The 72089-nt window shown below is 41.5% G+C and overlaps 3 protein-coding genes across 7 annotated transcripts in view; 2 read left to right on the plus strand and 1 right to left on the minus strand.

Moving 5' to 3' along the window:
* SGK1 (serum/glucocorticoid regulated kinase 1) overlaps window positions 1-6686 on the plus strand; it is a 92614-nt gene extending 85928 nt beyond the window's left edge. For all 5 annotated transcript variants that reach the window (XM_020779728.3, XM_020779745.3, XM_020779755.3 and 2 more), the window contains 9 exons: window positions 414-518; window positions 1129-1212; window positions 1333-1464; window positions 1789-1901; window positions 2469-2592; window positions 3137-3232; window positions 3707-3862; window positions 3986-4075; window positions 5264-6686. In XM_020779728.3, the coding sequence (XP_020635387.1) occupies window positions 414-518; window positions 1129-1212; window positions 1333-1464; window positions 1789-1901; window positions 2469-2592; window positions 3137-3232; window positions 3707-3862; window positions 3986-4075; window positions 5264-5431 (1068 nt within the window). In that variant the 3' untranslated portion in view covers window positions 5432-6686. The remainder of the gene's footprint in view (window positions 1-413; window positions 519-1128; window positions 1213-1332; window positions 1465-1788; window positions 1902-2468; window positions 2593-3136; window positions 3233-3706; window positions 3863-3985; window positions 4076-5263) is intronic.
* A 22669-nt stretch (window positions 6687-29355) lies between these two features.
* On the plus strand, window positions 29356-53571 carry SLC2A12 (solute carrier family 2 member 12). The gene is made up of 5 exons (XM_072996467.2): window positions 29356-29593; window positions 35285-36610; window positions 47309-47431; window positions 50346-50478; window positions 51688-53571. Exons 1-5 carry the CDS (start codon window positions 29497-29499, stop codon window positions 51791-51793), a joined length of 1785 nt encoding a protein of 594 aa, XP_072852568.2. The 5' UTR covers window positions 29356-29496; the 3' UTR covers window positions 51794-53571.
* Window positions 53572-69514: 15943 nt separating this feature from the next.
* The window catches only part of TCF21 (transcription factor 21), a 4041-nt gene continuing 1466 nt past the window's right edge, over window positions 69515-72089 (minus strand). The window contains exon 2 of the mRNA XM_072996468.2: window positions 69515-70114. Coding sequence (XP_072852569.2) covers window positions 70025-70114 — 90 coding nt within the window. The 3' untranslated portion in view covers window positions 69515-70024. The remainder of the gene's footprint in view (window positions 70115-72089) is intronic.

A 72089-nucleotide genomic window follows, 5' to 3' on the forward strand; every position in this document is an offset into this window, starting at 1 on the left:
AGTTTAACCCGTCAGCAATAGAAATGTGTTTTAAAATAGCCTTCTATCCATTAGCAGCTTGGCATTTGTACTCCTGTAGCACAGAACAAATTAGAGTTATGCAACTTGGCAAGGAGTATTTCAGGATAAATATCCAGCACAGCTGTTTAGAGGAAATGAAAATGTTACTTCTCTGTTACATTTAGAACAGGAAGTGTGGCAGACTCTTTGTTATTATTGTTGAAGAGGGGTTTTTTTGTTTCATGAATTTGAAGAAATAATTTAATGTATGCTGTGTTAGTTGAAGTCTCGCCAATTGAATTTTTTAAAAAAACCCAAAGATGCTTAGGAGTAAATGAAAAATAGTAATGTTGCTTGCGGGTGATTTAGTTACAACTATTAAGAATTCTTTTCTTCTTGTTTGTTCACTGCAGCCCAGTCCATCCCAGCAGATTAATCTTGGCCCATCATCTAACCCACATGCCAAGCCATCAGATTTCCATTTCCTGAAGGTTATTGGGAAAGGCAGTTTTGGAAAAGTAAGTTGTGCCTGCAAATGGCCCTTCTGCTTGTTACCTGGAGTAGGTCACATTGAATATTAGGAACATCAAAAACTTCCTGGTACTCAGTCAGAGCTTTGATCAAGCTAGGTCAGTATTATCTACCTTAGCTAGCACTGACTGGGGGGTGGGTGTTCCAGGCAAGCGTTTTCTTGCTTCCCTTGTAGATGGAACCTGGGATCTTCTCCATGTAAGGCATGTGTTCTGCCATGGAATTACAGACCCAGATGGATTCAAAAGTGTATAGTCTAGCATTGAACAACAAGCCACTTGGAGTGACAGCATCAAAGTAGAAGAGTCAAATAACAGCTGGTCTTGGGGGACGGGTTTTGGAAAACAGGGATTTGTTTACAAAATACATAGAGGTGAATTTCTTTGGATGTCAGGGGTTAAAACTGTGGGAAGACTACACTGTCCAGTTCTGTGCTTTAGGGTAATCTTATTTAATAATGGAGTTGTTAACATAGTTCATTGTTGCCAGCCCAACAAATTGTACAGACTCATGTCACATAAAATACCTTGTTGCTTGCAGTTGTGATATGTTTCATTCCCACTATAGTTAATCACTGGATTATTTGGTTTTTTTCAGGTTCTTCTTGCAAGGCACAAGGCAGATGAACAATTCTATGCAGTTAAAGTTCTCCAGAAGAAAGCGATCTTGAAGAAGAAGGAGGTAAGTACTGAATGATAACCCTTTCGAAGACACTCTGATTAAGAGAATAATGAGAACTATTATGCAGTGGCTATATTACTGGGTGCTAATGAGTGACTCTCTCCTTCCTCAACTCCTCAGGAGAAACACATAATGTCAGAACGCAATGTCCTACTGAAAAATGTGAAGCACCCTTTCCTGGTGGGACTCCACTTTTCTTTCCAGACGGCTGACAAACTGTACTTCGTCCTAGACTACATTAATGGTGGAGAGGTGAGCAAAAACAAAAGCCCACAGAATTACAAAGGGGGAAGGGAATTTTGGAGCTGTGGGGCCCTTTTCTTAAAAAGCATATATGTAAGTCCTAGTATATGTGTAAAGCAGCACTGTGTTGTTTCTGGAAGGGAGTTCTGGGAAGGAGTTGCTGGATTCAGTGATAATCCTTGGTTTCCAACCTCTTCTAGCAGGAAATAGCCAGAGGGTTAGGAGGCCATTTCCGTCAATTATTCCCTAGCTATATATGTTGTGCTAAACCAGAAACATTGTTTGAAGGGCTTTAAGGTTGCTAACAGATCCGCCCTCCTCTGTCTCTTGCAGTTGTTCTACCATCTCCAGAGGGAACGTTGCTTCCTGGAACCAAGAGCTCGTTTTTATGCTGCTGAAATTGCCAGTGCACTGGGCTACCTGCACTCTCTGAATATAGTTTATCGGTAAGTGGGGTTTAATGTTCATTCATTTGTCCTGATCTTTTTGTACAGATGTGGCTCCACTGTGTAATAAAAGTGCTAATTAAAGGGAACTTTCTTGAGTTTGCTATGATGTTAGCGGTGAGGGCTGGGGTCAGTCTAGTACACTGGTTCTTAACCTTGGGTTACTCAGGAGTTTTGGACTGCAACTCCCAGAAGCCTTCACCACCAACTGTGCTGGCTGGGGTTTCTGGGAGTTGCAGTTCAAAAACATCCGAGTAACAAAGGTTAAGAACCACTGGTCTAGTACATAACCTGGAAGTGAAACCTTCCTCAGAATTATCTGTTGGTACCCATTAGTGGTCTACTCCCTTCCCCGTGGACTGAATTCTACTGGAAGGTGACCTTTAACAAAACATTGGCCGTCTCCCACTAAGGCAGCCTGTTACAGCTAGAAGCTCCTTAAAACAACTTTTATTTCGCATAAAAGTGTTATAGAGTGTAGTTGACTTTGGTGAACTGTTATTTAGAATGGAAGTAAGTGCTGAAGCAGCCTGACTGACCTTAATGTTTCCATTTTTTCTTCCATAGGGACTTGAAGCCAGAGAACATTTTGCTTGATTCTCAGGGCCACATTGTCTTGACTGACTTTGGGCTCTGCAAAGAAAACATAGAGCCCAACGGCACAACTTCCACGTTCTGTGGCACTCCTGAGGTAGGTATCAGTTCTGCTTTATCCAGATGACCCATCATGCATATGCCCTTTGTGCATGACAGTTTCCTAGACAGGACAGAACGGCATTTTGTGCTGAGTAGGTGAAGTGGACAGATTTCGATGGCTGTACCCTGTTAACACAGGGCAAAAAAAGAAAGATTTACAAACGATTGGCTTGAAAAATAGTGAATCAGAATGCTATTATAGAAAGTCTGAGAGAAATCAGCTCCCAGGTTAAACACACTGGTCAAAGCCCAGTTGCTAGTTCCAGCTAGAGCAGATGCATTGAATCAGTTGTGGAACGGTAAATCAGTGTTTGCCTAAACCTCATTCATTCAGTGGATCTGCTTGCATTGGGACTAAGCAATGGACTTGGACCACTGTGTTTTCAGAATTGTTAATCTGGTTCCTCAGGCCTCATGTACAGACCCCAGTCATCTAACAGAGGCTAAAGATTGTGGACCAGAGCTTAGACTGAGTCTTGCTGTGCCGTTCAATTTCATTTTTAATCTAATGTTCCTGCTCTTCTCCTTTTCTTTATCAGTACCTTGCCCCTGAAGTCCTTCACAAGCAACCGTACGACCGGACTGTGGACTGGTGGTGCCTTGGAGCAGTTTTATATGAGATGCTTTATGGACTGGTAAGTAGAGTTCAAAAAGGACTACATATATAGGCACATCTGCAGGGTTTTTCTGTATATTAGATCTACTAGCACAGGAGATGGCTAAATCTTGGTTCCATGGAAGTTGGCATTCATTGGTTTCAGTGGATCTGTGCCCTTGAGGCCATTGCATTCAGCAGGCATACAGCTGGCCTTTGTGGCTTGAGATATAACAAATTCATGTAGGCACATGGCAAAAAAGGGAGAGGTAGTATATGCCTCCTTTGGGGAAATGGTTACAGCTTGTGAAGATTATGTTTTGGAACAGTATTTCCAGAGATTCTGGGAGTGGTCATCCAAAAAAATTGTGTCTCTAATAGTAGCTACCCTCATGTACCCTGCAGTTCTACATATGAGTCAGGAAGGGAGTTATGATTTTGGCATATGATTATGGCAGCCCAAAAGGTGTGTTCCGGTAATAAATATTTCTCTACTTTCTTTCCTTCTCCGCAGCCCCCTTTTTACAGCAGAAACACGGCAGAAATGTACGACAACATCTTGAACAAGCCTCTGCAGCTGAAGCCAAATATTACAAACTCTGCTAGACACCTTTTGGAGGGCCTTTTGCAAAAGGACAGAACCAAGAGACTGGGTGCAAAGGAAGACTTTGTAAGTCCAACCTTGGGACCTCGGGGGGAGGAGGAGGGGGGGCATTTCGGAAGTTGGCGAGACTACGCCCGTCGTCTTCAATTACTCTTGTCTAAATTGATCCAATTTCCTTTTCCTGCACAGATGGAGATTAAGAATCACATCTTCTTCTCTCCAATTAACTGGGATGATCTCATTAATAAGAAGATTACACCCCCTTTTAACCCAAATGTGGTAAGTATCTCTTTCTAATAATAGGATGGGCAAGGAATGGCGTCCTTTTCTATTTATATTGGGGGAGCTAGTAGAAGTCAAAACCTAAAGATAAAAATAGCAAGAAGGGGTGTGTGTGTTTGTGTTTTTAAGTGTATTTAAAAGCAGTGTGGCCTTGAAGAAACAGGTGGCAGATTTTCCATCAGGCATGGGAAGGAGGCCTGCAAACCCACAGCTTGGTTTGCTTTCCCATGTACAGCTTTTGCAGCTAGCTGTGCTCTGTGTAAGCTTGGGGGCAAGGGAGGAGAATCTTTAACATTTGATCTCGCAACAAATCTTAAAGGTGGGATACAATTGTTCTCTACTGGAGAACACTCGTGCTTCGAAGTCCCCCTGTGACTAGTTGAACTCGACTAGACATGTTGTAGTCTAAAGCTGCAGTGTACTTGGGCCCAGTTTTACCCTGTTAAGGCCAGTAGTGCCTCAGGCAGCAGTCCTCCTATGTCATATGTGTATTTACTCAGAGGTCTCCTTGTATTCTTTGGACCTTTCTTTCTACTACAGTGGTTCCCAACTGGATGTTCTTCCAGAAGTCCTTGCTAGCCTTGCCTGTGGTCAGAGCTTTGGGGAACTGTAGTCCAAGAACCTTTGGGGCCTCAAATTTAGGAATTTCTGCATTTGTAAATTTATTTAGGATTGCGATCCTTGAGTTCAAAGCAAACATTCATGAAATTGAAGCAGTAGTTGTTTGTTATCCATACCCTTTAGCTATCTGCTATTCATTGCACGTGGCTTTTGAATAGTTGGGGGATATGCAACAGAGATGCCTGTAAGATTCATTGCCCTTAACACATTCCCTCTGTGCATAGTGCTTTTAAAGGAGATGGTGAACGTGTTTTCCTCAGTTTTTGAATTGGTGCTCCACTCATTGATAGCCAATGTCGTCAGCAGTAGAGGGCAGTGAGCTTTGTAGTACAGTGTCTGCATGGTCACAGGTTGCCTTACTGTGCTTGGACCTTCTGGCCTTTGTGTGAAACCAATTCGGAGCTAGTGCGGTGAGAAAGTGCATGAGAATTGTTTTGAGTTTTGTTTGTTATAGCCTGAAGTGATGGGACTTTTCTGAAGGGAACAGGTCTCAGGGCAGCATGATGGTGCACATTCTTCTCAGTCCACCACTGACCGCAGCAACCTCTCTCTTTGTTTTCTCAGAGCGGCCCCAACGACCTGCGACATTTTGACCCCGAGTTTACGGAGGAGCCAGTCCCAAACTCCATAGGCCAGACTTCTGACAGCATCCTCATCACCGCCAGCGTCAAAGAAGCTGCGGAAGCTTTCCTGGGCTTCTCTTATGCTCCTCCCATGGATTCTTTCTTGTGAATCTCTAATAATGATTTCTATCACTTATTCTTTTTTAAAATGACCTTCCGGTGGCCTTCTGGTCAAGCTGCCTGTTGTCTGGTCATCTTGAAAAGATTATATTTTGCACGTCTTCCCACTGTGTGGCAACTTATGCAGCCTTAATTTCAACTCTACTGCTGACATTTGCCGGAAGCGTTTCCTCCCCCCCCTTCTTTGTGGTTCTTGTTGCTGTTGTTTGTTTTTGGAAGAGCACACTTAACTCCTTTGAACTTGCAAACATTTCACTTCCGGTTGGTTCTTCCCGCTCACCAAAGTGGTGCTATCTCTCCTTTGGAAGTTACGAAGAAGGAAAAAACAAAAAAAGCAACGGCTGCCATAAACTGCTGTAGATTGTAAGCGTATGAACAAACTGCTACGTGTATTATTATTTGGAGTGAATGTTCTGAAAAGCCTAGCTTGGAGATCTTGCTGGATGTGATGAGGATTTTATGAGAATGTGCCTTTTTTCCCCTTGATAAGATCTTGCAAGCTCCAAAGCTTTTCCTGTCACAGAGCTTCTTGATTCACACGTGTGTGTGTGTGTGTATATATATATATATCTGTATGTGTGAGTGGGGGGTTGCTATGTAGGCTGTGGTATGCACAACTTGCAAAAGGACTTAGAAGTGCAAGTGCAACACTTGCAGGACATTACAATGTGGGGCATTGTTTGTTCCTTCCATATTTGGAAGACAATAAATTAATGAACTGTATATATTTTTTAATTTGTAATATATATATATACATAAATATATGTATATATATTTATGTAAACCAACAACATACTGTACAGTTAACATCTGAAACTCTAGGGACGGGCTTCAGTGACTTGTACCCTGAATGCTTGAAGAAAGCATTGCTGCTATGGAAATATTTAAAATATTTCTATTTTTAAGAAAGGGTTTCTACGGACCAAAATGCCCCAGCTGAGGTTTGTCAAAGCTGTTGATTTAGTTCATTATTTTTTGTTTGTTTGTCATCTGTAAAACAGGGCATTATTTATGGTTTCTAAAGAAAAATAATAATGTTTGCATTCCTGGTTGTATGTATTTGTAAAAAAGACCTGTACAGTTGGTTGCAATGCTAGATGTATATCTAAAAGGACAAAGAAAAAAACCTTTTAAAGGCTTATAATGTATATCATCCTTGAAATGTACTTAACATGGTTATATGTACCATTTTTGTGACCAAACCTATTGGTTTGCAATAAAATCTTTGACAATATTTCTATAAATGCTGTTTGTTTTTCCTTCACTAATTACAGTTGTGTCCTGTTATTTTTCTCCAGTTAGCTCAACACGACTCTTCTCCACTATACCCTCACAACAACATCCATGTCCATGACAATGGCTAGAAATCTGGCTGAGAGCCACGTAAAGATAGAATCCCCGTTTGTGGATCCCTTCATGAAACTGTCTGAGGCCTGCTCTTGTCTTCTAGTTTAGCTGTAGGCCTAAATGTAGTGTCACATGGCTGCTGTAGCACTGCCAGCAGAACAAAGCATTCCTGGCCCCCTTTCAGCATTAGCCAGTTTCCAGAGGCTTTCTCACACACCACCAGCAGGTTTTTGGGATGCAAGAGAAGAGGGTGTTGTGAAGGGTAGGCAATCTTTTCCTGCTTTTCATGGAAGCAGTATCCTTGTTGGCTGCCGTCTAAGACCAGAATTGATTATTACAAGCAACAATACAGTGGTGCCTCGCTTAACGAGCGCACTGTTTAATGACGAATCCGCATAGCGACGCGTTTTTTGCAATCGCTAATGCGATCACATTGCGATGATTCCAATGGGCGAAAATCGCATTGCGATGATCAGTGTTTCACTTACCGATCTTCGCAGTGCGATGCTCTAAAAACAGCTGATCGGCAGTTCCAAAATGGCTGGCGGAAGAATAAAATGGCCACCCGCTCCATTTTCGCGCCCTGCCCTCGCTTACTGAGGCGGCGAAAATGGCGGCCAGATGGGGAATCTTCGCTTACCGGTGAGTTTTCGCCCCATAGGAACGCATTAAACGGAGTTTAATGCGTTCCTATGGGGTTTTACATTCCGTATAGCGATGTTTCCGGATAGCGACGTTAATCCTGGAACGGATTAACGTCGCTATGCGGGGCACCACTGTACTGAAATTTTCAAATGGTGGAGGCTGCAGAATCATCATCCACCATCTTGTGTAAAGTCATTTGTTCCCCACATAGTTCAAAACACCATGTGTCCCAATCACAGATCTGGGGCTGAGCAGAAGAGATATTTTTAAAAGAGCATACAGTTCTGATGATTCAAGCATATGAGTCAACATGCTAAGGAGGAAAGGCTCCCCACACTCCCACTCCTGGAACAACCTATTAGCCAAACTGATCTGTGAAGAAAGCATATCCTGGCCCAAGCAGAGCAGTGAGTCAGACTTCGAGCTCGCTCATAGGCCATAACTAGAGGCAATTTATGTTCTTAATGAAATCGTATCTTACAAGGCAGAAGAGAATATGATGATTGCTTGAGGTCAGCAGTAGAGATGGAGAGCCTAGATTGCTGATTCTCCCGTTGCTGTCTCACAAACTGTTCCCGGTACATTCACACAGGCCTCTGTGTTCATTATGCATCATCTCTGTAAACTGGTGATGAAGTGAAGTGGAAGTTAGTCCACTGCATTGTATAACACTGGCTTCCATTCCCTAAAACAGCCTTTCAAATGTGTTGCGCTGCAGTTTCCATCATCTCATACCTATCTGTGGAATGATGGGAAATTTACAATTAAGGACAGAACTTTTATAGCAATGCAGAGGAAGCTCCTGTTCCCCAAGACATTTCTTATTAGAACAGCGATGGAAAACTAACACAGGAAGTAGGTTGGCCCACACAGAACATGTGATAGAATCTTCATAAAGCTCCCAACATTATCTGCTTTTGCTGTTGTTTAGTTGTTAATTCGTGTCCGACTTCGTGACCCCATGGACCAGAGCATGCCAGGCCCACTGCCTCCCGGAGTTGGGTCAAATTCATGGTGGTAGCTTCGATGACACTGTCCAACCATCTCCTCCTCTGTCGTCCCATTCTCCTCTTGCCCTCACATTTTCCTAACATCAGGGTCTTTTCCAAGGAGTCTCCTCTTCCCATAAGATGGTCAAAGTATTGGAGCCTCAGTTTCAGAATCTGTCCTTCCAGTGAGCACTCAGGGTTGATTTCCTTGAGAATAGATAAATTTGTTCCCTTTGCAGTCCAGGGGACTCTCAAGAGTCTCTTCCAGCACCACAATTCAAAAGCATCAATTCTTCAGCACTCAGCCTTCTTTATGGTCCAGCTCTCACTTCCATATATCGCTAATGGAAAAAACAGCTTTGACTATGTGGGGCTTTGTCAGCAAGGTGATGTCTCTGCTTTTTAAGATGCTGTCTAGGTTTGTCATCACTTTCCTCCCAAGAAGCAGGTGTCTTTTAATTCTGTGGCTGCTGTCACCATCTGCAGTGATCATGGAGCCCAGGAAGGTAAAATCTGTCACTGCCCCCATATCTTCCCCTTCTATTTCCCAGGAGGTGATGGGACCAGTGGCCATGATCTTAGTTTTTTTGATGTGGAGCTTCAGACCATTTTTTGCACTCTCCTCTTTCACCCTCATTAAGAGGTTTTTTAATTCCTCCTCACTTTCTGCCATCAGAGTGGTATCATCGGCATATCTGAGGTTGTTGATATTCTTCCGGCAATCTTTATTCTGCCTTGGGATTCATCCAGACCTGCCTTTCGCATGAGGTATTTTGCATATAACTTAAATAAGCAGGGGGACAATATACAGCCTTGTCGTACTCCTTTCCCAATTTTGAACCAATCAGTTGTTCCATATCCAGTTCTAACTGTTGCTTCCTGTCCCACATATACAGTAGATTTCTCAGGAGATAGATAATGTGGTCAGGCACTCCCATTTCTTTAAGGACTTGCCATAGTTTGCTGTGGTCCACACAGTCAAAGGCTTTTGCAGTCAATGAAGCAGAAGTAGCTGTTTTTCTGGACCTCTCTGGCTTTCTCCATAATCCAGTGCATATTAGCAATTTAGTCTCTAGTTCCTCTGCCCCTTCGAAATCCAGGTTGTACTTCTGGGTGTTCTTGGTCCACATACTGCTGAAGCCTACCTTGTAGGATTTTGAGCATAACCTTGCTAGCGTGTGAAATGAGTGCAATTGTACAGTAGTTGGAGCATTCTTTGGCACTGCCCTTCTTTGGGATTTTGATGTAGACTGATCTTTTCCAATCTTCTGGCCACTGCTGAGTTTTCCAAACTTGCTGGCATATTGAGTGCATCATCTTTTAAGATTTTAAATAGTTCAACTGGAATGCCATCACCTCCACTGGCCTTGTTATTAGCCATTCTTTCTAAGGCCCACTTGACTTCGCTCTCCTGGATGTCACGCTCAGGGTCAGCAACCACACTATCTGGGTTGTCCGGGACATCCACATCTTTCTGATATATTTCATCTGCGTATTCTTGCCACCTCTTCTTGACGTCTTCTGCTTCTGTTAGGTACCTACAATTTTTGTCCTTTATCATGTCCATCTCTGCACAAAATGTTCTCTGTTTTTTCCCTTTCTATTATTTTCCTCTATATCTTTGCACTGTTCATTAAATAAAGCCCTCTTGTCTCTCCTTGCTATTCTTTAGAAGTCAGCATTCAAGTTTGTGTAACTTTCCCTATCTCCCTTGCATTTGTTTCCCTTCTCTTCTCTGCTATTTGTAAGGCCTCATTGGACAGCCACTGTGCTTGCTTGCATTTCCTTTTCTTTGGGATGGTTTTTGTTGCTGCCTTCTGTACAAGCCTCCATCCACAGTTCTTCAGGCACTTTGTCCAGCAAATCTAGTTCCTTAAATGTGTTCTTCACTTCCACTTTGTATTCATAAGCGATTTGGTTTAGATTATACCTGACTAGCCCAGTGGTTTTTCCTACTCTCTTCAGTTCAAGCTTGAATTTTGCTATAAGAAGCTGATGATCAGAGCCACGATCAGCTCCAGGTCTTGTTTTTGCTGACTGTATAGAGCTTCTCCATCTTTGGCTGCAGAGAATCCTGTATAATCAATCTGATTTCAGTATTGCCCATCTGGTGATGTCCATGTGTAGAGTCGCCTCTTGTGTTGTTGGAAAAGCGTGTTTGTGATGACCAGCTTGTTCTCTTGACAAAACTTTATTAGCCTTTGCCCTGCTTCGTTTTGAACTTCAAGGCCAAACTTATCAGTTGTTCCTTTTATCTCTTGACTCCCTACTTCAGCATTCCAGTCCCCTATAATGAGAAGAACATCTTTCTTTGGTGTCAGTTTTAGAAGGTGTTGTATGTCTTCATAGAATTGGTCAATTCCAGCCTCTTCAGCATCGTTGGTTGGTGCATCAACTTGGATTACTGTGATGTTGAAAGGTCTGCCTTGGATTCGTATTGAAATCATTCTATCATATTTGAGATTGTATCCCAGTACAGCTTTTCCCATTCTTTTGTTGACTATGAGGGCTACTCCATTTCTTCTACAGGATTCTTGCCCACAATAGTAGATATGATAATCGTCTGAATTGAATTCGCCCATTTCCGTCCATTTTAGTTCACTGACGGCCAGGATGTCAATGTTTATTCTTTCCATCTCCTGTTTGATCACATCCAGCTCACCAAGGCTCATAGCTCTTACATTCCAGTTTCCTATGCAGTAGTTTTCTTTGCAGCATTGGACTTTCCTTTCACTTCCAGGCACGTCCGCAGCTGAGCGTCCTTTCGGCTTTGGCCCAACCACTTCATTAGTTCTGGAGTTACTTGTACTTGTCCTCCACTGTTCCTCAGTAGCCTGTTGGACGTCTTCCGACCTGAGGGGCTCATCTTCCAGCGTCATATCTTTTAGCCTTTTGTTCCTGTTCATGGAATTTTCTTGGCAAAGATACTGGAGTAGCCTGCCAGTTCCTGCTCCAGATGGATCGCATTTAGTCAGAACTCTCCACTATGACCTGTCCGTCTTGAGTGTCCCTGCACGGCATAGCCCATAGCTTCTTTGAATTACTCAAGCCCCTCCGCCATGGCAAGGCAGCAATCCGTGAAAGGGCATTTTCTGCTTACTCATCAACAAAGAGGATGAACTGTCAAAAGTCATTGAAACATTTAACTCATCCAGTTACACCACTTCTTACTTCTTCTGGGTCATCAATATTAAGCACCTAAGCTAAGTACAGAATCCAAAAATCTGCGACATCTTGGAGCCTGCTGGAGCTTTATTTTTAAGGGTGCCTGTGATTATTTGTATATTAACTGGATTAAGAGACCCTCAATTTGGGAGGTGGATTTTAAGCAATGAAAAACTGGAGGAAGAGACATCTTCCCACTTCAAGGTTTGAAGGAGGGACTAGGGTTGTGGAGTCCAACATACTCATCTTGACCATGCTCAAAGACTGCAGATTCAGGAGGATTTCTATGATAGTCTTAAAGGTGTTCAAAGGTAGACTTAAAGACAGGCTTCTGTTTATTTCACTTTTCATTCGACCTTCAAAAAGTTGAAAAGAATTAAAAAAAAGTTAAACTGGATGAATTTTTCCCCTAAAACTAAATTAATATATTCCTCAGCAGGTGTTGTTTTGGCTATATCCCATCTTCAGAGCAATTTGTGAGTGTATATTGGGGAGGAATTGGCTGGATGGCTCAGTGAGTTAGGTATTTGGCTGAGGAACCAGAAGTTGGGAGTTTTGATTCCCCTCTTTGTTCCCAGTCGAAAGTCTTGGGCAAGCTAAACAATCCAAGAGCACTCCAGAAGAAGGTAAACCACTTCTGAGCATTTTCTACCTAGAAAACCTGGAAAATGTCTCCGTAAGTCAGAATTGATATGATGGCATGCAATTATTATATTATATTGGGAAGGACTGATTTAGGAGAGTGGTCACCAACAAAGGGGCTCCCAGAAGGTTACTTAAAGCTTTGCTTATGAGAATCTGCACGAGCTGTACATCCCTAATGCACTCCGCTTCTCTGCCTTTCAATACCAGAATGCAGTCTTTTTCACTGGTTGCAGGGGGCCTCTCTTTGCTTTTCAAGCCTGCAGTTCTGTCATTTTTTTGCCCAGCTGTTTTGTCGTCAAGGTAAATTTAGTGACACAGTGACACCGTGTGGTTAGGGTCACCAATGGCATGCTCTGTTGAAAGGAATAAATTCATTTGGAATTTTGTGCTCTCAGCTAGGAACATATACTACCAGCTTTGGAGAACAGTATCCAAACAAGGTGGAGCAGTGATCTTTGGGCTTTTCTGGATCAGATACATGGAAGGAGCCTAGATTGTAAAAGTAAGTAAGTAAGCAAGCAAGCAAGCAAGCAAGCAAGCTCAAGAAGCCCCAGTCAACGTCACTGAAACTCTGTCAGAAAATGAAATTATCCTGTTGCAAAAGGAAAGCGATGCAAAATTTAGGCCTTGACATTCCGTTGGTAAAATTGAAAGTAAAGCTCAGATTTTGTATTTATCTGGGGCAAAATGGCATAAACAGCCCTCGTAGCAGAAAGCCATGCACTAACCTGCTCCAAGTGTTTGTTTTTCATGCAATGGTTTCTTTTATACTTCTGAAATACAGAAGATCTGTTTGGGCAGGTCTGATTCTCTGCTTATGGCCAGTTTTTCACTAGCCCTAAAACAGAACCCTGAACCCTGTATGAGGTACAGTATGAGAAAGGTTATACAGTACTTATGACATCCATGGCATGAGAAAAGAAATGTCATTATCTGAATGTTAGTGTGTAATACTTATAGCTTATGGAAAACTTCACTTTCTCTACAAGGCCAATTTGAGATCATTTAGAACTCTGTTTTGGCGACAGTCCTATACATTTCATCTAGGCAAGAGGTTGAACCCAAGAGGACTTCCTTCTGAGGAGACATGTAAAAGATTGCATTAAGAATAATGGTGAAGAATTATTGTATACCAAAGCTTAGTTACTGGGACTGCAACTTCCAGAATTCCATGCTGGCGGGGGCATTTTGGGAAATGAAGTATAAAAACCGACTTTCTTAAACTCCGAATTAGACTAAAAGCAATTCTCAACAGACGTTAGTGAGCAATTAACTTATTCTATCTGTTTTCACCATTGTACATTGAGTGAAAAGTACTCCAGCATCAGCAATGCAAGGACAAAAATGGATACCTTGGAAAATCCAGAATCAGAAGTAGGATTTGACATTTCTGACCAATCCATTACACAATCAACGGCCTATTAAACAACAGGAAAAAATGGGTGTGCAGCTAAGAGACAGCTGCAGCTAGGGATGGGATTTTGCAGAATTAATAAACTCACTGTCCCATAATTCAGTCGGAATCGCCACCCCCAACAGAATTTTGGGACTGGGAGTCTTCAGTCCCCAGCAGATTGAATAGCCCTCTCATTTCCATTCTGTTCCTTGTGCTGCTGCTTCAAACCATGAGAAAAATGCCCTGCTACACCCTGGGAGTCAAGAAGAATCCCTACAATCCCCAAAGGTGTGAGGGGGAGTGGGTCCCTTTGAAGACACACTTCCTTTATGGGGCCACAGAGCTGTTTCATGGGACTTGATTGATCAGCAGCTTTTGAATTCTAAAGGAACCCTCCTAAAGAGCCACATGTCCTCTAAGTAGGATTAAGCAAGTCACAGTCACTTGATTCCAGTTCTCCACTTGCAAAGTATTGGTTGATGCATATCCTAGGTTCAGAGCAGATCTGAATGCATGGGAGTTGTAGTAAAAATTAAGACCTGTAAATCTTAACCTTCCTGAAAATGGAGGTTACGTTATGTTTGGGTAGAACTAACTTCAGGTGACATAGGTCACAGTCAAGGAATTGAGATTCAGTAAACAAATGGAGAGTCTCTGAGACCTGGGTTCAAACCTCACCACTGCCACTGGCCCTTTGGGGAGTCTACATTGGACTTTGGGCTTTGGACTTCAAAGTATATGTCTGACATTGTAGAAGAAGACTTTGAACTAAAACTAGACTGAAGCACATTGCCTAAGGTTACAATGGGCTGTGCAAAAATGTAGCTTTGGTGACATCTAGCGGAAGAAATGTAAATATATTTTATATGGTTTACTTCATACCTGACAAGAAAGGTCCTTTCTTATCTGCTACCAGAAATTAGTGCTGCCTATTTACACTTGTTATTTAACAGCAGTAATCATAGGTATTTGCAATTCCTGTAATGCTGTCTATAATTAATGAATTAATTAATCGTTCAATTTTTATTCAGCTTCTTTGGATAAAATCATGCTCAAGATAGTTAACATAAAAAACAAATGGGGCAACAAACCCACTAATATTAACATAAATCTGTATGGTTTGGGGGGACTCAAGTTGTACAACTTGCTGTCAAGTTGAACTTAAGTCGCACCGGCAACTCAACTTGGACTCAATTTGGGTTTGTTTGTTTTCCAAGAACTCGGACTCGACACAGGACTTGGACATATTTTTCTAAGTCCCGTTTTGAGGTCCCTATTCTTTTAATGAAGGACACTGTAGACCTGGAAAAAGCATTGTGATGCTCACCAGAAGATGCAGGAGAGCCAGGTAAGTGGCGGCACCAGAGGCAGCGATGGGGAGGGAGGGTTTTCAAGAGGGTGAGCGGGGGAAGGGATGAGGGAAACTGAGGCAGGCTCAGTGTTTTTTCGTATTGGCCATGACTCCGAGCGTGAAAGTGGACTGGGCTAGGAGAGAGGGACAGGGAGGAGGAATCCATCTACCTGTTTTTTAATCGGGACTCTGACTTTTGGCTTGGGAACTTATTATCTGTTATCACTAATTATTAAACATTTATGCCAAACATATTTGCTACTGTTGACCCACCAACCCATGTGGAGTACCTAGATAGATAAATCAATCCATAGGTGTACTGTCTATAGTACAAAATTGTATCTTTTCAAGTCTATAGTGCCTTTGCTCTGGGTTTTGGGTACTTGAGCCAAGCTGCCTTGTATCAGCCCTTCAACTGATGCTATCCATTTAGAACCTTCCATAGATAGGAAAGTGATTTGCATTACAAAACCTTTGTTATTATTGCAACAGCTGCAGGGGCTTATGCCATACAATCCTAGGTGCTCCAAACCAGCACATGGTTTGGAGAACAAAAGCCTCATAGCACTTCAAAGGGAAATGCAGTTATCGTTGCCTGAACTCTAGTAAGCAAGAGAGCCCTACATCAATGGACGGCGAAAGTGTTGGATATCATACGCACGCATGGATTTGGGGAGACAATAGACTGACACTCCTATTTTGGAAGAGGAAAGGAAAATATCCTGAAGTGATCAGAACTAGAGATGAGCACTGTGATGGCAAGAAGAGAAGGGGAAGACCGAGAATGAGATGGCTGGACAGTGTCTGCGAAGCAACCAACATGAATTTGACACAACTCCGGGAGGCAGTAGAAGATAGGAGGGCCTGGCGTGCTCTGGTCCATGGGGTCACGAAGAGTCGGACACGACTAAACGACTAAACAACGACGACGAGAGATGAGCACAACATGAACCACGAAGCAAACCCCCCCCCCCACGAATTGGGCTGTTTTGTGGTTCATTTTGTGGCACTTCAGAGAAACACACCTGCCTAGAATGAAATGAAATGCCAGACTATTAGTGGCATTGGCAAGTCCTACGCTTCATTTTGGGGGAACGTGGATTCTGGCCAGACAGCCTGGCACCACTCAACCAGTTTCCTAGGCAACACTGGGGTGGACCTAGAGGGAACTTTGTGTAGGATTGATTGTCAGGCCAAGCAGCCAACCATGAAGCTCCAAGTCCACTCTCTGGGAGTAGCTGGTAATAGGAGCCACAACTTAGGCAGCTGAGCTGGTGGTTTCATTTGTGCAGCACCCGGCATGAGAAGAAGGCACTTAGCTAGCAAGTCCATTTGTTGCTTCCATCTTCTTCCCTTGTCTGCCCCTCTCTGTTCCCTCCTCAGTCCACCTTATGATGAGCATACCTTGTCTCAAGGACCTTCACATGAACCACTAATTTCCCCAAAGGCAGCTGCTAAAGAGAACTTTCCTGGGGCAACTTGCTTTGGGGGGGGGGGGCTATAACTCGGACATCCCAAATCCAATTTTTGCCAAACATAGAGGGGGGGAGGGATGGGACTCAGCTGAAGACTTGCTGCAAATTTGGCATCTCCAACTCATGCAGGTACCATTCTACTGCTCAGAAATTCTGAATCACACTAACCATGAAATGGTTTGTTTTCTCTGAAAATTTGTGAAAGTTTGTGGTTTGTAGTTCATGAACAGTGACAAACCACAAGCCATCATGAATTGCCATTTTCTTGGTTCATGCCTATTGCTAATTAGGACTAATCTACTAGGCATCAACAAGCCCATCAATCAGTCTCCCCCAATCCGCCCTTATCCAATGATACTACTGGCTGGGGATTATGGCAGCTATAGTTTAACACTATAAATCCAATAAATGTGTCCAATAAATCCCAGATTATTCAAGATCTTATTTTAGAGGAGGATGCAGACCTGGCATGTATAACCGAAACTTGGATGGGCGGGGAAGGGGGTGCTCCCTGAACCCTTGCCTGCTCTCCCGGCTATGCTGTCCAGCACCAGGGTAGACTGGAGGGATGGGGGGGTGAGTAGCCATTGTTTATAGAAATACCCTTGAGGTTATTAGGCTCTCTGCGGTGGTGAAGCCGAGTCTGGAGGCCCTCCACGTATCGATTGGGACCAGGGATGGTATTGGAATCTTGCTGGGTTACCGCACTCCAGTTCCTTACTGGAGCTGGTGGACGTTGTCTCCGTGACACTGTTGGAATCCCTGAGGCTTTTGGTCTTTGGTGATTTGAACATCTATGTGGAGGCAGAGATTTCTGGTCTTTCTCTTGAGTTCTTGGAAACCATGGCTTCCTTGAACATGTCCCAACATGTTAACGGCCCCACCCACGTGTCTAGTCACATGCTAGACCTGGTGTTTTCCTCCAAGGGGGGGTGAGCGTGGTCTGATAGTGACTGATCTGGTGTCAGTTCCCTTGTCATGGTAAGATCACCAGTTAATAAAATGTAACATCTCAATGGCTATCCCTCCCCGCAGGGAGCATGGGCTTATTTTAATGGTCCGCCCTCGAAGCCTACTGGATCCTTCAGGATTCCATGATTCCATGAGAGGGATTCCGGCTGATCTGACTGGCGCCCCTGTCGAGGCTCTGGTTATTGGCTGGCTTGCTACCACCACCAGGGCTGTAGACACTATTGCTCCTAAACGCCTGTGGTGGGATGCCCACGTCACTCCTGTCCATCATATGGAGCTCAAGGGTAGGAGCCTATGATAGAACAGGAGGGGCGGAGTTAGAGGGGCAGTTGGGGAGTTAGAGGGACAGCTAGGGGGGGGGATGGAAGTGAAAGAGTTAGGACTTTGAATTGAGAGAGTTAAGACAGAGATTGCAAAGTTGGAGTGTTATAGAGAATAGTAAAGAGTTAAAAGGAATAGAGAATAGATAGATGATTATAGAATATTGTTAAAGAGGTCACAGTAAATAGAACAATTACAAGTAAATGTGTAATCAAATCCTATTTAATGAATGACCCGAATGATCCTCAACAACTGTGATTTACATACCAACTAAATGATCAATAAACCTATTACTGTATATTGGCAGCACGTGTCTATATTTGGTATATTGTGGACTAGATCCACTGGTGGCAGCGTAAAAAGAGGCAATGCATCCTGAGGGTGGACCTGTGTTTGGGGAGAACAAACAAGGGACACTAGGGGCACGCGACAATGCCCTCTCTGGCGCAGAGCTCGGCCTGCGTCCTGGTTTAACCAGGAGCTGCGAGCTATGAAGCAAAACAGGAGAAGGCTAGAGTGTAATTGGAAATGGGACCTGATGGATTAAAATCAGAAAGCTGTCAGGATCGCAACTAACCATTACCTTGCTAAGGTGAGGGCTGCTAGTCAAGCTCACTTCGCTAACTGGCTAAGCAAAGATTCAAACCAGCAGGTGGAACTCTTCCGTATGGTTCACAATCTATCTGGAATTGGTCTAAGTGATGGGCCTCCTTCTAGTATTTCACCTGAACAATTTGCAGCATTTTTAAAATCTAAAGTGGACGCCATCTGCCGGGAGCTCTCTCTGTTTTTGAATACAGTGAATCGAGCAGACATGTCCAGCACTCTGCCTTGCCCGGTGAGATTAGATTTCTTTCAGCCTGTGATGCCACATATGGTGGACAAAACGCTTGATCGCTGCCAGACCACCACTTCCTCCCTTGACCCTTGCCTGGCCTGGCTAATCAAAGCAGCCAGGCCTATAACAATTGAATGGGCCACAGCAATAATCAATGGGTCTCTCCTGGAGGGCAAGGTTCCCCTTGCCTTCAGGGAGACACTCATTAGGCCCATTAGGAAGAAAACAAATTTGGCAACGGACGATATTGGCAATTATAGGCCCGTCACCAATGTTTCTTTCGTTAGTAAACTGGTGGAGATGGTGGTGACTGACCACCTTCAGGCTCTGTTGGATGAAACTAATGGCCTGGATTCAGTGGGGCTTCAGGCCATGCCATGGCACAAAAACGGCGTTAGTTGCCCTGTTGGATGACCTGCTGATGGAGGCTGACAGAGGCAAAATGTTCTTGTTGGTCCTCCTCGATATCTCAGCTGCGTTTGATACCGTCGACCACGGTATCCTCCTGGGGAGGCTCTCCAAGTTGGGAATCAGTGATCTGGCACTTGCCTGGCTCTGATCCTTCTTGGGGGGCTGTCCTCAGAGAGTACAGCTTGGGGAGAGTGTTTCGGCCCCGTGGAGTCTCAGTTGTGGGGTTCCACAGGGTTCAGTTATCTCCCCAATGCTGTTTAACATCTATATGAAGCCACTGGGTGAGGTCATCAGGGGTGTGGGGCTTTGTGCCATCAGTATGTGGATGACACTCAGCTCTACATCTCCTTTCCACCAACCACAGTGGATGCTGTTTGGTCCCTTCAGTGCTGTCTGGAGGCTGTACAGCAATGAATGCGGGAGAATGGGCTGAGGCTGAACCTGGACAAGACGGAGGTCCTGAGGGTGCGTGGCCCCTCCATTGGTGGTTTGGGAAACTCCCTCTTTTTTGGGGGGGCGACTCTCACCGCAGAGAGTGAGGTTCACAGCTTGAGAGTTCATCTGGATCCGGTGCTCACCATGGAAACCCAGGTCATGTCAGTGGTACGCTCCACCTACTTCCATCTGTGGCAGATTGCCCAGCTGCATCCCTGTCTTGATGTTGGGGCACTCACCACTTTGGTCCATGCGCTTGTGATCTGAAGATTAGACCACTGCAATGCGCTCTATGTGGGGCTACCTTCAAATGGTGCAGAATGCGGTGGCCAGACTTCTTAGTGGTACGAGAAAACATCAACATATTTTCCCCACTCTGGTGGCCTTGCATTGGCTGCCCATTCATTTCTGCATTGATTTAAAAGTGCTAATGATGACATATAAAGCCGTAAATGGTTTAGGACCTTGATATCTAGTGGAACGCCTCCTCCCACCTAGATCTACTCAAATCACTTGCTCTAGCCAGGAGGAGCGGCTGAGGGGCCTAACGCTGAGGGAGGTCCGGAAAGAAAGAACAAGAAACTGGGCCTTCTCGGCAGTGGCCCCTCGTCTTTGGAACAGTCTCCCCTCTGAGATCTGCCTGGCTTCCTCGCTGGGTGTTTTAAAGAGCCAACTTAAGACCTTGCTCTTTAGGCAGGCCTTCTCTCCCATCCCCCCTTGATTTTGTTTTCCATCTTGAATGATGCCATTATTGCTGTTTAAATTGTCTTTTTAACTTACTATATTGGTTTGACTATTTTTATTGTAAGCTGCCCAGAGTAGACATAGTCTATTTATTATAAATAAATAAATAAATAAATAAATAAATAAATAAATAAATAAATAAATAAATAAATAAATAAATAAACAAACAAACAAACAAACAAACAAACAAATAAATAAATAAATAAATAAATAAATAAATAAATAAATAAATAAGCACACTTAGAGAGTGCCAGGTTGGGTAAAACTGCCATATGCATGCTCAGGCACTCACACGTTTTACAGATTGTGGTTGACGTGTATAACATGACATATTTGACCTTCATGCTGCTGTTGTTTTGATTTGTGCATGTATCTCTGTGTGTGTGGTTTTTTGTTGTTGTTTTTGCTATAATACTGGTCTTCCACATTATGTCAAGCTTCAGTCTCAAAGTGTTTGCTTGCTTACTGGGGCAGTTCTACATCTCTTTATTGCACAGACTCTCAGTGTGACTGTACACCAATAATTTCTGTAGCAAAATCTGATGGGCAAATATCATACCATGCATTTCTGGAAACAGATGAAGTTTTATAAGTTTGGGTCAGTGTTTAAAAGTTTAAGTCCATATCTGCCTTGGAATTCTGAATCCATTTGACAGTGCTGATTTTGACCTTAAAGCTCTGTATGACTTGGGACCAAATCTCCTCATATGACCCCCCCTTGGACCTTAAGACTGCCCAGGCAGGCCCATCTTTTTGCCCTTCGACCTTTACAGGTACATTTGACAGGGACCTGGGAGCAGGCCTCCTTGCTGTTTGCCCCTAGGTTGTGGAAGACTGGCTCCCTCTCGCCTTTCCCTCTTGCCTCTCGCCTGGCAAGTGAAAACATTGTTGTTCTAACAGGCTTTCAGTATTTAACATCTAGTTTTCACACAACTAATTGTCCTACACTTGCTGTCAGTACAGTATATCCTTTTTAGGTAAAGGTTCCCCTTGACATTTAGTCCACTCGTGTCCGACTCTAGGGCACGGTGCTCATCCCCGTCTCCAAGCCGTAGAGCCAGCATTTGTCTGTGGACAGATTCCGTGGTCACATGGCCAGCACAACTAGATATGGAATGCCGTTACCTTCCCACCGTGGTGGTACCTATTTATCTACTCACATTTACATGCTTTTGAATTGCTAGGTTGGCAGGAGCTGGGACAAGCGATGGGAGCTCACTCCGTCCCGTGGATTTAATTTTACGACTGCTGGTCTTCTGACCTTACAGCACAGAGGCTTCTGCAGTTTCACCTGCAGTGCCCCCAAGTCCCACCTCGTCCCCCATATCCTTTTTACTATGTTTAAAAATGCTTCTAATGCATCTTAATTTTTTTTATATGATTTTAATATATTTGTACTTAATGGTATTTTCGACCCTTTTTCTAGTTTTTTTAAATTGCTGTCTCTTTTAATGTTCTGTGAACCATCTTGAGTTCTATTGCTAGGAGAAAGGTATCACACAAGTGTAATAAAGAAATAAATGAAGTGACCACATCTTGGGCCCTTACTGTAGGGAACACGAGCAGAACATTAGCGTAGGACCTGTATACATGGAGTGAGTGATTTGGGGCTGGTGATTGTCTCAGCCTCATAAGGAAATACTATTGCGGGGATAAACTGGGAAGAGGAGAATTTTGTACATTGCACTTGAGAATAGGGCAAGCTATATATGTAATTAATACTGGGAAAGGTTGAAGGCTGCAACTATAGAGGAAGGCCCAATACAAGATGGGTTGACCCCCTAAATGAAGCCATAGACTTGAGTTTACAAGAACTATGCAGGGCAGTTGAGGACAGGAAATTCTGGAGATTGCTCATTCATAGGATTGCCATGATTTGGAGATGACTTGATGTCACACAACAATATATGTAATTAAGAAATAAATGAACAGAGAATTTCCTGAGCAGGTTGTCGCCCTAGGAGACACAAATATTTGTTAACGAGAGGCTTTGCTCAGTGAAAAGAATATTGCTAATTAAGTCATATGTTGGGCCAGAACACAGCTAATAACACTTGCAATTCCAACCCACCAAGAAACTGTGTGACCTGCTATGTCTTGTTGGCCAACTGTAGATATACTCAGTGTATGTGTTGAGTCTGAGAAATGTTTTCCCCAAAGGTTTCTTAGCTGGTGAACATGAGACATGCCCATGTTTCCTCTCTTTGTTTGTATTCATTCACTACAGCTTGGAGCCCTTTCCACTTCCTACACTGGGACCTCAGCTGCACATTAATAATACTGATGCCTCAGCTTTTCAGGTAGTACAACATGAATGAATAGGTTTATCCTGTTACTCGGTTACAGAATTTCTGCTTTAATATGCAGTGCTAGTAAAAGGAACAAACTAATAAAAAGAACTGATTAGCATCTGATTGAACACAAAGTTATATTTTGACAAAACTGAACTTTTCCCATTGTAACTCAATAGGAGGAAATCACTCTCTGAAGTGATTTTGACAAGCCCAAATGTCTGGCATTTATACACAGAAAATGTTTGTAGACTGGAAGCCTTTCCTTGAGTTGGGGGTTGAAAAGCCACAGGCAGTAAGAAGAATACAAAGAAAACTGAAGCAAATTATTTAACAGCCCCTTCTGATTTATTCTTGTACCTTCTGTCTTGTCTGGTTATGCCATCCTCTCCATCATCTGCTGATCAATTTCGCCATCAACTTCCTGTTGATAAATCTGCCATTCTGCTCAGCAGGCCATACTGGCTACATACAGTGGGGTCTCTACTTAAGAACGTCCCTACTTAAGAACAATTCCACTTAAGAACAGCTCCATTTGCTAAATTTTGCTTCTACTTGAGAACAAAAATCCAGATTAGAACAGGAAAAAAAAAAACTTTCCTGCTCTTTTTTTAACCTTAGGTCATCTTAGGTTAAAAAAAAGTTCTCCCCCTAGTGGTAGAGTACGTATTAACCAGCTTTGCATTAGTTCCTATGGGAACTAATGCTTCAGTGTACGAACGCACCTCTACATAAAAAAAAAAAAAAAACAGCCAGAACGGATTAATTGGTTTTCAGTCCATTGCTTCAAAATTAGCTTCATCAGAAGTGCTTTTAACACTGTTCCCTGACCTAAGGGAAAAAAAGGAAAAAAAATCCCCCTCTAGTGGTAGAAGGCGGAATAGCAGCTTCCCATTAGTTTCTATGGACGGAAAAGAGCAGATACGGATTAAATGGTTTTCAATGCATTCCTATGGGAAATGCAGATTCTACATAAGAACTTTTCCACTTGAGAACCACCTTCCAATACGGATTAAGTTCTTAAGTAGAGATCCCACTGTACTGGTATCAGAAATTCCTATGTGGAAGTGCAGACGGGGGGGGGGGGACCTCAATCTTCGTGATATTTCAGGCTGAGGCAGAATTTGTGAGCCTAAATTGCCATGTGCTAAACCTGGCTTATGAACCTAGACGTGGAATAGCAAAAGCATGCCAAAAGCTACACTGAACTATTCCCGAGTACTTTATACCTAGAAAATCCGGGAGGGTTGCCATAAGTCAGAATCAAATTGAAAGCACATAAATATTATTGTGGGGTCAAAGGGTGAAGTTTTATTACCAAACAGTATATGGCTAACAGAAATTTACACACTCCACATTTCCAAAATACAAACATGCTGCTACAGCTGTGAATAGTGCCTACACACTTAAACTAGAGTGTGCTTATATGTATCTTGAATACTCATGTATTCATTTCTTAAACTGCCTTCCTCAGGGCCACTCAACTATCCCTTTTCAATATTGATTGTTACAAGAGTGGGCATGAACTGCTGGTTCAGTGGTTCATGCTGGTTCAGCCAATGGCCCAACTGGTGTTCTGCGATTTGGCACCCTGACCACTCCAGCAGGTGCCCATTCAGAAGCAGCACCTGGAGGAGGTGGGGGCAGCGAATCCTGGGCACTGCCTACAAGCGGGTGCCCACCAGGGAGGGCAGGGCACCAAACCTTTCTAATTGTTACTCAAATGCATGGTGTTTTTTTCATCCTCTCTCAAGCTTGGAGTTTCCGTACCTGCCACAGACAGACAATCAGTTCAAGCATGACCTTGCCATATTGTCCTTGCTAACAGCTTAGCCCTAAACACAATGCTATAGTGTTCACCTAATAAAAAGAACACTGGGATCTCTTATGCTTCAGCTTCAGCAGTTTCACCAATGGCAAAGAAACATTGGGAGCTATTGGTCCCGCTGTGCACACGCTGGCAGCCTGCCAAGGCACAGATAATTCAAAACCGCAACCTTAAAACTCTGTATGACAGAAGTGCTTTTCATGTTATGTGCATAGTAAATGGAGAATGGATGGGAATTTCCCTTCCAGAGGTGCTTGACGGGGGGGGGGGGACCATGGTGTACAGATAAGATAAGGCAGTATCATCCTAATGTGTGACAGTGGGTAACTTAGGATTCCTCGAAATACACAGTTGCACACATAAACCTTTCTCTTCACATAGCAGCGTACTTTAGTCTGAGAAAGTGAGTAGTGTGTGTAGAAGAGCAGGAACAGTAGTAAGAATACCTGTAAACAAGCTGTGGGGTGTCACTACAAATATTATACTGATAAATGAAATAAAGGTAAGCCCTCAGAATTACTTTAATATGATAAACAAGCTTTATTTGAGATGAAGTCATGTTAAAAGAGACCTTTTTAAAGCTATGGCATATATACAACAATAGAAAATTAGGTTTTATGCTGGTCAGAATGGCAGCAATTCAAGGTGGACAGCCAGGGCGGGGAAAGTTCATGCTGATAGTATCTATTATGCCCTGTCCTTTTATACATTGTTTCCTGGAACTGAAGAGCATTTTTGTATGGTACATTGCACTATAAGCAAAACACAGTAAGACGTTTTTGGAAAGTGCGTGTGTATGTGGTGCTGTCTGGGCATCATATACTGCTGTGGATTAAATGCCAAAATATACTAAGGGCACTTGTTGAAGCCAGGCATTTAAAACAAACCTTTATATTCTAAGCATTAATCTTCACAGGTAGAGACAACAAATCTATATTCCAGAGGGGAAAAATTACACTTTAATTGAGAAATACCGACATGATTGTAGAAACGTTCAGACACCCCAGAAATATTAGAGAGGGACATGAAAGAAGAAATACTATCCTTCAGCAGTAAAATGTGTAGAAAGGTGATGCTAATGTTGTGCTACAGAATGAAACTCATATGGTAGCTCCATTTGTGCGCCATCTTGTGTAATTTACCCAGTTGGGTGAGTAAAGGTTTCATTTAAAACACACACACTGTTGCTGAAGAAGCTGAAAATGCCATAGCACCCTAATCAAAAATCAATGTGCTCTTTCTTATCTATGCATTTTTGTGGGCACATGGTCCTTTTTACTTTTTCAATTATTGTTTTGAACATCATAAGGGGAAAAAAGTCTGGGTATTTAGGCAAACCTTACATACATCTCAGTTACACAACTTTGCCTATTTAATGTGTTTATGCCAAAAGGTAGAGTCTGTCAAAAGGTAGAGTCAGTCAAAGTCATTCGTTTGTACTCAGAAAAAAAAGACTATGCAGGTAATATTCTTCGTATAACATCAGATAATCCACAAAATGGAAGAAAAATAATTAGAGCATACAGATAATCACAGCTGGCCCAAGATATTTTGCTGCCTAATACGAGGAGCAAATGACACCTCCTACTTATCTGAGTCAAGATGCCTGGTATCCAAAGCAAGGACTTGCTGGCAGTATTGGAGGGAGGAGTATTAACAAAGTGGATAACTAACAATTACCTACTGTTTCATGAAACATAAAATCTGTTGCCTGAAACAGACGCCTAACTCTCTGCAGAGCTGGCCCAACAGATCATTCAAGAAAATAGACAAAAACGATGTACATATTCTATACCAGTAATGGCAAACCTTTTTTGGGCCTGGGTGACCAAACTGAAAAAAAAAACAACCAGCAGGTTGTGGGCCGTGGCGGAACTGGAAGTGGCGATGGCGGAACCGGAAGTGGCAGTGGAAGGCGGAATACTGGGCACGGAGGTGCCTTGAGACCCCACTCCGGATCCGCCACCAGCACCAGCTGCTCTGGATCCTGGCCCGCCACCTGTTGAAGCACCATCACCGCAGCTGCAGCTGCCTCCTGAGGTTTGACTGCAGGGGGGAAAGTAGCGATCCAGCGACTTATGGCTCTCGTGCCCGCAGAAAGGGCTTTATGTGCCAGCTGTGGCACGTGTACCATAGGTTCGCCATCTCTGTTCTATACTAGCTCATACCACAAAGGACTCCAATAATCACAATGGTTCATTGTGGAGACAGTTTTTGCAGAAGACTGAAGTAATTTCAACTCTGTTCGCAGTCAAGCATCACCCCAGGAAGGAAGGCATTATTAAGCTTTGTGAATGTAAAACAAGTAAAAAATTTGTGTAAAACAGGAAAAATCATTCTGCATTATAATAAACAGAGTTATTGATAGCACTAAATATTTAGTTTGTACTGATACAAACAGTTGTGGACATAGACAGTAGTGTGAAGGGGAATGGGTGTAATAATCTTCAGTGTATTTAAATAACACCATGCAGGAGGGAACGCAGGTGGCATATTTGGCTGTACAGTATATCCATGGACAATTGCCAGGTTTCTAATGAATTATACCTTTTAAGGCAGAACAAGTGAATGCTCACTAGAAACAAAAACTACTAAACTGAGACTATCATAATTTGGACATCACATGAGAAGGCAAGACTCACTGGAAAAGAGAATCATATTAAGAAAAATGACAGGCAATAGGAAAAAAGGACTGAGCATGAGATAGATTGACTCAAATGGCCTTGAGTTTGCATGTCTTGAGCAGGGCTGTTAATGACACTACCTTTTAGAGCTTGCTAATTCATAAGCTTAACTTAAACTGAATGTGACTTGATGGCATACATATTTCCTATATATTTCTTTGTCATTTTCAGATCAAACCTTACTAGGCCACATTTCTCTCGATAAGGGGACTCAAGGCAGTTCACATTATTAAAATGAATAGAATTAAAAACACAATAAGCTATACTGTACATTACAAACAGTTAAATTATACAACTGATTAAAATACATTGAATGATAAAAAAACATGTAAAATGCTTTAAATTATCTTACATTTTAAAATGGCCCTCAAAGACTCAGTCATGATTGTTAAATGCCTGCCTGGAAAGGTGAGTCTTCAGCTGTGATTACTACAATGAGGCAGAAAGTAGCAGATGACAAATTCCTATAAAACCTGACTTTAATAACATGAGGGAGGCAATGTGGCCATACTGAAACTCCATTTGCAAGATGACCAGATGTCAGGGGTTCACACATACTTTGGCATTTAATCCACAGCAGAAGACCACACACACACACACACACACACACACACACACACACACACACACACACATCTAGATTCCAGCTGTGTTCTGGACCACCAGTCTATATAAATATTCTGTCTCTAGCTCTTCTTTAGACCTTATATAGAGACCACCAGTCTCTATATAACAGAGATGCCCAGACAGTACACATGTATAACAGAGATGCCCGGACAGGAACTCACATAATAGCACAACCACCACACAACCATTCATATTATCTGTGGTAAGCCTGCATCGTCTGACATGAAGGTATAGCTTTGAAAACTATTCATATCAGTTTGTTTGTGGATGAAAGGACATCTGATGGCTCTCAACAACATACAACATGCTAAATACATATAAGGAACATACAGACCATCAGAATCTAACAGTACTAACATAGCCAATTCTATATTTACACCAAGCAGCCTCTGCATTGGGTGCATCTGCTGTTGAAAAAGAGAGGCCAGAGAGAGGGCCTTTTCAAAGGTGGTGCATCTCTTGAACTTGCTGTCCAGTGAAGGTGTCCTGGCAATTATTTTGCTATCTTGACCGGCAAATACAGTATACTTTTAATTTTTCTAGGCATAAACCTGGGTTTATAAATGTTTCCACCAGCTGTTTTTAATACATATTTTTCCCCATATCTGATTTTGCAGTGTTTGTACTTGCTAACTTCCCTGGGAACCGATTTCTATACATTTGTATGTGTGTAGCTCAGGGTTTCAGGCATCTGGCTGTGGGGCCAAAGGTTGTGAGTTCAATTCCCCACTGAGCCTTCAGAGAGAAGAGCCAGCCTGTGTAGCCATGGGCAAGCTGCAGAGTCCCAGGATGCCCCCAGAAGTAAACCACTTCTGAGCACTCTCTGCCTGAAAAACTCTCAAAAGGATTGTCAGCAGACAAAACTGACCTGATGGCACACAAGTACTGTATTATACAGTATGTATCTGACTGTGCAGAGTGGGTGGATGTAGCTGTAGAAACAGGGCGTTGTGCATTGTCTCACCGTCCTTCTATCACTCCTGCAAACCGTACATTGCAGGTGTCTGTACTGTTAGACCAACGAATCAAACCTTATTTGGACCAGAGGCGATGATGGAGCCGAGAAAAGGTGTGTGTATCATTCCCCACGGAAGGAATGCCTTTTGTATAAACACCAGTTGCCAGTTCCCAATTTTAATATGCTCGTTTTCCTCCCGAGCGATTCCTCTTCTCTCTTTATTATGGCTACGAGGGCACGGATTATTAACATTTTTTTTTTGCAAAGCCAACCCCAGACCTCCCTGCCACAATATTCTGATAAAAACAGCTCTTTTCGTTCCTTTCTCTATTGCTCACACTGGCATAAGGAGTTCATCCCTGCTGCTTTTGTGCTCCTTCATTGCCTTGTGGTTGTTGGGTTTTTTTGGGTTTTTTTTTTTTCTCCTGCTGACACAGCAGCCACTTCCATTTTTAACGTTGGGGAGGGAGGGGAAAAAAAAACATGCCTCCTGGAAGGCCGGGAAGCTTGGAGGCAAACCGCTCCGGAGCGCGCCCGTTGGGCTCGGCGTCCCGGCAACGTCTTCGGCGACTCGTTCAAAGGGGGAAAAAAAACAAGCCGCCTCCCGCCCGAAAGCCCGCCCCCTCTCGCTCCTGATAGGCTCACCCGGAATAGCAACAAGCGGTGTCACTGGAAAGGGCAAAGCCCGGCCGCCTAGAAAGAGGGAAGGAAAGTTGCCCGCGGATCCCCTTGGCGATTCGCAGAGCCCTCCGCGCGCGCGCTCCTGTCCCCAGGGGTGCCATGCCCGGGGCCAGAGCGAGCGGCGCCGGGTTCGAGTCGCAGAGATAAGGCGTTGTGGCCGCCTGGGGGGGGGGGGGTCTCTCAGCCCCGAAGCCCCCGAGCGGGAGGCAGGGGGTCGGGCGGCGGGAAGGAGCCCTGTTGTTCCCACAGCCATGGGACCGGTACCCGCCACGGAGGACCTCGGCCAGCAAGCCCAGAGCATGAGCGGGGATGAATGCAGCCGCCTGCATAAGCTTCCGGCTCAAACAGGTAAAAAGCCACCTAAGAGTTGGAGGGGCAATTAGGCCTGCAGGGACAAGAGGTGATCACAATGTCCCGGGTTCAAGAAGTGTGGCTGCCAAGGGCACGAAAGGCATAGCCAGAAACCCGGAGATAAAGAGTCAACGTTTTTCTGAAGAATCAGCCCCTCAAGGAAGTGCAGTTGGAAGCATCTGCCTGAATACAGTATGTACAGGTTGCCCTATTGCCAATCCAGCCCCCCCCCCCCCGGGACAAACATGGAGGATTCTGGCTATTCTTTATCAGCCCCAGAACGCTGCCATGAGGTGGGATTAGCTAAAGAAAGAGGTTAGGTTTTAACATGTGTGGTTCAGTTTTCTACCCATTATACCACCACTCCCCCCCCCCATTCTCACACTTGCATGATGACTTTTTAAAAAAGAAAAGAAAACATTTTAGATTGTGTATTTCTGGGGGCCCTCCCCACCCTCCCTTTTCAGCAGCTCAGTCACTTGAGATATCACCAGATCCATTGTTGTGTAATTACAGTGGCTGCTTTGCTATTGGTCTTTACAGGATGAAAATAAAATTGGTGTCCTAAAGTCACTGGATCTCATTGCAATAGGCTTCTCTTCCATGGTTACTGGTGATTTCAGCTTTCCTTTCTAGGTACAGCAAGAATAATATAATTATTTTGGGAGGGAGAGAATTAAATCTCATTGTCCTTGTTATTACAGTTTCTTCATCCCAAGATGTCATCTATACTTGGTTTTTCACTGAGTTCCAAAGATGACCCAAAATAGCTACATGGGTTTACATATTTCTGTGTGGATGCTTAATAAAAGCATGGTGCTTTTTAACCAGCTGATCTTGAGCCATGATAGTTGAAAAGTGGGTTGAGACACGCACAGTGTCAGGGTCACCTGTGGATATTTTTAATATACACCAAAAGCAGAAGATGAAGACACACTTAGGGCTCAATCAGATGGACATTTGTCCTACTGTGTGATGTGCTGCAGGGCAGTTGGGTTGCTCTTTTTTCCAGCAGTCAAATGACATAATTGCTTTAGAAAACAGTCTGAGCCCAGGCTGGCCCTACCAACATCTTTATGAGCTCCTTTGAAGCAAACATCTATTTTTTTGGTGCAGGTAAGTTTGCTGTATTTTGGTCCATTCCAGTGTGTGCAATCACTGGAAACAGACTAAGAAGCTAGCCTTAAGCTGTCAAGGCTCCTTCTGCTGTCATTTTCCAGTGTTGTGAAGTAAGTGTGCCACTTCAAGATATCAGCAAATTGACCACTTCCCTTATATTTGGTGGAGGGGTAGGTGAAGTAAATTTTTCTTATTAAGCCACTTCACAATAGTAGAGATTGACAGTAGGAGGGGTTGAACTAAAAAGAGTTGCTTGAGGTCTGCATACCAATTGGAAGCGAGGGTCACACCAAATAGCATATCAAACCTCCATCCGACCATGTGACCTTATTTAGACCACACCAGCCTGCCCCAAAAGGGCCAGTGTAGATGACCCCTTACTTACATTCTAACCAGTGAATTTATAAAGGGCACCATCTCAAAAGGGTTCCAGGGCTGATCTGAGACATCCTGATGCCTGAGGTGGAATAGCAAGTGGATCTCCCAACCCCATTTCAAGTTACACAGGCCAGAATCCTAATACCGTGTTTTCCCGAAAATAAGACAGGGTCTTATGTAAATTTTTGCTCCAAAAAACCGCATTAGGGCTTATTTTCAAGGGATATATTTTTTCCCCATGTACAACAATCTACAATTATTCAAATAGTCATGTCATCTTCTGGTAGCTGCACAATGGTGGAGGGTGGGGTTTTACTTAACGGGGATTTATTTTTGAGGTAGGGCTTATATTAAAAGCATCCTGAAAAATCAGGCTAGGGCTTATTTTCAGGTTAGGTCTTATCTTCTGGGAAATAGGGTAGAGATCATGTAAAAGTTATGTAACTTGTTGCAGGTAATTGTTCCTGATTACCAAACTTCTGGAGTGTATGCAAATTGTGTGTTTGGCTCATGCACTCAATTGTACTACAGAGCTGCACCCCAGCACTTTGTCAGTCAGTCACAGCTGAACTATGCAAGATTTACATCAATGAGATTCTGCCCTTAGAATCCAAGCTCCTCTGAGTTATTTTGGCATAAGAAGCAGAAAATCCTACAAATAACTTTTCCTGAAGCTGAATGTTTGGCGTTGTGCATGACTTGTTACAGAAGCTATATACAAACATTCTTAGTACACTAATTTATAATTCAGCAGATCTCCCTAAATGTATTCAATGTGCAAAATATCAACCTTGGTTACAACAATATAGCAAGCAGCTGTATTACAGTAAATGAAGAATGTGTCTCAATCCATCTCTCTTCCAAATGAACATCTCCCCACAGCACCCTACTCTAAGACTCTAGAAAGTCTTGGATGATTAAAGAGTACCACAAATTATGAAAATAATGGTTGATACACATGGAAACTTTCCTGATTGAGCAAGTGCAAGGATTAAGTGAATATTTTTAGCTAATATGTCTGCTAAACCCTTGCCAACATACTAGAGTTTGCAAAGATATGCTGAAACGTTTGAAGTACCCGTTGTTTTTGTTATTGTTGAAAACATGCCTGGCTTCTAACACAACCAGTCCATTAAACAACTTATTCATGTATACTCAGAAGTAAGTGCAATTGTATTCAAAAGGTATTACTTCCAGCTAAGATTACTACTTTTGTGTTATTTTTCTTTTTGTCCCAAAAGAAATGCATTAGATGCAAATGCTTGTTGCTTGTTGATGCCTCTTCTCTCCTCCCACAGTTTCATTCTCACCTCATTAAATCCTGCTAGCCCAACTTTTCTAAGCGTCATAAATTCTCAGGTTGCTTAGAGGGTGAGGCTTTGTACATGGTCTTCCATGTTCAAAGAGGCCCTTTACTAGATTTTCTTACTGAAAGAGCAAGGTTTACAAGGCTTGATGAAGCTGACCTTCCTTTCTCTCTTCTAAAACTTTCATCCACAAGAAAACATGGGTTTCACAGTCACCTTCCATGAAGACTACTTTTGGGTGCTGTTGAAAGTCCTAAACCAAATTGCATGCCTCAGCTTCTTTTACTTTTAAATTTAAGTTTTGAAGGCTAAGCCAAATTGGTGAGATAGATTTTTAACACTAATGCTAAGGGTCATGTGTAGTGTCAGTGTCGAAACCAGCTGTCTGCCATTTCTGTTTCCGAGTGACCTGTCTCAAGCAACCTGAGAATTAGTAGCTCTTAATTAGACATGGGCACAAACCTCAGTTTGGAGGTCCGTGACGGTTTGTATGTATGGCACCACAGGTCGCAGTGTTCTCTTGCCTCCCTGGCTGGACCTGCCACTCACCAGCCAGTGCATGTTCCTTTCTTCCTCCTCTTTGGCTGTTTGATGAGCCTCCAGCAGGAGCACGGGCTTCCCTGCCTGCCTCCTTGGCTGATGCCCACTCAGACAAGGAGGCAGGACAGGCAAACCTTTGCTCCTGCTGGGGACTGGTTGAACAGTCAAAGAGGAAGAGAAGAGGTGTGTGCAACAGCTGGTGAGTGGGGGAATTGCAGGGGAAGGGAATGTGTTTGAAATGAGGATGGAACTTACTTAACAAGGCAAGAATAAAATGGATACCTGGGGGTTGCTGTTCTATGCACACTTCACAAGGACTAATCCTAATAAGAAGGATTTCTCATGAGAAGAGAAAACTCCCTGGAAAAGAGCCTAATGTTGGGAAAGAGTGAAGGCAAGAGGAGAAGGGGATGTCAGAGGATGAGATGGTTGGACAGTGTCATTGGAGCTACCAGCATGAATTTGACCAAACTCCGGAAGGCAGCAGAGGATAGGAGGGCCTGGCGTGCTCTGGTCCATGGGGTCACAAAGAGTCAGACATGATTTAACGACTAAACTTAAGGCAATTCAATTCCAAAAGTTATACCTTCTGTGTAACTTGGTAACAAGATTTCAGCCACTGACCAATAAAAGGAAATTATGGCTGTAATTAGCTAATATACACTTGGATAAGAAGGGGGTGGGAATTAGCTGTACACTGAGGATTTCTTTTTCTGTTATGTGAATTAACCAGTTTATGTGCTGAAGTAGATTTCCAGATACATGGGCAATTTTTCAGCAGTCACTAAAAAATTCATGAATTGCTTCATGTACCCATCAGTTGTGGGATAGCTAGTACAGTATCAGGCAAGGGAAGTGATTAGGCCATGAATGGTTAAAGTACAAAAAGGTGCACGAGAAGCAGAATGTGAGTAGCTACTTCTGCCTTGTGATAATAAACCATGTTTGTAGCTTTAAAAGACAGACTTTACCCTGGCATTGGAAAAATGATGACACATGCTGTTTATTAATCTCATATTTCACCTTCTTCATTTTCTAGTATTATTTTCTTCAATTTAATTAATAATAAAAAACAGTGCTTTCTGATAAGTAAAGTTTAGAGTCCAGAATCAAAATATAGCCTTCACTAAATAGGACATTACATAACAATACTTTGTGAACTGCTTGTGGAATGTACTAATGCAAGACAAGGCAGTAGCAGCTAGTTAAAATTATTTTAATAAGAATTTATATAAATTTGTAAAATCATCTGTTAGCAATTACAGCACGAGAACAAAATTGCAGTGTAAGTGTGAATTTGAAAAGGGGGCACAGCAAGCTCAGGTCATATGAGTAAAAGGTGAATCTAAATGCATATTTTATGAATATTAGAAAGGAAGACATGTTCTTCCTCTTATTTAGGCTATTTCTGGGCCAAAACAATTCCATCACTGCTCTACTGCCTGTTCTGTGGGTTGTTTTAATTCAGTTCCTTGTGCAAGAATGTCTCTATAGTAAAAAGTCTTACTGGAATTGTTATTTTGAATGGTTTAAATGAAAGAAAATCCTCTCCTGTTTCTGTTTGTTCCCATTTTGCAGAAAAGTAATTCTAGAACAGATATCCCTGGTTCTTTGTTGTGCTAAACCTAACAGATGGGAAATGCCTGGGGAAAAGGAGATATATCTTGATATTAGCAGGATATACTGTATAATTTACCATTGTCAACATTCAAAACTCCCTATAGTTTTGTTGTTCCAACTAGGAAATCCATGTTCTGGCAGGTTGTGAATATTAGTGCTTTAAAACAGGGCTCTCCAACCCCCCCAACCCCCCCGGTCTGTGGCCTGGTGACAGTCCATGGCCTGGCCTGGGCCGTGGAGACAGATAAAAAGGTTGGGGACCACTGCTTTAAAAGCTGATCAAATTACAGAGTTAATGTTCTCCGAGCTCTTTATACTTCTTTCAGACACACCATGCTCTATTGTATATCTAATCCACCAAATCCCAACAGGTTATGTTTTGGGACTTCCATTCATGACCCATTATACTGTGTGAAGCTCCATCCACTAGGATTACCAGATTACCAGAACCCATTTCTAGCCAACAAGGTTCTATTGTTAGTGGCACCTTGACATACCAGGTTTTTACCCTCCTGATTTTGTTTCTGAGTCACACAGCAGCTGGATATTTTTAAAATCAAAATATGCCACTCTTCATTTTTCCATAAATCAGATTTTTATAGACTTCTCCATTGATTTAACATGTTCCTTTGCTTGAGATCCTAGGCAAATATTGATCTATAAAGTATATTATTTTCTGATGCTGCCGAACTAACGTGATTACTTTCATGTCCTTTAATTCCAGGCTGTGGAATGCTTACTCTTCTGTCAAGTGCCACTGCTGCTATTAGTGGCTTTCTGATGGGCTATGAACTAGGAGTTATCTCTGGAGCCCTTCTTCAATTAAGTAGTATATTGACACTTTCATGCCAACAGCAGGAGATGGTCGTAAGTGCTCTTCTGATTGGTGCCTTACTAGCCTCATTGACTGGTGGAATCCTGATAGACAAATATGGGAGGAGAAATACCATCATGTTGTCATCTTGTTTACTTGTACTGGGAAGTCTGGTCTTGATCCTCTTTGCCTCATATGGGTTACTTATAGTAGGTCGGATTGTGATAGGTGTTTCCATTTCACTCTCCTCGACCGCCACATGCGTGTATATTGCAGAGATTGCACCCCAGCACCGAAGAGGCTTACTTGTATCTTTGAATGAACTTATGATCGTAACGGGTATTCTTTTTGCCTATGTTTCTAATTATGCTTTTGCCAGTGTCCCCCATGGCTGGAAGTACATGTTCAGCCTGATTATACCATTGGGGATCTTTCAGGCCTTTGCTTTGTATTTCCTTCTGCCTAGTCCTCGGTTCTTGGTTATGAAAGGCCTTGATGAGGCTGCTAGCAAAGTCCTTGGAAGACTCAGGACTACTTCAGACACTGCAGAAGAGCTTGCTATGATCAAATCATCCTTGAAAGATGAACACCAATACCATTTCTTGGATCTGTTTCGTTCCAAAGACAACTTGAGGACCAGGATGCTAATAGCAATCACTCTAGTGTTTTTTGTACAAACCACAGGACAGCCTAATATCTTATCTTATGCTTCTACTGTTTTGAAATCTGTTGGATTCCAGAGCAATGATGCAGCAAGCTTGGCTTCTACTGGGGTGGGAGTGGTCAAAGTGATCAGTACCATCCCCGCCACACTTTTTGTGGATAATATTGGAAGCAAGACATTTCTCTGCATGGGCTCATCCCTCATGTCGGTGTCGTTGGTCACTATGGGATTAGTGGTGCTTAATATACACATGAATGCCACTACAGTCTGTAAAAACCAATCCTTGGAAGACTCATTCCACGGGGTGGGAAAACTCACGTCCATAAATGAAACCTTGAAGGAGTTGTTTCCTGACATGGTGCCATCTAGCAGAAGCCCACAGTGGACGGCTGAATTTGCCAATACATTGGCACAGAACAGGACAGCCTTGGCAAGAGGTGCAGTCTCTCGCACAAGCCAAGCAGAATCAGATCTAGCAGCAGGACCTGTGGAAGTTCAACCAGTTCTGAAATGGCTTTCTTTGGCTGGCTTGCTTGTTTACGTTGCTGCTTTCTCCATAGGACTTGGACCAAGTAAGTAACTCGTGTTTTGTTTTCACCTTTTCTGTCCTTGATAAACTGTTTTGACTAAATAGTAAGAGTGTGAAGTGCTTACAGTGAAATCATTATGAGCAGTTAAAGTTCTCAGTTTACAGGAAAACCAAAACCCTACACATACATACACAGTTTTGTTTATTTGTCTGTGATATCATTAAAGCATAATTCTATTAGATACTGACTCTGTCAGGACATTGAGGAGGCTCTGGGCTACCATAGATGTGATACAGTTCATGCGGTTTGCCTCGCATTACGACGTTAATTCGTTCCAGCGAAATCACTGTAGAACGAAAACGTAAAGTGAAAATAAAAAAGCCATTGAAATGCATTAAAACCTGGTTAATGCGTTCTAATCGGCTAAGAACTCACCATCTAGCGAAGATCCTCCATAGGGGCGGCCATTTTTGGGTGCCTGTGCAGCGAAAAATGGCTCCTAAACACAGCGGGGAGCCATTTTGAGCACCCGGCGGCCATTTTGAAAACCTGACAATCAGCTGTTTTGATCGTCGGGAAGCGAAAATCGGTTCCCGAAACAGGGAACTGATCATCGTGCAGCGAAATTCCCCCATTCAAAATGTCATTTTGCAATCGCTTTTGCGATCGCAAAAACCTTGTCGTAATGCAGATTTGTCGTTAAACGGAGCGCCCGTCTTGCGAGGCACCACTGTATCTTTTTTTTTAGAATAACTAACAAATATGGTGAAGGTTCTAGATGGAGGAAAGCTTATACTACTTGCAGATTTCTTCTTGACATAGATACTAGGCTTGGAGGGTTCTAGATTGAGACTGCAGCAGTGGAAGAGGGTTAAGGCCTCCAGAAGTTACTTTGCTGGACTATAAATCCCAGGATTCCTGGGTAGTAACTGGGGGATTCTGGATGTTACATTCTAAAAGGTAACTTTAATTATAACTGATCATTTCTAATTTGGTGCTCAGAGCCTTTCTTGCAGGGTAAGAAGTGCAACATGCTGTTTCTGAGACAATGTAACATCCTTTGTCCCAGTAAAAAAACTACGAGTTACTTTTACTTGCTTTTCCTAAACTGTTGTTTGGTGGGAGGGGGGAGTCATTTTGGTGAATGCAAGGGGCAGCCTGGAGACATATTTTTTCCCATTTGTAACAATGTTTTGCAAAAAGGAAGTGAAAAATGCACAAGTGTTACTATATAATGGGAAGCAAGTTATTTTTTTAAAAGGCAACTATGTTGAACCAGTTACTTTAAAAAGTTTGGAATTGAAAACAGTTACTGCTATCACTACTTGCTGGTTTCCTGAGTAAAGGGATGACAACATGACTTTTTAACAATGGAGTGACCCATTGAACCATTGCTATTTTAGTGCCATGGCTAGTGCTATCATTGTGCTATCGTTCTTATTAAACTTTAATTATGCAAGGTGGCCCTTACATAAAATTGAAATCCTGTTTGATTTTTATTAGGACATTCACTGTTGTTTGAATTCGATCACTTATCTTTAATTATTTAAGGTGGACAGGGAATGTGTACTCCATCTAACTTGAAAATAAGTATCCTGTACCATTCAGTACAGCACGAGTACCTGTCTTGTCCTTCCCCAACAGCTATATAGCCTAGGAACTATGAGGCAGAGCCACCATGGAATATCTGGGGTATCTCTTCCTTCCATTTATAAAATGCTCTAAGAATCTGAAGATTTGAAATAGTTTTCAGGGGTGCAGCTACAGAGTAGGATACAAAAAACCCACATACATTTTCAGTTACTATTCAGTCCGCACATCTCATTGCTTATATACTGCCTCCTAGCTCTTAAAGCATTCTCTGGCAGTTTAATATTTAATTATGCAGGCTGGGTACTCAATTTACTGACCTTGGAAGAATGGAAGGCTGAGTGAACCTTGAGTTGGCTACCTGGGATTGAACCCAGATCATGAGCAGAGTTTTTGCTGTAGTGTAACTAACGCACCATGAGGTTAATCATAATCTTCACAATAAAGATTATTGTGGGGCAATAAGACATAAGACATAAGAAATTTATTTGTCATTGCGCTCACAAGTGGGTGCAACGAAACGAGGTGCTCTTCCCCAAGGTAAAACTGGACAACACTACAAAAAAAAGTTAAAATATACACAACTTTCACCATCCAAATATAGATACCCCGTTTTCTCTCAGCAATTAAAATTCCGCCAAAAACCTATGGCCCCGCATTTAAACTCAATACTGCACTTGGGTAAAAACTGTTCTTGAATCTGCTTGTCCTTGCTTTCAATACCCTGAATCTCCTTCCTGATGGTAATAGTTTAAAGAGCTGATATCCCGGATGAGAGGAGTCTTTCAGTATGTTAGATATCTTCCTCTTACATCTGTTCTTATACAATTCTTCCAAAGAGGGGAGTGAACAGCCAATGATGTTTTGGGCCGTCTTGATCACCCCTTGAATTGCCTTTTTCTCTGCCACTGTGCAGCTCGTGAACCATACACAGAGACAGTAGGATAATATGCTCTCAATCGAACTCCGATAGAAGGTGATTAACAAACTCTCAGTCAATTGTTGCTTTCTAAGACTCCTTAGAAAATACAACCGTTGTTGTGCCTTCCTGATTAACGCAGCAGTGTTTGCACTCCAAGTCAGGTCATTTGTTATGATAGTCCCAAGAAACTTACATTCAACCACCTGTTCCACACAAACTCCATCTATATACAGTGGCTGAATGTCTGCTCTTTTTTTCCTATAGTCCACTATGAATTCCTTGGTTTTTTGGATGTTAAATAAAAGATTGTTTTTTTTGCACCAGCGGGATAGCTGTAATACCTCGTCCCGATACGCAGACTCATCATCCCCAGAGATAAGTCCTACTAGTGTAGTATCGTCTGCAAATTTGATAATCCTATTACTGGGATGATTATTGGTGCAATCCGATGAATAAATGGAGAACAGTAGTGGACTAAGACAATAATCTGAGGGTGTGATCACATGGGAAAATAGATCACTTGTGGAGCAGTCCAGTGCAATCTATTTCCCGGTGATCACATGATATTTAGGGAATTCCACTCCAACCTGGTCCTAATCCATGCCCAAGCTGAAATTTTTGGTCCAGCTGTAGGGTAACTATATTTCTGAGCAGGGCTGGAGCAATTCCCAGACAGATGGGATCTCTACCTGCAAAGTGACTTTCCAATGCAATCAGGCGCTCTCCTGGAATCTCTAGTACAAAACTAAACATTTCTACATGAAACTCCAATTCCATTGATTATTTGGGAAAAGTTAAGACAGGAGGCCTGGCGTACTCTGGTCCATGAGTCATGAACAGTCGGACACGACTTAATAACTAAACAACAGCAAAGGCTTTATAGCATTGAATGAATGTTATAAATGAATACCGAATATGTATATATGCCCCATTTCTTTTTTTGAAACCCTTGTGCAAGATACTAGAAACAAACAAATGAGGAGCCCGCAACAAAAATTTCCTTTGTATTCCTGGGCTGCACAAAATGCTCCTGTTCAAAGACCCAGTCAGCCTTGGACAGGAGTTTTGTAGTGATGTCCTGGCCTACAGAAAGATTTTTTCTTTGTTACTTGTAAAACACTACAGTATATCCCATAGTACTTTTCATATAGTGTGGAAGGCTTCTTTTTAAGTCTAATGGCATCAGTCTCTCTGACACTAATCTTCACCCTCCTAAGAGCTTATTATCAGAGAGTTGCCATCTTGCTGCTCTTTTGCAATTGTTCTTATCCATAAGCTTAACTGATAAATTCATACTGCCTACCTGACTTATGGTTCCTTTAGAATTTTCTCCCATTCCCTACTAGAGAAAGAGTTTCTTCCCTCTATAGCAGAGTGGGCTGCACACAGCCTTGCTTTCACCCTTTCTGAAAAACAAACAAAACAAAACAAAAAAAAACCCTCACTCTGCCACAGCCAGTGAATTTACACTTTCATTTTAAAACAAAGTGTGTGGAGAGCGCATTCTTTTGTTGTTGTTGTTGTACTTTACCAGCAAGTTGGTTTTTTTATCCTGTCCTCAGAAGCTTCCTGGAAACCTCAGCACCCTGTTTTAAAAACAAATTTGTTTTGCTGCCACCACTTCTTCAAAATTCAATGGGGCAGTGGCAGGCAATTGAGCACTGGTTAATCCAGGTGAAACACTGATTTCCCCCCTCTCCCGCTTAATTAGTTCTGTAAGTTCTGGAAGCTTGTAGGTCTTGATTAGGCCATCTTTTCAAGCTTCATAAAATGCATCAATTTTAGCCTCCTGTTGGTAGAAGAGCTTTGGATCCAGTGGATGCCTATGTTAACAAAAAAAGGAGACCCCATTTTTAACCTATTTCTTCCTTCCTCTGTCCCATAAAAATCTCCAGAGAGTGGAAGGCCTTGCAGCTCATCACAGTAAGTGACTGCAGGGCAGAGAAAAAGTTCCCTCTTCTTCTGTTAGTAAAGCCTCCCAACTAGGCCATCTGAGAAAAAAATAGGCTCTCCCTATTTGTGCAAGGAAGCTTCATATATGGGCCAAAATGACAGCTGAGCAGTGAAGTAGCTGCATTTGGTGCTGACAAAAAGTTATTTAAAGTGGAGGAAAGACAAATAGATTGTGAGAAGCTCCAGGAGAATGTCTCTTGAGCCAGAAGAAAGGGCATTAAATTGGTAGATGACGTTCCGTGCATACAAGCAATAAGTGAGGCAGGATCAGGGCAAAAAAGAACTTTGCATAAACACTGTGGGATCTGAGCTGGCAATGACGGGGCAAGAGTTTTTTGGGTCATGGCAGATAACTTGGTGAAAATGTTGTCCCACTGTGCAGATGCTGCAAATAAAGGCAAACTCAGCTACACCACAAAAAGAAATTCATGAGAGTAGAATTCCCTGCTAGTAGCAATGCTGCGTAGGAGAAGATTGCACCAGTGAAACATCTGATGGGCGGGTAGCCAATAAAGGCATAAAGCCTCTGTTAGGAAACAAGAGGGCAAATCCATCCACCCCAAACCTGGACATGTTTGAAGAACTGTTTATTACTCCTCTCATAGAATCTTTGTCACATTTGCTGTGATGCAGCAGAGGAAATACACCCTTGTTTCCAGAATGAGCAGCACTAGTAAGTACTGTCAGGTTCTATCTGATCTGAAAGCAAAGCAGCTGAAGGCCAAACAAGAATAGGCTTGCCTTATTGCTAAATAATCTTGCTTTGTGAAAGGAAACAAGTGGACATTTTGCTTCTCCTGTGCATTTTGTTGGCAATGTTACTTGCCTCCAATACTCAGCTACCATGAAGCACATCTACTGTATAAAACAGGAAAAAAAGGGAAAAAAAAGAAATTGGTCATTTCTTTAAAAACAAAACTTTTCATTTCATCACCATTTGATTACCTCCTGTTTTCTGTTTGAAATTAAGTGCCACGTTCAAGTGCAGAACTATACCTATAGTTCTGAATTCCCAGAGAAGTCTGCAATGTTGAATTTATCCTTATTCTTTCACCAGTCCCCTCTCCCCATCCATTCTAGCAAGTAAAATTTTAGCCTTGTTTATGAGCAGTTTTAATGAAGATTGATATAGAGATAGGTGGACATTTATAGTCTGTCACTGCATTAGTCTGACATCCCTCTTTGAAACTTCAGGGGTTTCTTCCACATTTGACTTTTGTAAAACCAGAAGTACTTTCCATCCAGAATCTAAAGAAAACCACAAATTTAGATATTTTCTTCCAAAATGAATGAAAAAGATGCAGACTTATCTTCAGCCTTTAGAAGCAGAGCTTAGGATTGCTATTTTAGAGTGAGTATTGGCTTTCGGAGACTGTGGGGACAGTGGGAAAGTAGACAGATAGAGAGACACCCCCCCCCCGCTCCACAGCTTCTGTGGTTTCCCTGCCTGTCCTTATCGCCTGCCATTGCCCTCCACCACATATTAATACATAGGGGAAATTACCATATAAACTTCCTTTTTGGTTCGCAAGGAACACACTGTGTGTGGGGAGATTTGCTGTCTTTTGCTTGTAGTGTAGGCCTGTCATTCCAAGGGCCATTTCTTTAAGAAACCCTTACAACAGTAGCAATACAAGATGTGAGAAAGGAAATTACCGTATTTTTCTCTCCACAAGACGCACCTTTCCATAAGACACACCAATTTTTTGGGAGAAGAAAACAGGAAAATATAATCTGTTTTCTTCGCTCCATAAGACACACAGACTTTCCACCCCCCTGTTTTGTGGGAAAAAAGTGCGAAAAATACGGTAGTGCCTTCTTTTCAATGAGCAAAGACCAAAGGTTTCTTTCTGGCCGTGTTCAACTTCTCCGAGTGGTGGAACAGGTTATACAGTTTCCCCTGCTCTGTTGTTGTTCTTTAGTCGTTAAGTCGTGTCCGACTCTTCGTGACCCCGTGGACCAGAGCACGCCAGGCCCTCCTGTCTTCCACTGCCTCCCGGAGTTGCGTCAAATTCATGCTGCCCTACACCCAGTTAAATAATGATAACAAGAGACTAGTCTGCCTAGTTCTAAGGTTTGATTCTCCATTACTTTATTATCTTGTTGCCCATTCAAGGATGCTGTAGATGTCCTCTCTGTGATATAAATATTACCCTGTAAATCAGGAGTGGAGAAACTTAGGCCCTGAGGCCAAATCTGGACCTCCTGAGTTCACAGTGTGGCCACCAGGACTTCCCCAGAGTGCCGTGACACTATCATTCTGTGGTTATTCCTCTTTTATACAACCCTTTTCTCATTCTAAAAGGAATGAGATGCCTCTCCTAGTTACAGACAGCTAAAATTCATTGGTACTTTGCATTTTGCTTATATTAAGCTAACATTTCCTGGAAGTTTTGCTTTTTTTTAATTTGGCTCCACTAGCATGTGGCCTCTGAAAACTTTTCTGAAATTTATTTTTGCTCTCTGACTGAGAGAGGTTTTGCATCCTTATTCTTACTGCTTAATTTAAGCTATACCATTTAATACTGTTTGCTTACCCCCCCCCCCTCAACATAACTGCCTTTTAATTAGTTGGTTTCCTTGTGAAACACATTTTTCCATTTTTTAGTTAAGGCTTTGTAATGGGTTTTTGACAAACGGCAAGGAAAAGTTCTCTTTCTACTCAGGACTCCCTAAGCCCTGTTATCATGTTTCAAGCCACAGCAATAACAACAATGGCATGCTGTCAATTCAGCTGTGACTTAAGCAGACTCTTCTGAAGGTTTACAGTTCCCTTCTAGAGACACTGTGGGATTGTGCTGTTTGGTCAAGGTTACACAGACTGGCCATTCTCCCTGAGACACAGTAGGGAATTGAACTTCCCACCTCTGGCTATGCGGTATACAACTCGCTGAGCTGTCCAGGGAAAGTTTAAAAGGGAGAACTCAGGATGAAGCTCAACTAATTGAAGAATAGGACCTTAGTTTGGCAGTCCCTCTTACTTAAACCAATAAAGATGTCCTACATTAGAAGAAGTGCAGTTATTCTTGACACAAGCTGACCGTGAGTTTGTGGTGGAAGCTAAGGGAAAAAAATTTAAGCAACATGTTGACAGAAGTCTACCTTTAAGATCTGCCAGCGAAACATGTGATGCTCTACCACTACTAACAGTAACAAAAGTTCCCCATCCCAGTACCATCTTTAACTAGAAAAGATCAATGTGTTCTTCAAGACTTGGGTACAGTTCTATGAAGAAGGGAAGTCCAGAACATAATATTGCTTGAGGCAAGGGAAAAGATAACATATCCCTGCATTCCATGCCAACCAGCTGAACCTTGTTCCAACATTGACCAGTGAGACAGGTTCCTTTTCCACACCTGAGGGTGGCATGTTGGTTTAGGGGCTGCTGCAGAACAGCCTGTGCAACACATGCAGCCCTGTTCTTCAAGAGAATGGAATGGCCAAGAGGAGGGCTCAGGAGGAACAGCTTCAGTGGGGCCCCTCTTCTGTTGCCCAGTCATCTGAGGTGATTGCTAGATTCTGCCTAATGGTAAGAGCAGCCTCTAGTAGGAAGAGGAATGAGGGTTACTTGTAACCTCTCTGGCTTTGGTTTATTCACTGTTGAACTAACTTCCACTGCAGCAATAATTGGCTCTACCTTCATACAGGACAGCTTCCTGTTTTCTATCCTCCTTCATTCCACTATTTATTTCATGTACTGATCTTGTCTTTGAAAATATGTTTCATGAGTCAATCACTTCCACCTTTGCCTCTTCAAGAAATTTTGCTCTCATTATTTAAGGGACAATCCCATTCTTTATAATTTCTTATCTTGTGTCATTTCTTAATAAATGATTTCCTTTGGAGGCTTTCAGGAAAAATGATTTCCTTTGGAGGCTATGCCTCATTCATTTATAAACTGTTAAATCTGCCTGATTGTTTTTGTACACAGTGTATCTCCAAAAAGTAACTGAAACTATCATGAGCTCTGCTTTTTAAAACCTGCTTTTACCAGGCTTCTCTGCTTACTGGGCAAAGAAGAAAACATAAACAAACCAACTTAATTCTTCCTAGTGTCATTAACATTGCAGCCTTGTAGCTGAACCTGTTAAACATTGCAAAAATTAAGGTCAAAGAGAAAATTCTTAATAGATGCCTCAGGTATATGTTTGGCAAGAGAACATATATGCTCCCTTATTAGCAAATGTACTTAACTCAGTTAAGCCAATGGAAACTTTAGGTGAGGACACTGGCTGAATACTTGTTTTGAAAAGAATCCTCCAGAGGAGATTTTGGATGAAACGAGTTACCAGCAGTGTAGTTTGTTTGATACCCACCAGAGACTATTCCTTTTACAAGAAATGTAATAAGGGGTCAGGATACTCTTTTGCTGGCAACAAGAAGCAAGTTTCTCCACATTACTCAATTGTGGACTGCCCTTTCCTCTCCCAACAATTGACGTTTCTTTCATGTTTGCTTTTTCTTAAAACAAGCATTACTGGATCCATAGGTCTACAAGTTCCTGGAAATGACACCACCAGTAGCATGTCTGAGAGGTTTCCTGGAGCACTTGCAGTCTTATAAAGAAACTCTGCCTGTGTTAACAGCTTCAGTCTCAGTTGTGATGAGGAAAACAGAAATAAGACATTTTATTTTAAGAAAAGTAAGGAAAGCAGGAAAAACTGGTATTTTAATAAAAGGAAGAAGAACAGAAAGAAGAGTAATTCAGTTGTTGGTGGAGGAGTATCGGCAGTCTCTTTTGGGTTGGGGGGGAATTTTCTGACACTGGGAAACACGGGGACAAGAATACCACTATTATCACATCACTGTGATAATAAAAACAGACAGTAGAAATAGCCAGTGATCAGGGCTGAAATAATGTAAATATTGCAAAGAGGAGATTGGAGCTGTTTCTGAAATCTGACTTTAGAATAATCCCTTGCATAGATGTGGAAGATTAGTTGCAAGCTAATTTGCATTCTCCCAACCATGAGAGAAATTCCAGCTATGACACTTAGATACTTGGAGTTAGCTAAAGATTTCCCTTTTCTAATGTCTGTTTCTAGCTTGACATACAACAAAATGGGTTACATCCATGGTGTCCATTCACGGTTACAGTCAAAAACTGTTGTTTGGGTAAAGTGACAAGGAACAAAGCAGGTGAAGTTCCAGGCTTTGCTTGCCAAGGTCACAAAGAGGCACTCTGTACAGGCTAGCTTGGAATGTAGCTTAGAGGCATATAAGAAGAAAGCCAGAGAGCAGGAACAGAGCTAGGTTTGTTCATTGGAACAGAGACTATAAGCTACTTTATTTCCATGTATCAGTCAGAATTAAAGTGTTCCATAACTGGCCTCCTGATGAAGGTATTACAACTACATTCCATCCAAATGCAGTCTTGACTCACATTTGATTTGACAAAGTAATAACATGATGATTGTATAATCCATGGCTGTTTTGCTATGATTACCCTTGGTCATTTTTAATCAAATATTGGTATGTGGTGCATAAAGGGCAGGTACTAAAATGTAGCTTGGTAACTGAATGAAGATGGAAAGCCAAATACTGTGTCAGGCGAATGTTCTTGTTGATCAGGGAGTTGGCCCTAGTACTGTATTTGTTTGCAGCTACTAAATGTTCATTATGAAACCATGGCATCTGATTACTGATATGACCCAATAGGCATGATCCCATTGGGGTTATTGCTGCTGCTTCTCAATAGAAGAAGAAAAAATGTGTTCTAATCGTGCATGAGGACCCCCATCATGAATTACCAGCTACGATTGGTGGTGAATATATCTTCCTTAGAAAGGCTTGTATAGGAACCTGGCCAAATTGAATAGGTTTTAATGGAATGCAAAGGTATGAAATTGGGGTTGAAATATTTGAAGCTGCACCAGATTACTGTTAGGTAACCCTATTAAGATTTCAGGAGAGATGAAGACATGACAGTTTGGAGCAGGAAAAAACAGGAGCTCTAATGGCAAGTTGAAGGCAGCAGGAAAATAGGAGGGCCAAATATGAGATGGGTTGTCTCCATAAAGGAAGCCATAGCCTTCCGTTTGCAACACCTAAGCAGGGTCGTTAATGATAGGGCAATTTGGAAATCAAGCATAGGATTGGCATAAATCACGAGGTGACTTGACAAAATATAACAACAGAATGGTAATTTAAACATGTACAGTGTTTTATTTGGATTGAGGTTTGGTGAAAAGCCAGCCACATCATCTGATACAAGCAAAAGGTATTCTTAATTTACTATTAAAATTATGTTTGTTTTATTTTACTTTTAATTTCAGTGTCTTGGCTGGTATTAAGTGAAATATTTCCTGGTGGGATAAGAGGAAGAGCAATTTCTCTAACCTGTAGTGTGAATTGGGGTCTTAATCTCCTCATATCTTCAACTTTTCTGACTATAACAGGTAAGGATGGTATGGCTCTAGCGGAGTGAACATTGAATGCCTCTCTGACTGTGATTGTCTAAAAAGGAAGAAATAAATCTAGTTGTCGGCAACATCCACAGGGAAAAGTTTCCTCGTATTGGGTCTTGTCTTAAGTTGCCAGGTTAGCAGCCTCCTATTCATTGAAATTTCAAGACCAAAAGGTCGCTCCCAGGCTTTGGAAAGCCCTGCCTTGAGAAGCCAGGTTGGCCCCCTTCCCTCTTGTCCTTCTGTTGTCAGGCAAAGAAGACCTCCCTCTTCAGGCAGGCTTTCAAGTGGTAAGTGTCTCAGGGATGTTTGTTAACTTAAGGATTTTTAAATGTTTTTAAATTAGTATAGCTTTAATTGTTTTTAATATCATATTTATGTAGTATTTTTTAAATTCTTGTTTGTTTTATAATGGGGAGAGAGGCAGCATATACCATGTTTCCCCTAAAATAAGACAGGGTCTTTGTAGCGGAATCCAAAAAGGTGATGTCATTCCTGCCTGTCCATCACACCAGCAAAGGGGGAGGAGCCAAGGATAGAGCAGAAGGGGCGGAGCTAAAGTGACAGGGAGTTGAAGGGACAGTTAGGGACAGTTAGAGTTAGAGAGAAATAGAAAGAGTCAGGGACCAGAAGATGTAGAGAGAGTGTTAGGGTTTAGGAATAGATCTAAAGGAATAGAAGAAATTGAAACGTTAAAAGACACATTGAACAAGCAGGAATGAATGCACAAATGCTACTTGAAAGATATTGATTAAAACATACAATACTGTAGTTCTGAATATAAATGATTGAATACATGATCTAATATACATGAACACCTGAACCAACTCATATTTGATTTTCCTTATGATTTGTTCAATAATAAAAGAATAACTTAATCATAACCCCTGCTTCCTAAGTCATATGACCCTTTGGGGTGGCAGCTCCTGTGTGGGACTTGAAGTGGTATTAGGAGAATACCTGGTGGCAGCGAATAAAGAGCATTTTTACCTGTGTAGAGCCCAAGAAAATAAGGGCCACAAAGGGTTGATCACCACAGTCTTTTGCTCCAAAATGCATTAGGGCTTATTTTCAGGGGACGTTTTATCTTTTTTTGATGTACAACAATCTACATTTATTCAAATACAGTCATGTCATCTTCCGGTTGCTGCACAAGGGTGGAGGGCAGGGTTTCGCTTAACTGGGGCTTATTTTTGGGGTAGGGCTTATATTACAAGCATCCTGAAAAATCATACTAGGGCTTATTTTCAGGTTCGGTCTTATTTATGGGGAAACAGGGTACATACATACATACATACATACATACATACATACATACATACATACATACATACATACATACATACATACATACATACATACATACATACATACATACATACATACATACATACATGGGAAAGGCCTTGGTGATGTCACAGAGGTGGATCAGGCAACAGTTGGGAGGCAGAACTGTTTCTGGGGCAAAAACTGTAGAAAATGTGTACAAGGCACTCTGTTCCTCACCTTATTCCCAAATGTATGATGAGAATAAGGCGTTCACCCCACTGGCTCTGTCCCCAGTTCCCTGCCCTCACTTCCAGCTATTTAGTGCAATACTGTTGTTGCAAAAATATGAGTACAAAACCTTTTGTTCTGACTGGGTGAGTTGAGGAGCTAGTTGGGAATGAGATGAGGTTTTAAAGCCACCTGCTGTACGCAGATGAGACTTTATGCACTTGCTATTCATCCTGAGATTTGTCCCTATGTTTGAAGACCTCTAAAAATCATAACATTCCCTGAGATTTCAGTTGGTACCCTGATACCCGGTGAATAAGCCATTCTTGCATTCTTTTTAGTTTTGTGAGAATCGGAATTGACGATATAATGAGGGAACTGGCATCTTGCATGCAAAGTCTTCATTAACCCTCCACTTCATATTTGCTGGCAAGATGCTTTTAAGACACTCAGAGCCATTTTTGCACAGAATCAAATCAATGGTGCATTGCGCTTTGGGATCTCTTATGGCTCCTACTGCTCTCTCTCACTCTGTCATACATACACACAGAGAGAGAGAGAGAGAGAGAGAGAGAGAGAGAGAGAGGCACTTCTCTCACTTGGCTACTTCATTCCTCAGGCGTATTTGAGAGCAGGCATGTCTGACAGATGGGAAGACTAGCTGTGTGTTAGTTCAAACTTTCATATTGGCTTTGTCAGAGACTGAAAGCCTGATCTTCATGGTTATAGTTTTAGTGTGAACACCCTAGAGATTCTCTGTGTTCAGTGGCCACACCTGTAACCCTTCATAACCCTTCAGGAGGCAGATTATTCAATTTTGTCATGTTTGTAAAATTAACATGTGGTAAAATAAATGAGTGTTCCAAAGCTATTTGAAGATTCTCTCTCTATGAAGGATACCCACTAAAATGCAAAAGCACAAAGAGAAGCCTCTACCCTGGCCTGTTTTTGTTTTTTCTGGTGTTTTTTTTTTAAATAGAGCTTTTTACTGTAGAATTTGGGATCCAAGTTGGTAGCTTAAACACGTAAAGGAAGTGTCATGGTTTCCATTCCTGGACATGTTAATTTCTATTTTCCCTAGCTGCATTTTTTCCCTACATTTCCTTAGAAACAATGTCATTGAAATGGCTAGAACAAATGTCTTCATGGGCGGGGGAGTGCTTTGTGTAGAGGCATTTAAACTCGCTTGATTATTCTGCCAATGTGTGTGTGCTTGTGCATGTATGCCAGCTAAACACAAAGTTACAGAATGTACTGATTTTTATGCTTGATAACCTGTGTGTTCTTACTTGATTTAAATTACCTGTAAAAGGTCTTGTGACAACCTCAAGTAGCCTATCTAAGGAGCCTGAAAACAATGGCCATAAAATGTTTGACAGTAATGACCGTCTTTTTTCCTTTCATTTCTTAGATCTAATAGGCTTACCGTGGGTATATTTTATTTATGCTCTGATGAGCCTAACAACGTTAGCCTTTGTCATCATATTTATACCTGAGACAAAAGGATGCTCCTTAGAGCAGATATCCATTAAACTGGCAAAAGAGTAAGTATGAACAAAGCTGTGCTTTTTGCACCGCATTACTGTATCACTATAATAAGAAGTTATTCAGATGTGAAAGAGTTGTGTTATAATGTTCCTGTGCTATAAAGGATGCCGGCAGTGGTTGGGAAGCTTGAATATTTCTTCCTCCCAGTGGCTTCAAGAGAGGATGCTTCTCTTAAACAGGCGGGCCCTGCCATCTAGTGGGCGAGTGAAACAACATGTTGGAAGGAGAGCCAAGAACTCATCCACCATCTCCAGCTATTTATCTTTCTTCTGCCTCAAAACCCCAATATAAGGTTATAAGCATAATGGACAGAGCAAGACCTCTTCCATTGTGACCTCATTATTATCAAGTCTAAGGGGGTGACTGTTTTGATTGAAAATATGATGTTTCAGATTTCTGAATGCCAATGCAACGTGATTAAACCCTAGAACTCCAGAGCTGCACAGGGATCCTATGGATCATTGAGTTGAGTCCCTGTCAAGAATGCACAGTGGGAATCAAACTCCCAACCTCTTGATTCTCAGCTAAAGACTTGAACCTCTGAGCTGTCCAGCAGCTATCCTAGTTTTGTGCAATTCATGCAATTTGCATTATTTGAATAAATATCATCTTCCCAAATGTGAAAACTAGTTGAGACTGGTAAAGAATATCTCACCTACTTGCAGATGGGGGGGAAGTCCTTTCTTGTGCCAAGTGAAGATTGGCACCCCAATTATATCTGCAAATACATAGATTATACTCTATGCTTTGCATAATTTATTGGGCAACACAGATGGAGATGAAACTTTTCAAATCAGCTGCTAAAATCTCAGGAAAAAAGATATGCTATTTTACTATCCTCTAATTGGCTTACAAATGCCTGCTCATGATGGTAGTAATAATTAATCCAAAATTGACAGCTATAAAGTTGGCTTTATACATAGAAATAAATTCTGTGCCCGTGATGCACTGTGACAAAAGACACACACCCATTCCCATCGTTATACTCTGATTTCACAGTTGTTTGTACTGTCTATAGCAGTGGACCTTGGGTCCCCAGATATTCTTAGCCTATGACTCCCAGATATCCTGGCTAGCACAGCTAGTGGAGTTGCCCCCCAGGAACCTCTGGGGACCCAAGGTTGGGAACCACTAGTCTATAGGTACAGACATACTAATTTGAAAAACAACAACAGTAATACTTCAACATGCTTCTTGTCTTCCAGAAAACACACAAAGAATGGCCTCTGCTGGATGGGCCAACCACAGGATCACCTGATAGAATCAACTATAGAGCTTTCAAATAAAGAGGGTCATGAACGTTTCTACTAGACTGAAGCTGGTGAATGTAAACAATGCTAGAAAAGCTGGTTTTCTCCAAGGACAAGATAGTTGAACATGCAAATGTTTCAGCTGTATTCTTACACTTACCTTTACTATAAATTAGCTTTCCTATACTTTGTAGAATGAACGTGAGAAAAGAAAGATTTTTGCACATAGTAAGCACAGAATATTACCTTTGTACTATGGTAGGGCACTGATAAAAAATTAGAAATATTGCACACAATATCAAAGATATAAAAATGTGTGAGAACAGATTATTATTATGTATATTAATATAGAGAATGTGCTGTTACTTAAGAAACTAGTCTCCCCAGAAATGTTTAGTTAAGCCTGCTCCAACCACTCTCTTTAAGGCTTCCTAATCAACCTCTTTAAAGTGACGGTATTGACGCTCTAGCCAAATTGGTGAGGACTTGCTCCATATTTTATTTCTATTAACTGTTGAAATGGATTTCAGAAATTGTTTAGATTTAGTGAAACTGAACAAAATGTCACACTTCAGATCAGGTTAGATCATTATAAGCAGTGTCGCTTTGAAGTGAAGTATATTATTTGGGGAGATACTTGCATCCACAAGCAAGGCTGAGGTGGTTTCAGGGCGCCTACACCACACCTCAAGTGACCCTATTTGGCCCTTCCTCCCTTTGAAGCAAAAAGAGAGAGAAAGAAATAACAAAGATCCCCCTCCTTGTCTCCTCTTGTCTCCTGTCTATGGTGGAGTAGGAGGTTTTCAATTATTAGAATTCTTTCTGAGTGGCATCAGTGCTGCCTAACAAGGGCTTAAAATAAAAAGAAACCTCTGCTTCCTCAGGAGAGTGGGAGTAAGTTTTTATTTTCACAAAATTATGAAGTGGCTTAAGCAGAGAGTTTCAAGCCATCCGCTTTGGTTCAGTTCCAGCAATCACACATGCTGAGACAAAACCAAAATGGAGTGATCCTGCCTGCATCAAAAAGCACAGTAGCCCATGACAAACACTCAAAAGGTGTGAGTAGATGTGGATGAAGGATGGGTTAGTTTGTGTTACCCTCTACGTCATGTGGTTGTCAGGAGAAAAAAAAGAGGGACCTAGCTGGTCCCCAAACCAGGTCAAACTTTGAGACCAATCACCATGTCTCACCCTTAGTTTAAGCCAGGAAGAAAATGTTTCCGATCTTTTCCTCTCAGTCACAGGTGAAGAGTGAGGAGCACGTAAATCTAAGGCTCTGCAACACATTCTTGTAGTACTAAACTATGATTTAGTATTACAGCCAATTTAGTATTACATTCAAAATAGGCTTCTGTTCTGTGCCTTGAAAGCTAGGCAAACTTCAATTTTTGGTACTATTAACTTGGCAAACTTAATCCTAGTTTTTAACATTAAGCCTAGGCAAACTTGAAATGTTAGTGTCTTACATTAAAATCAGCATTAGAGTTACTCTAGAAAGGATGAAATAAAATCAAGTACAGTAGGACCCCCTATCCACAGGATCAGTATCCACTGATTCAATTATCTACTGCCTGAAAATACTAAATAGCTCCCCCCACCCATATTTACTGTACAGTGGTGACTCGCATTATGACGTTAATTCGTTCCAGCGAAATCGCTGTAGAACGAAAACGTAAAGCAATTTTAAAAAGCCCATAGAAACGCATTAAAACCCGGTTAATGCGTTCCTATGGGCTGGAAACTCACCGTCCAGCGAAGATCCTCCATAGCGCGGCCATTTTCGCTGCCTGTGCAGCGAGGAATCCGTCCCAGAAAATAGCAGGCGGCCATTTTGTTTACCCGATGGCCATTTTGAAACCGCCGATCAGCTGTTAAAAAATCATCGCTTTGTGAGAATCGGTTCCTGAAGCAGTGAACCGATCATTGCAAAGCAAAATTCCCCCATAGGGAACATCGTTTTGCGATTGCAAAAACATTGACGTCAAGTGGTTTTATCATTAAATGGAGTGCCCGTCTTGCGGGGCACCACTATATATGTATTTCCAGGTTGTATTTACCTGAACTGGCCACTAGAGGCAGGCCACTAGAGGCAGACAGAGACCATGCAATGTAAAATATTCAATATTTTAGCATTTTTGGGCAGGGGCAGGGTTGGAACCGATCCCCACAAATATCAGGATCCTACTGTACAGCCACATGATGAAACTTTTGATATACTGTATTGTAAAGACATCAAAGAAAAAAGATTTCTTAGATTTTGATCTAAAACCTCTTGTGTTAAATATCTCCTTTTTAAAACAGTGATGCTATTTCCATTTCAAGTTTAGCAGCTATACGAGATGGATCACTGACAAATAATATATGAAGTATCTCACTACTACTACTGCTCACTGTCTTAGTTTTCCCACTTGCAAATAGAATTTGATCCTACAGTATTTTTAGCAGACACATGTATGGGTTTCTTTAGAAAGGGGGATAAAATGATTAAGGTCTTTCCATTTCATGGAAAATCTTAATTCCAGAAAAAAATATTCATAATTCTTATTTTTTTTTTATTTTTTTTTTTTTAAAAAAGCCCACCCTACTATTTCCTGTTCCTTGCTCCAAGTCAGGAGCTAGAAAACACTGAAAGAGATTGTATGTTTGGCCTGCATTGCCAAGGAAATCCAGGTTAGAGATAGGAAGAGTTACCCTTCTGGATTGCAACTCCTAGAATGCCTCTTGCCCACAAGGCAGTTAAGCGGCCATGCTGCCTGAGTGGGTTATTCTAAGAGTCTTTCCCTATCTCTTGTTGAGGTGCGACGTCAACACAGTAGCAAAACAGCCATGGGTTCCCTCCTGATCTCAGAGGAGGGCAGCGATCACTAAAGCTGTCAGAAAAGTTCCTGCCTCTTTTTGCAATTTGTCTGACTCAGTTCCCTAACTGTCTGATGACTGGCAGGAACTTTTCATGGGGCTGGGAATGGTATGTGTGAAGGCAGGCAATCTGGGGGCATTGCACTGAGTGGAATGGAGTGGATTGAGTAATGGATCAGGAGTCAAGTTACTTGGGTTTGAATCCCTGCTCAGCTAGGGAAGCTACTGGTACAGAGTGGCCCTGGTAAAGCCACTCGTTAAATGACTCACCTAGAAAATGCTATTAGAGTTACTGTAAGTCAGATGCAACTTGATGGCATCTAACACACAATTTTGGGGTAATTTTCTGAAAGTCTCCTATACAGAGGTACAACCGCGATGACAAAACACATTTCAGTTTTCTTGGTGAAGAAAGTAAATGTATCATTTATATATTTTCCCTTGACTTATCCCCAGACTGTACCCTTGTTGCTGCCTCTACTTTGTTTTCACGTGCTTTTCTTTTTCCAATTTAAATGATTCCAAATTCTCAAGCATATACTTACAAGGAGTAATGTTTTACGTGATCCAGGTGACTAGGGATACCGTCAGCAGCAGCATTTGATTCATGGTGTATTTTCTTTGCTGGACATATTCATTATTATCCAGTTAATATATTGCTATCCACATGAATTAATAATTTAATTACATGCTGTCAAGCCAATTCCAACTTATAGGAACCCCTTCCAAGGTTTTCTTGGAGGCACTCGAGGACTGTAAACCTGACCCAAGGATGCCCAGGCCGGCGCTTCTCCCAGGAAATCCAAAGATCTCGGGCTCTGCAGCCAGGTTGACTACATATGGTACTGAGTTCTTGAAGTAAACACTGATGTTGAACATACCTCTAAGCAAAATAGTTTCAGAGCACTTTTTAACGTTGTCTACCTCCATTTGCATGTTCTCATCTTCATTCTCTTCCTTTCTCCCAAAGAGGCGATATTGCGTTAGCGTACTTTTCCTCAGCTTCCCTCTAAAATTTTCTCATAATATTAAGCAAAGAACATTAAAATTGAAATATGGCCTATCTTCACTATGCTGCAGTTGGCATGCCGGCCTTTCAGCTAATCCCAGTGACTGGGACTCCATTGTCTGTTGCACATACTCGATCTTGCAGTTGTTGCTGCAGGGGCCACCCCATGACATCACAGCGCTCTGTCCTCTACGTCTTGGTCTTTGGCCCAGAAATCTCAGGGAGGTGGATGCTGCTGCTCTGGCAACCCTATTACCTACTGTATTTAACTACAAATGATTAAAAACGGTTACAACTTAATAACATTATCTTTTGCTTTATATTAACTAAAAGACTAACACGAATATCACTAAATTCATGGAAGAAACATTCCAATTAAACAACAGCATGGTAAACTCCACAATGGTCAAAATTTTATAACCACTTTAGGAAGTCAATTTGTTGCTTGTTCGGATTTTGTTTTTACGTGTCGTCAACTTGCCTCCAACTCATGGCAACCCTATGAATGAGTGATCCTGAAAATTTCCTGTCCTCAGCTTCCATGCTCAGCTGTTGTAACCTCAAGCTTGTGGCTTCCTTTAGGAAGTCAGAGCATCTCATATTTGATCTTCCTCTTTTCCTGCTGCATTGCACCTTTCCAAGCATTATTGTCTTGCCCCCTTCAGATACTAAATTCATATAATTTACACTGGAAAATCCTTGTTTTTCATACACAGTATGGAAATTTAAGCAGCCTAAACGTTCCTGGTAGAGGAAGGGGAAGGACTGCAGATAAAGGCTGGTTACATGATAAAAGCTTTGAACACAATCAAACCAAAACGAAATATCTTTAATTACCGTACTGCTGATTTAAATGGGTGAGAGAATTAAGCCCATGGGACTTAAAAGTACTTAACCATGGCTGGAATGTGCCTTTTGCTGTAAAACTCTTTTCAGACAGGATGTTAACTTCCGGCCGACTAAAATGTATTGGCATCAATTAAATTAATCAGCTTTGCATGATTTTATTTGCTGCAGTGGCGATCAAGGATCAGCCACACTACTCAGCCATAGGAAATATTCTGAAGTTGTCTTATATTATCATGCTCCTGTTTCATAGTATGCAAACCCTGTCTATAGAAGATTTTGCTGAACAGCTGCATTTGTTTTCTAAAAATGGAGATACTGAATTTCCCTTGTGCCCTTGTCAGGAAGTTATCTGCCTTGACTAGGCAAAGGCTATGGTTCCCAATGCAACGAGTAATTAGATGGTTTCTTTTCAAAAGATATCATTTTCAGGAGGCACAAAAAGGAGGGAGTGGCATGGTGCAAGCAGCAGTACCAACGATGGGTACTTCCTGCAGATACCCATCTCATTGAAGGGAAACAACAGGTTCTTTACTCCATAGAGAAAACAGGGGAAAGAAAAGGCAGATCTGACTGTAGTTCTAGACTAATGCCTTAGGCCACAGGTTCTGGGAGCTGGGAGCAAGTTACTGGAAGAGCCCTCTGTGTGCAGCCAACCCCACAGCCCTTTATGTGTGGTGGAGAATGCTACCGTTGAAGAAATATTCACCTGACTTTTGCACATAGAATGGAAAGGGGCACCATCCTAATTTACACCTCAGGCAGCAAAGAGTCCTGCGCTGCTCCTGGCAAAGGAGGAGAGAAGACATGGTATCTCCTGTAAACATGACTTTTGAAGAAAGACTCTTCTTGAAAAGAAGGGGGTTGGTTTTGGTTGTTTACTGGCTTCCCACACACACACACACACACAATTTTTTTTTTTACAAAAGACAACAGTATCAAGATGGCTTTTGAAGAAGGAAAAATACCCTACTTCTTGTTTTAACTAATTTGTTAATTAATTCCAAAACTGACGTTAAGCTCCTAATCCAGTCCTCACAGTAGCAAATCTCATTTTAGCTCTCTAATGTAAACTTGCCTTTGGAAAGTTTAAATAAAATTTTGTTCAGAAGATAGTACATCTATGATTAAAATACCCTATGTAAGACAACTCCCTTAATTCACCAAGTGTGACTTAAGACACAACAGTCATATCACAATACTATGAAACGTTATGTCCTGTGGGACCAGCAGTGGACGGTACCTGGGCAAAAGGCTGAAACAAGATGTTCTAGCTTGCCAATCAGTAGAGCTCAGAGCATGTTAGTGTTGAAGAGAAGTGATTCTGGCAGACTTCCGTCTCTGAGAAATCTCATTTCAAAGGAATCTCCTGCGCTCGAGGTGTTTTAAAAAAGCAAGCTAATTTACAAATTATGGGAACTGAGAGAAGCTGCTAATGTAACGCTCACTCAGAATCACCCTTTAAGGGTTTTCCTCTTCTAATGACTGGTTATCTGTAACATCTATTTCTTCCTGTAACAGGAGTGGGAATAATGGAAGAATATTGTACCCAAATTCTCCTCTGAAATAAAGTGTGCTGACTGGACTTCCAGTAACTCCTGGAAGTTACTAGAGCTGGAAAAAAGTTCCTGGAGTTGGGGAAAATGGCTTTTGGATTCCCAGTGTTTGCTCTCCCTTGTCCCCAAAATGATATTAATAAAGATATTAATGACTTGATTACTCACATATTTAAACTTTGTGAAGCAGATGAATTCGAATTAAAAGTATTACTTTGATTTAAGGTAGTGTACCATTTATTTGTTGCATAAATAATAGAGCTAATGGTACTGAGTTTTCGCTCTGTAATGACTCTTATACATAGCTGTCTTTTATGAGATGTATTTCATTTCTTTTTGAGCACAGCAAGATGGTTTCTTATATGCTGGTTCACCAGGAAACTGCTTCTGTATTATGAGAGACACACTGTATGTTGCCTGTTCTAAATTTGCCTTGAATTTGTGCTGTAATATTACTGAAGGGAACTACAAAGATGTTATAAGCCAGCCTTTGAAAACACGTTTCACAGAACAAGGACATTTTGTCCTTAGTATAATTAAAATGAGAAATATAGTTATTATTTCAGATCTTGATTTATGATCCTGTTTAGAAATTGTAAAGAGTCTGCAAAATTGGAATACCCTTGAGATATGGATGCATTTCTTCAGCCATGTGTTAATGACCAGAATCCAATTGGATAGGTACACTGGTGTAAGTGCAGTGGTGTAAATTGCAGCAGGAAAGTGCTGCTAGTTGCTGCTTGCATCTCCTGTTGTGTACCAACTCAAGCCACTGTCAACAAGGGTTACAACTGATGACCTGTTAACTATGACACATTGTCACTGATTTACACCATTGCATTTACGCTTCTTCAGAATCAGCATCTTAGAACTGCAAAGCTGGAAGGGACCCTCTGGATCATCAGGTCCGGCCCCGTCGAGGAGGCCCAGTGGGGAATTGAATTCCCAACCTCTGGCTCCGCAGCCTGAGACCTAAACCACGGATGTTTCACTGCATAACTAACCAATAACATTGCCATCATGAGGCTGAGAGGGAGGAACTAGACAATATTTTAAGCATATATTTAAAAGATATGTTCTCTCAAGTACCACAAGATGCTTGTTTGTTGCAGCACATGATTTTCTTTAACTCCTTAGAAATTAAAATGGTAAAAAATTTTGTATACCTTGGTTCAATCATCAAATGGAAACTGCAGCCCAGAAACCAGAATGAGACAGATTCGAAGGGCAGGGATGAACTGTATAGAACATCCTGAAAACATAACATTTCTGCTTTGAAAACAAGGGCACAAGTTTCTCCCTCCTATGACTTTAGAAACCCTAAATTCCAAAAGCAGGCTGAACAGAGGATGCTACTCTGATATTTTTAGCTTCCTAGTATATACTCAGCAATTATATAGTGAATTATACATCAACAACAATGAAAGTATGTCAAGAGTGGCTCATGGCCTGGAATGAAGTGGGTCTCCTGTCTCCCAGTGTTCAGGCACTTGTGGAATATTGCAAAATAATATGTAAATTTTAACCAAAACAATGTGTACAGTATTTTGACAGTCTCCCTCATGAAACTTTAGGTTTTCAGTGGACACTTTTTGTTATAGTTTATGTAGGAATTTTGTCTGGAGCATGAGTGCCACCGTGTGGCATATAAAAACAGAATTATTATCTCGCATGTAAGTGCAGCTGCAGGCAAGCACTTCAAATCTGGATATCGACTTTTAGCTACTTCTTGTTTCACGTTTGGCACTGTATGGACTTTCCAGCAAAGCGGGTGACCTCTTGAGCTGTGGTTCCCAATCTTGGGTAAACCAGGTGTTCTTGGACTGCAACTCCCAGAAACTCTGGCCAGTGTAACTGGTAGTGAAGGCTTCTGTGAACTGCACTCCAAAAGCACCTGGATTACCTAAGGCTGGGAATCACCACTCTAGAAGTTCCTGGGGATAAAAAATTGACCCATAAGCCCATCAAAGATTTGCCCCCTTTCCTCCTATTGCTGCCCCCTTTCCTCATTTCTGCTCCCTCTTTTGTTATTTTGCTTTCTAATCTTTCCTTTCTTTCTCCTCTTCTCTGTATAGAGGCTGCTGGGGAAGAAACATTGCTCCTCCCAGAGATTAGACCCAATCAATTGGAGACAGGTCCTCTGCCCATTTGATTGCTCTGTCTATATGCATTTCCACCCAGTCTTTCCCACACCTACATGAAATTAGGTATAGGATTCCACCATCCTCCTCTAAGGTTATAATGATATGTTTTAGCTGAACAGTTGCTGCTGCTGCTGCTGCTGTGTGTGTTTTCTTCTATGTCATTTAGTAAAGTACAATGCATGATTTGGTATTCCTGCATAATTACTTATTTTTTTCACTTCAAAAATTCTATTGCGAATTAACCAACTTCATCAGTTGCCATTCTTCATATGCAATGACCCAAAGATGGAGGAAGTTGCTTTTTTGGATTGCAACTTCCAGAATATCATAAACACTGGGTTGTTCTGGGAGCTGTAGTTGGAAAAAGTAATTTTCTCCATCTGTGGGAAGACCCAAGCCAAAAACAGACATTAGAGCCAACCCACAGTTAGACTGAAAGCATATTAAGATTGTAGAGGCTTGACTGAGGTTGTCTTTCCATGTTTGTGAAATCAGACTTCAAAGTAATCCTGTGTTTAAATCCTGAAGACAAACCACCAAAGCATAATTCCCCAAGTTGAGAGAAACTCATGCTGTGAGACTCAAATCGTCACAGCATTAAAGAATTTCCCTCTTCTAGTCTTGGAGGGAATCTCTGAGATCTGCTTGTGGTCCCAGAGACCTTGATTGCTAGCAAAGAATGAAAAGAGACACAATAATTTTGCCTTTGTTACTTCAGTATAGATATGGAGTGTACATACATTACCTGCCTCCAGCAGAAGACAGCATTCCATCAAGGAGCAAATTGTATGTCATTATTACAGCAGGAACTTTGCTTACCATCCCCTAATTTGCAGATTAGTGAGCATTGTGTTGTGACTGGTCTTCAGGTTTAAAGCTCCTTTTTTTCTTTGGAAGTCTGGTATTTCACTAAATACTATTTTAGCCACACGTCTTCAAGGAATAGTAACATGGCTTCAGCTGTAAATATGGGTTGTTTGCACATACAGCTTGTCTATCAGTCTATATGTATATCAGACTATATACATCTGGGAGGACACGACACAGCATTAAAATAGGCTTACCCTTTATTAGACATACAAAGACTGATGCTACCAATAGAACTGAAGGATCACACTTGTTAGGTGGAAAGTTGGACATCCTTTGGTCAATATTCCAGAGCACCAATGCTTCCCTGTCTTTTAGGAAAAGAATTATGCAAAGTACTAAATACAGATGCATGATACAATGCCTGTGTTTTGTGGTCTTATTACCCAATGAGATTTTCTTATCAGGTGGCATGCAGATGGTTGTGGAACAGATTACGTACATGGGTTTCACTATAAAAGCTTTAAGCTTTTTTTAAGCTAGTATTCTATCCCCATAGCAGTAAGAGGGAACTTCATTGGAGGTCTAAAGGCCAACTCATTAGGCCAGAGCTGTCTGCTGATATGCTTAGGGAAAAATGTGTTTCTGATTTATTTGGGTTTTCTGCTGTAAAGGTCCTAGGAGACTGTTATTTATCTGATAGAAGGCTTGACAAATTGGATTGGGGTGGGTGGTAGGCAGAGCAGAGAGAAGGTAACCTATAAGGCACAAGTTTAGAAAAAAGGGTTAACAACTGCTGAGAATTAAACCCCCCCTAAAAGAAAAAGGCAATCTGAACAGCTTTTGCTTTTTCCTGGAAATGAACTACCATGACATGGAAAGCCCCAGTTGCTCAGCACTTAACAAGCAAACTGGATGTGATATCATGCACATCCTTAACAACTGTGTAGATATATATATATATATTTTTTAAAAAGAGGAAGTTAAGGTGGAAGTGAGATCTAGAGTGAAAGATCAGAGAGAAGGTATAGGGGAGATTTCACCCAGCACCCTCTGCAGTCCCTCTCTTGCCAAGAAGAGTTTATCTGTTGATGCACATAAGAGATAACGGAGCCCTGATGTCAACTGGGACAACATCAGGAGATAAAGGATTAGAGCCACTCTGCTTTCCCTCTGCAGTTGGCCTGCCCATTTATTTACTTAAAAAAAGGAGACATCAACACAATCGCTAATTCCACAGCTCGCATCACATCTTGTTTGGCCCCTAAAGTTGTGAAAATGGCTTGACAAATGTAGCTGGAAAAATTCACCACAAGGAGCCAGCCGGTTTTAATACCCTGTTTCCCCAAAAATAAGACCTAACCTGAAAATAAGCCCTAGTGTGATTTTTTAGGATGCTCATAATATAAGCTCTACCCCAAAAATAAGCCCCACTTGAGTGAAACCCCGCCCTCCACCATTGTGCAGCAACCAGAAGAAGATGACATGACTGTATCTGAATAAATGTAGATTGTTTTAAAAAAAAATCCCCTGAAAATAAGCCCTAATGTGTGTTATTTGGAGCAAAAATTAATATAAGACCCTGACTTATTTTTGGGGAAACATGATAGTGGCTGATAGCTCCCCAAATACAGGGAATGAACTTTGTACTGTCCCTTTCCGTACACAGAATTACAGTCTCTGGGATTTCTCCTCCTTTTCTTCTCATGTAGCAAGGCGGATACTTGACTAAAGTTCTGTGTCAAGAGGCTGTCCATGGAACAAGAGAAAGAACCCTGTTCACAAATTCAAATTAACTTCACCCAAAGATGTTTACCTTGAAACTATAACACTTTTGCTTCCTTTTACAAGGCACCTGCATGACACCGGCTTTAGTCCTGCTGCTCAGCAGTAGTAAATAGAGGAGGCCCATTGAATTAATAGAACTTTTGGGGGAGCTGATTCACCAAATTATTGATTCAATGAGCCTACTCTAGTTCTAAATCATTGTGCTAAGCAATGGATTTTCAGCCATTGTCAGCAAGCCAATTGACCCTTGCATTTCTCCCATTTGTTTTCCTCATTTAACCAGCCCTGTTTTGTTTTGTTGTTTGTTTTGAAGAATTGAATAAATCTGTTTGGAATAGATGCAGGCTGCCTTAGTGCATAGAACCCAAGTTCTATTGCTGCCTAAGGCAGTTTAGCAAATGTTTAGCACTCCCCTCCCCAAATGGGGTACAGGGTGTCTACCAAGCTCCTTCCTTTGAAATATAAATACAGGAATAACAAATTAAAAAATGAACAAGGATCTGTTCTTCAGGACACTAAATCAACCTCCCGAGGAAACTTCCTCTCGTTGTAAAAAGACTGGACTATTAGAGAACACAGGAACCACTTTCAGTTTTATCAGAGGGGACATACTGACTGGCTGAAGGTTACCACTTCCGCATATTTTCTAGGTCAATACAGCTCCCGTCCTCTAAACATCTTTTTTTTTTTTAAAGAAAGACTCACATCTCCAAAAGCTTCCAGGGGATGTGATTCTCCTCTAAAACAAATTGTTCAACATACCTTATTTTAGGTTTGTTTATCTTAAGGAAAGAAATGACTGGGTAGGGCTGATTGCACAGAATGATGGGCAGTGGTCCCTGGTTCATCTGAAGATGCGCAGTCTTGTTGCGTAGAATGTAGGCTGAACGTGACTATATTTCTAATGGCTGGCAATGGAATTATACTTTTAAGGACATTTCCTACAGCAGGGTTAGGAGGCTGTGCACAAGGGAAGAGGAGAGAAAAAGGAGACCCTTGGTACATAGCATGTGTGTTACATGTCATCAACCCCCCCCCCCCGGTTTATAGCAATCCAATGAATGAGGAATCTCCAAAATGGCCCATCCTCAACAGCCTGGCTCAGCTCTTGTAAACTCAAGCCTGTGGCCTCCTTTAGGGAGTTGATCCATCTGTATTTGTATATAGTATCCTAACAAAATAATTCATTACTTTAGATATCACCTTGACAAACTGGCAAGCTCCTGCTTTACACCAGGAGTTTAACCCTACATTATTATTTTCACTGTAAAACAAACACTTGCTGTCAGTCTGTGTTTCCTTCCCAACACAAATAATCAAGGGGTGGGTGTGTAATCCCAGTTCTGATCAGGCAAAACAAAAAAACAAAACAAAATAGTATTATGTATAGCTTGATCCTGAGACTAAAATATTAAGTACTCAGGAAGTTAAGTTACAGTATATTGCACAAATTATTTAAACAAAATGTAAGTGCCTTGAAATTTCTGGCCTGCAGAATTTTTAAAAACATTTTCAGTGCAGGTGACACATACCCTGTTTCCCTGAAAATAAGACCTATATATATATATATATATATATATATATATATATATATATATATATATATATATATATAACATCCCCTGAAAATAAGCCCTATTGCTTTTTTGGAGCAAAAATTAATATAAGACCGTGTCTTATTTTCGGGGAAACATGGTATGTGTGTGCTTGCATGTGTGCCCCCATGTGCAAGAAAAATGCCATCCAATCTTTAACATTAATTTAGACATATATGCAAAACTACTTCATGAGATCCACTCACCCCTCACCTCTTTCACTCTGTTGTATTATCCTTTCTCTGCACTCTTTAAATGAATAGTTTAAGCAGGACTAGGTAGTGTATGATCGTACCGATGCTTCCAGACAGCAACGCCAATCATCCTTTAGCATTGATCAGGCTGGCTAGGAAGATGGGAAGAGTAGCCAACAATATCTAAAAAAAAGATTCCCCCACCATGCAGATCTAATGTGAAGTAAGATCCAAATTCCTGTTAATTAATTTGGAAACAGGATGTAGTATTAAATCTACATTAGTTAGCACAGAATACAGGGGGCATTACCGTGCATGCATATTACTGGATGTATATTGCTTGTGCCACGTGCACATTATACTCTTGATTTCCACGTTCACAAATGTAATTACCACCACATAAATCCATGCACAGAGACATAGATACTGCACAGAATTGTCTGCTCATGAGGCAGAAATGTATCATGTGCCAGAATGTAAATGACTCCAACATGAAGGCTACTGTGTCATAATTCTTTGTCAAAACTGACACTGAAACATGATCTCAACTAATCTTGGGAAATTCTAGCACACTCTAGCAGTGAATTGGCTCTTTTTACATGTTTATTTGTCCTCTGGATGCCTGTTACTCACTGGTGTGTATGTGTGGGGGGCTGAGACACCCATACTGATAGGAAATTATTCATTTGATAGTGTTTGTATTCATTTAGGCTGTCTGTAATACCGTAAAAAAAAATTGGCAGCTACATCTTGTGTCACTTGACCTCACTTGGTAAACAATAACAAAATGTTTGTTGTCTGCTATTAGTACTCAAGGTAAATTTATATAAACCTGTAATCCTGGACACAGTTACTGGGGAGTAAACTTGAACTCAATGAATCTTACTTCTGCTAGACATGCACAGACAGGCTTGCAGCGTCAGTGAGTTGATCTTTAATGTGCTGTTAAATTCCTTGTTGTAGGATTGTAGTTTAAGCAATGTTAACCACATCTTCCCCTACTAGCATGTCTCCTCAGCACCTTGCCATCTTGAATACATCTAAGTTTATCTGATTTTGGTCAAGCCTGGTTTGTACTTAGACGAGAGACCAGCAGAGAATTCCAGGGATTTCCAGGTAGGCCTAATAAAAAATTCCACCTCCAACCCCAGGGAACTTTTGCTGCCAGTTAACAAAACTTGGATAGACGGGACAAGGATCTGACCTAGTACATAAGGGAACTGCCTGTGTGCCTTCTGTTTGATTGCTTATCTTGTATTTTTATACTTTTTTTTCCAAATTAAGCTTTACTTTCAAAAGTGATTCCCTGCCTGGTAACATGGTGACAAAGCCCAATCTTTCGGGGGGGGGAGGGGGGATACAATAAAATGCCAGGTGGTGGACTGAGAAGTGCATGCATGCACGCACGCATGCGCATGCATGCACACACACACAGAAATAGTAAGTGAAGCGGAAATTTAAAGCCCTTCTACTGGGAATAACAGTATAAATAACTGAAGACATCTTGTAAACAGTGCGGTCATAACCTTGAAACGTTAAACAGTTTTCCCTGGGATCTGGCGCATCAGCTGCCTCTGGACTGAGTTGGTTCAGGAGAAAGAGCCCAGCACTTTCTGTTTATCTCTCAGCTTAATCTCTCACAGAGTAACAAATCAGATCAATAGAACGATGTTTAAATTAAGAAGCTAAGGCACCACAAGGGTCAGCCAAGCAGGGGTATCCTTCCCATGCAAATAACTCTTGCTTCATCAGTGTTTCCATAATGTAGAAGCACTGCCCCTGCCTCCATCATAATATAAAACAAGGCCAAGGAAACCAGTGGCCTCTAGGTATTTTGGACTACAACCCCCCCAAAAGCGCCTACCACTGTGGGCATTTGCAAGGAAACATGGGACTTGTCGTCCTAAACCTCTAGATGGTATCTGGTTGCCCACTTTTGATTTACTAGACACATACTCCACAAAAGAGCTTGTGGTGATACGTATGACTGCATCAGGCTTCTATCAATTGTTGCCAAATTTTCACTCCAGCCATATTGCAAGTTCTTAGTGAAACCTGTTCTCAAAGCCAGGAATCTTGTGAAATAAAATAAAATTCTGTCATTAACTACAACTATCCTTCTAAGGTCAGGAGTAGAACTATTTAGGTAACTAAATGCCCAGGACCCCAAAAACATTAAGAACAGAATGTATTTCATCCTGAAATATCGACAATAAGATTGTAAATTGAGTTATACACAACTACATGCAATTTAAATGTGCCATGTGCATCATTGGGTATGTGAATAATCATGAACATAATCATCACTGTTGAATACTTTTACAAAATGCAGAAGGCACACATCTGACACACATGATACATTATAAATATTATCTTTAAAAAAATCTGAAACATGTATTCCTCCAAAACTATGAGGTGAACTTTGCCTTGTCAATCCTTCTCACTACAGCCGATGGCAAAATCAGATGCACATCAAACTCTCTAAATTGCACCCTACTTTTCCCCTTGAATCTTAAAAAATACCAGAAGCAAGTACGTCCTAAAAAGCTGGAGCTCAAGCATTGGGTCAGCCACCAAACCACCTGTTCTTATGCCCTTATTGTTTAAATTAGACACATAGATGGATAAATGTTATTGTTTAGAGTGTTTGCTCAGTGGATCTCAAAGACAAGAAACTGGAACATTAGTAAAGATGACAAGTTTTGGTGACAATACATAAGTTTAAAAATCTAAGATACTAATGTTGAATGGTTGACTTTTCTTTTTAACAAGTTGAGTTCCAGCTATATTGACTGACAACATTAAACTTAGAACTTGACTGACAAAAAGTGGCATAACTTCTCTAACATATTCCAGAAAGGTGTAAAACTCACAACCTTATAGCAGGCAATGTTGGGTTTTATAGTTCAACAGATCTAGAAAGAGACAGGTCAGGGAAGGCTGTCCTAAAGTTTGGTCCTTAACAACCAGAGCAGTTACGTTTTATCATGCATCTTTTGCATTGGCCTTTTCCCCCCATCACAACTACTCTCAGCAACATATACACCATTCATTGGCACTTATGTTTGGTTTAGGGGGAAACAGCATTAACCTTGAAAAATCCTGTCAAAGTGGCTCTGAAAATACCCTTAAAATAGTTGTGGGTTTTTCGGGCTCTTTGGCCATGTTCTGAAGATAGTTCTTCCTAATGTTTCGCCAGTCCTCTGAAGATGCCGGCCACAGAGACTGGCAAAACGTTAGGAAGAACAACCTTCAGAACACGGCCAAAGAGCCCGAAAAACCCACAACAACCATTAGATCCTGGCCATGAAAGCCTTCGCGAATACACTCTTAAAATAATTTACCTTTTAAACTTAACCATGCAATGTTACTCATAACACCAAAACTTCTAAAAAGTAACAACACTTTAAACTCATTACTTCTGAAATATAAGCCTCCTCATTAGCAAAATCAATAACTCATTATAGGCAACTACATTATTTTAACTAATTATTCCAAATCTCTGGGGATTATTAATTATTTCTGACTATTCAACCACATAATATAGTCGTTACTGACTGCAACCTCCCTGGATTCAAAATCTTACCAAAGGCAACTATTTGATTGCTGTGTTAAAGAAAAAAAAAACATAAAACCTATTAGCCAAAACCATACTGGTGTTTGTGTAAGGTTTGTGTAACCTGTCACAGCTGATTGCAGCTAATTCAGAAGGTGCTTGAGTGCACCTTGTCTGCATCCCTGGTCACACATCCAATTGTGCAATTCAAATACACGCTTGCACCTTGTCAATTAGCCACAATTAACCACTACAGCTTACACCAGCCTTATGTGAACACTAACAGGATTCCAGTCATATAAATCTATAGCTGGGTATAAAATGTCTATTTTTATAAAACTATAAGCAAACTATAAACATAGCTATATGTGCTGCTAGGATATAAACCGCATGAGTTTGTTTTCCAGGTCATTTGTAAACTTTAAATGCTTTATATGCACATAAAGCTTCCCCAACATGACACCAACCAACTATTTTCAATGATGTCCACCATCCCTGACCTCTGTGGCTGGAGTTTGTGGAAGCTGCCATACCAAACATCTGGACAGTGCCACAATTCCAAATAAATGTGTTTTGGACCCACACATTTAACCCCTTGGCATGTACAGGAACCACATAATTTTGATTATATCAACAACCCGGACGCTTTCATGGGCACATTTCAATTTTATGTCTCTAATGGATTTTGTTTTTATGTTAAAGAAAAAGACAGAAGAAACTGCAGAAAAAGAGGAATGGTAACAAATGGAAGACAGCAGTATCTAAATTATTTGTAAATGTTCCATGTTTGCAGCCTGGTAACGTCACAAGAAAGTTTCATCTGCAAACACCTTTCATTACAATTTAATACCACTGAAGAAAATTGTGCATCGTCTGCTTTCGGTTTGGCAGTACGTAGTGACATTCAGAAAGAATGCATTGAATATATCCGCTTACAACAGCTGTGAACATGGCCTATAAAGGCAATTAAAACAGGTTGCTCTCCGTACCCTAACCATAATTCCAAATCAACTACATTGTAGACTAAAACGTTTTACCATTAGAAGTAAAAATGTTTTAATGTTGAGTTTCTCTAATTAATTTGCAGAGTGGGCTGTGAATTTCACTAAATATTGAATTCTGCTACTCATTTCATTGTACGTTCAATTCCCAGTTTTCTATCATATACTCCAAAGCCCTTTTTCTCAGCATCTACCTACATGCTGCTTTTTGAGCCCTCTAAACTACCGACCCTCCCTCCAATGGACATGGTCTACGTCTTCTTAATTAGGAAAATAAACATCTCAGAAGCTGGGGTCAAACCGTATCACATCATGACACATGGTGTTGTTTTAAGCTTTGTAGGTGACCCAATAATATAGTCTTGCTCAGCGAAAATTAAATAAATAATAATCCAAATCAAATGAGACCCACACCACTTTGTGTGCATGATACGTTTGTTCGTTTTCCTATTTAGGATATTTTATTATTATTCACAAAAAGTATCACAAAACCAGTTTTAAAGAAAAATATATCTATAGAATATCTTCAATACAAATTGTGCTGGAGAGATGTGCCTATTAAAATAATTGATTCTAGGAATCGCCGTCTTTCACAAGGTGGGCTACAAAAAGACAGGCCAAAGTCTGGTGGCATCCAGAGAACCGCTCTTGAACCAGCAAGGCATTGTTGCAGGACAGTCAAATATACACAATTTAATAAAGTTAAATATACACTCTTCGGGATGCTAGATTGCTGAGGTTCTTCCCTTTCCCCTTTGGCACAGTGCATTTGGTCTTCTTTTCAATTTTAGGGTTCCTTCATGGGGAAGCCGTCTTGTCCTCACCGTCTTTAACTCCCCACTCACACCATTCATATGTAAATGCATGTATGTTATGTGTGCAGAAACACCTTCTCACATATATGCAGCTCCCTGGTTTTCCCATGCATGAAAATCCTGGGTCAGGATGCTGTCGGGCCACACAACCGTGTTGTGTTCACTGCTTCTTTCAACTCATTCTCTGGTTTGCCAGCAACCATGAAGGGCCAAGTCTGTAGCCAGGGAGAAGAAAGAAGGAAGAAAGGGGAAAAAGAAAGGATGGGCAAAGAGAAAGAGGTGGGAAAAGAGAGAGAGAGAGAAAGAAAGAAAAATCAGTACTCTGAATGGTGTAGCACTTCAGCTGTGATAAACAAAGCCAACTGCCAGGAGTTCATAGACTACCCAGGTGTTCTTTCTAAACAATATGTAGAAGTGCTTTCGGCCAGACTGTCTCGCTACCGAGAGCAGTCAGCTAGGTTTTTAAGATGGCTCCACCAAATTATATGGAGTTTTCATGCGGTCCCATAATGTTTTGCCCACTGAGGCATTTTTACCCATTGAGTGCCTGCTCTCTCTCTCTCTCTCTCTCTCTCTCTCTCTATTTCATCATAAATCTCCTTGGAGTGACAGGTCAAACTTTATTCATCCTAGATACCAACAAATCCAACATTTCATAGAAATGATGTTTTCCTAAATCATATAACTAACACTACAGACAAAGGCATCTTGTAGCGGACAGATAAAAACCAAACAGCTCCCCTCTTTATTGCTGGATAACGTCAAGACACGGCTCCCCTTCACTGCAGTGTTGTTTTGAAAATGATAACAGCACTATCTATTTCTAAAAGTGTTTTGGACTCAGAGATTTCATTTCTTTTCTGCTCTATGCTTTGGCTTTGACTCCTCAAAAGGTTCTTTTGAGGTCAACACCATTTTTGATGAGTAGAGTGAATGCGTCATTTTATAACTGAATATTTTTTTACATCTCTCATTTTTCTAAGAATGAAAGCAACTGATTTACGGTCGAGCTTTTAAAATGTACAAAATATGTACATTTGATTTAAAAATATATCTAGCCAACTTTTTGTTCTAAACCAATTATTGCTACTTATCTGTTAGTACTGTCATTACTGGCAACTGTTACTGTTGCAATTGTAATATTAGTGTCTTATAAATATGACATATAAAAACCGTATGTACAATTGTACACCAACAATGAGAATCCGCACAGTCCAGCCCTAAAGGATGGGTCACTAAATGATGCATCCATTAGAATATATTTTGAACACAACGTTTTTGATTTCTATGATTAGGGTTGCAAACTAATTTAGTAAATCAACAGCACAGTATTAATTTAACTAATATGAAACATCATTATTCCAACTAATATTAACACAATTCATTTATACAAGTAATATCCTTATAAGGATTGTAGTTACTTATAAGAACACATAATAACCACAAAGACAACGGCCCCACCCTAGTGAACAGTGACCTGTTCTTCTCGTTTCCCTGGAGTTCTACTTTTTCGTGGAAAATAAATAATGTAATTTCCTACCCTCCATTTAAAATAGAGTCTAGGTCTTTTAAAACCTGGACGGAGTTTAATTCACTGGGGCACATAGATTCGATTTTGTCTTTTAAAAGCGACATAATTTTGTCTTTTAAAAGCGACAGTGACGCGAATTTTTTTCTCTGTTTGCTCTCTCGTCTGGAACCTGGAGGCGTCACAGGCTGTCCACATAACAGTAAGCGAGTATTTTTGTTTTATTACTGCCCGCATTTCGAATCTCGTTCTGTGCTCCCGATGGCGAAACAGTCGAAACCGCTGCTCTCTTGTTTCTCTCGCTTTCTGTCCGCGCCCCCCCCCCCAATTGCAAGCAACTGTAGCCCGAACCATAAAACAGCGAATTAGAACAGGAGAAACGTCAAAACGCGCGGCGCGAAGCTCTCAATTGCGCAAACGGATTCCAGTCACCGAACATACTAAGAGAGGACCAGCCGGATGCGAACTTTTTACAACCGTTCTCATTTTGTTTCTACGCCTGAAACTTCTTTTTTTTGGGGGGGGGGGGCTAAATCTGTTCTGCAGCTGAAACTTCCAGCCACCGAAACCTCCCGTGCCAGGGCGGTCAAAGCCAAGGGCCCGATCCCGACGCTCGGCTCCCGCCGTCTCTTCCGCCGCCGACCTGGGAGTGGGCGCCAGCG

Source organism: Pogona vitticeps, chromosome 1 (assembly GCF_051106095.1).
Source record: "Pogona vitticeps strain Pit_001003342236 chromosome 1, PviZW2.1, whole genome shotgun sequence".
In the NCBI taxonomy this organism is placed as follows: Eukaryota; Metazoa; Chordata; class Lepidosauria; order Squamata; family Agamidae; genus Pogona; species Pogona vitticeps.

Bases quoted from the DNA above. Each gene is read 5' to 3' on its own strand.
- SLC2A12 (XM_072996467.2), top strand. From the start codon at position 29,497: ATGGGACCGGTACCCGCCACGGAGGACCTCGGCCAGCAAGCCCAGAGC. The intron at 36,611-47,308 runs GTAAGTAACTCG...TTTTAATTTCAG, and splicing joins CTCCATAGGACTTGGACCAA to TGTCTTGGCTGGTATTAAGT. The intron at 50,479-51,687 runs GTAAGTATGAAC...CTTGTCTTCCAG, and splicing joins TCCATTAAACTGGCAAAAGA to AAAACACACAAAGAATGGCC.